At 46.5% G+C, this 57,152-nt stretch overlaps 1 protein-coding gene across 1 annotated transcript; it reads left to right on the forward strand.

Annotated features, from left to right (window-relative positions):
* Positions 1 to 13,176: 13,176 nt before the first annotated feature.
* LAMC2 (laminin subunit gamma 2) lies at positions 13,177 to 55,525 on the forward strand. Its single transcript, XM_038757898.1, has 24 exons — positions 13,177 to 13,256; positions 13,394 to 13,661; positions 24,544 to 24,732; positions 28,995 to 29,130; positions 30,218 to 30,316; positions 32,697 to 32,833; positions 35,038 to 35,160; positions 35,513 to 35,702; positions 35,979 to 36,091; positions 37,947 to 38,165; positions 38,754 to 38,936; positions 40,544 to 40,789; positions 41,806 to 41,948; positions 42,636 to 42,777; positions 43,002 to 43,207; positions 44,817 to 44,896; positions 45,332 to 45,484; positions 47,484 to 47,628; positions 48,511 to 48,660; positions 49,162 to 49,276; positions 50,627 to 50,826; positions 52,587 to 52,745; positions 52,824 to 52,923; positions 55,240 to 55,525. The coding sequence occupies exons 2-24, from the start codon at positions 13,580 to 13,582 to the stop codon at positions 55,491 to 55,493; spliced, it is 3,564 nt and encodes a 1,187-aa protein (XP_038613826.1). The 5' UTR covers positions 13,177 to 13,256; positions 13,394 to 13,579; the 3' UTR covers positions 55,494 to 55,525.
* Positions 55,526 to 57,152: the final 1,627 nt, after the last annotated feature.

The raw sequence follows: 57,152 nt of genomic DNA on the forward strand, positions 1-57,152 counted from the left end.
TAAGGGAAAGGGGACTATAAGCAAGAAGGACAAAAGACATTAAATTTAACCTCAGACAAAGCGACGTGACTGTGAATAGCTGGAAATGGCAGCAGCAGCAGCAGCAGCCTGGCATATGAAAGCAGGACAGTTCTTCATTGAGGGGTTTCTGGAAGATCACCACAAGAGCAGAAGTGAAAACTGGACCAAGCACTTCTGGTATGCTCTGCACCCAGTATCACTCCATAAATGCCACTGATTGATTCTACTAGGAATGGCAAAGGACAGTCATTACATGAACATGATGTGCAGGGACTATTGGTTATACATCAATCTTATTAGCCACCTCGCACATCTGTTATCTGGAAACCCCAGTGAAGAGCCATGGATGAGTAACCCAATCAGAACAGTAAATTTAGTGAAGTCCAGGATGCCATAGCTACTTATGCCACCATTCGGGGTGTGATGAGTCAGTCAGAGTCTCCCAGACTTCTCCCCACCTCAATTCTGTAACCCTGGAAAAGGCTATAAACAGGACAGCCCAGGGCTTACTCACCTCATCCCAACCCTTGAGATATCCTGTATCGACTTTCATTGCAGCTGAGCCGTTTCCAGTGTATCCAGGCCCCAAAATTCAGTGTAGTTTGGCTGCTGCCTGCAGTTTAAAAGAGCGCTAGCATTTTGGAAAAAGAGAAGACCATAGGAACTGATTCTCTTCACTGTCCACTGAGACAAGCTTCTTGCTCTATCTGCTAGTTTCAGGGAAAAATCTTTTCACCAACTTGGTTCTAGACTGTGAGCCCGTTGTTGGGTAGGGATCATCTCTGCTGCCAACTTGTACTTCCCAAGAGCTTAGTACAGTGCTCTGCACACAGTAAGCGCTCTATAAATATGGCTGAATGAATGAATGAATGTTGGAACAAGGTCTGGCTTTCAAGAAGTCCTTGTAATGGGAATGGGGTTGAAATGGTAATACCAGTTCTTGGCAGACTGAGAATTTTGGTAGGAATAGCACTTTCCCAATTAGCACCTCTGTGGATTCCAAAGAGGGTTGGGAAATTGGCGTAGAGAAGAAGAGGGGGCTCAGATCCTGGCCAGTGTGTTCTCAGATCTAAGCATTAAATTATTTTCCCTAGGAATTCTAAGCATCTCCTCTTGGGAATCCGATTTACTGGTTGCGTGAGGTGATTTGATATGTGTTTTTTTTTCTTCTACCCATATTTACTTTTCTTGTTTAAACCTAAGTCTGCTGGGGTTTCACACCTGGAGTAGTTTTCCTGGAACCCCTGCAGCCCTTTTTCTCTTCAGCTAGAAACCAGATAGTAACTTCTGGATTAAGGAGAAAGGAATTGGGAATAATAATTTTAGGATACTGGAAATGTTAATAAGCTTTACTTTGGTGAAATTGACATTCTAGGTCAAGCCTCTTTGCTGGGCCTGGCAGGGTTCTAAAGAAGCTAATTCACCGCAGTAATTCAAAGAGCCTTATGCACAGCAAATCCACTTTCCCAGCTGAGGATGATCTTGCTAAGAGATCTGAGTATTATCAATCAATCAATAATATCTGTTCAGTTCCTTCTACATGCAGGGCACTGTACTAAGAGTTTGTGAATAAGGGCTAGTGGCAGTGGCCTAGTGGAAAACCTACGTGTCTCAGAGTCAGAAGACCTAGGTTCTAATACTGGTTCTGCCACTTGTCTGCTGTGTGACCTTGGGCAAGTCACTTTATTTCTCAGTGCCTCAGTTACTTCACTTGTAAAATGGGAATTAAATTCTCCTACCTCTAACTTAAACAGTGAGTCCCATGTGGGACATGGACTGTGTCCAACCTGATTAGCTTGTATCTACCCCAGCAGTTAGTACTGTGTCTGACACATAGTAAGCATTTAACAAATACATTTTTTAAAAAAGACTAGCCTTTACCTCTCTTTTGGTTGTGATTTGCCATGTACTTACATGTTATGGATATTCTCCTGGACCTCTTCCTTCTGAAGTGAGATCTCTCTGTTCCCAGTAGTTTAGTGATAATTCTGTGGTGAAAAGTGGACTAGATGAGCTTAAAAGAGGCCAGGTAGCCTTGGTACTGCATGATTTGATGTCTGTCATAGATCGGAAGCAGTGTTTTTGGTGTTTTAGAAACAGCGAGCAACTCACCACCAAGAACATAAATTAAAAATCAATGAATTCTGTGTGCATTGAAGTCAATTAGCCTGAGAGAATCATTAGCTTTAAGCAGGGAATTCCCAGTTAGGGACATGTAGGATAATAAAAATGCCTGGAGCCCCCTCCAGCTTCCTACCGCTGATTAGCAAAAAGATCTTCAATGAGGAGAGCAGAAGGTAAGGTGAGGGAAAATGAGGGACAGACAGGTCAGGAGCATTTTAGACTGTGCGCCCACTGTTGGGTAGGGACTGTCTCTATGTGTTGCCAACTTGTACTTCCCAAGTGCTTAGTACAGTGCTCTGCACACAGTAAGTGCTAAATAAATACGATTGATTGATTGATTGATCAAGTGGCTGGACCCCAGGCCTGGGAGTCAGAACGATGTGCCTTCTAATCTAGGCTCTGCCACTTGTCCGTGTGATCTTGCACAAGTCACTTCTCTGTGCCTCAGTTACCTCATCTGTTAAATGGGCATGAAGACTTTGAGCCCATGTAGGGCATGGACTGTGTCCAACCTGATTAATCTTACCTCTATCTCAGCACTTAGTAAAGTGCCTAGCACAAAGTAAACACTTAGCAAATGAGAGAGAGAGCACATGCTGCCTAAAGGCTGGGTGTGTCCTGAGCAAATATAGACAGGCCTGTGCTGAACTTCCCTTCAGCACTGACACCTCAGCCCCAGTCTCGCCAGGCAAACCTGCTTGGTTTGCCCACCGGGTGATGTCAGAGGGCCCAGATCCAAGTGATGTCCTGCAGCCTGGAGAACGGAGGCCGAGGAATCAGACTTTCCCTAGAAGAGGAAAGGTAGCCCCGAGGCCCCTTTCCTTAACCACCCGGATCTTGTCAATCGGTTTGCCCAAGAGGCCTTGCTGCCTCTTTTATTAGTCTTTGTCCTCTGCCTGCAGGGCATTTCGAAACTCACGTTCCCTTTGAGAGTAATTACACCCTGCCTCCTCCCCCGGGTATGTGGCCCACCCAGCCCGGGCCCTGCCCCCGCCCCCGCCCCCATCTTCCTCCTCAAATGATTTGAAAGGAAATGCCAGGGACTGCGGTGTGTTCTGGGGAGACGCCCTGTGGAGTAGGTGAGCGGCAGGATATAATCACCAGTTCCCGGGAATCTGGAAGAAAAGCAGTCGTGGAAGGCCCGGTGAGCATTTTCTCCAGTCACCGTGAACCTTTGGAAGTAGTGAACCACAATAGACTAGTCCTGCAAATCGACTTTGGAAACCGGGTGTAAATTGCTTTTGGTCTTCATAAAAAGGCAGAGGGAGAGTCTTAGAATGCAGTCAAGAGTGGCTTTTCTCAATTTATATCTTCTGACCAATCAGTCCATTACTTTAGCTCAGATGACTTTAAATAAAAGGAAGCCCACCTGTTAACTATACCTTGCTCTCAACTTTCCTGCCTCCTTCCCCTTACTCGCACTGTTTTCCTAACTTAGAACTCCCCTAACCAAGTCTGATAGACCACGGCTCTCCTTACATTCGAAGGCCTCCTAAAAACCATCTGTAAAATGCGGATTTAAAACTGTGGGACGGGGACTGTGTCCGACTCAGTTTGCTTATATCCCCCCCCCCCCCCCCCCCAGCACTTAGTACAGTGCCTGGCACATAGAGAAGCAGCGTGGCGCAGTGGAAGGAGCCCGGGCTTTGGAGTCAGAGGTCAGGGGTTCAAATCCCGGCTCCGCTACTTGTCGGCTGTGTGACTTTGGGTAAGTCACTAACTTCTCTGTGCCTCAGTTACCTCATCTGTAAAATGGGGATTAAGCCTGTGAGCCCCCTGTGGGACAACCTGATCACCTTGTAACCTTTCCAGCGCTTAGAACAGTGCTTTGCACATAGTAAGCGCTTAATAAATGCCATCATTAAATTAAAATTAAATTAAACCCATTTCCTCCAAAAAAAGTTCCCCAGTCAATTCCCAGCTCCCCAAGTCTCATAAACTCATCAGCCATCTCTAGAACTTAGAAATGTATTAAAATCCTTCCTCAGCACTTTTGTATAGACATTTATTCAAATGCATAGTCAATTGTTTAACAAGACTTCTTAATTTGCAAATATTTGTATGTCTGTCATCCTCATTAGAGTGTAGGTGCCTTGTGGACAGGGAACAAGTCACTTTTTTGTTTAATACTTAAGTGCCTAGTTCAGTGTATTGTACCAAGTGAGAGTTAAATGGTACTTCTACTACAACTAAGAGCATAATTCATGAGATTTTAAGCATTGTAAACAGCCTCACTAAGGAAAGATTCAAATACACTCAGTTCTTCCATAATGTGTTTTTACTACATAATTTTGGAAGAACACTTTTAAAAATTAGATGTCAGTCAAGGCAAATATGCTATAACAAAAGTTTTCTTGAACAAAGGGTTCATCAAAACATAGTCTGCCCATACACACAATGGCTATAATCCCCACATATACACATGCATTCTCACATACACTGCCTGAATTTTTGCAGTCACAGTACCAGGCTTCAGGTCAGTTCCTGGCATTCCTGTCCTTAGGGATTTTTTTCTAATGATAACAATGATAGCGTTTGTTAAGCACTTGTAATGTTCCAACCGTACTGAGTGTTGGAGTAGGTCTGAATTAATTAGGTCAGACAGAGACCTTGTCCCACATGGGGTGCACAGTCTAGGGGAGAACAGGTGAGAACAATGAATAGACACAGTCCCTGCCCACAACTAACAGTCCAGGAGGGATTTGATCCTCATCCCCATTTTACTGATGAGGAAACTGAGACACAGAGAAGTTAAATGCCTTACCCAGGGTTACACAGCAGACAAGTGTTCAAGCTAGGTTTAGAACCCAGGTCTTTTGATTCACACGTCCAAGCTCTTTCCATTACTAGGCGAAGCTCCTTTTCTAGGGTTCTAGAAATGTGTTATACTGTTACATCGTACTCCCCTAAGCAAACAGAGCAAATTCATAGGAATTTTTAAAGGCTAAGGGATATGTTATATGGGCAGCCCAGAGGAGTGTGGTCCATGCCTTCTTGGGGAGGGCGAGTTTACTGAGGTTGTGTGAAGGCAGGATCTGGATCTTGGAGATGCAAGTTCAGAACAGGCTGAACATACAGATTTCAGCTTGCCTCAGGATGCTATTGCCAGTTGCTCAGAGCCTTTCATCCCTCACATCCATAGCTCTCTTTCTGCTTTTCCTTCAAAATATCCTCGGTTACGTGTATGCAAGAAATTGCCAGATCTGGAACTCACCCTGTTCCAGGGAATAGAGGCATTAAGAGCAAAAAAAAAAAGTTTTTTACCCGCATCGGCAGAGGGCAAGCCTAATAGAAGATGTCCACACAGTGAAGATGCTTAAGACAGTATTCACAAACCACCATCCTGCCTCCCAGCCCATCCTGGGTTGGTGTCTCTCTGTCTCTGTCTCTCTCTCTCCATTTTAGTGTTTTCCATTTCCTAGCTCTGTCTCCTTATGTAGGGGAGCCATGTAGAGTAGGGAGCCTTGGGCCAGCAAGCAGTATTGACAGAAACTGTCAGTAGCGCAGATTCTGGACCCATCAGGAAACTAGTTCGAGTCTACATCTTCAGGGATAGCCATCACCAGCTCGTTGTCCTGCTGTACTGAATGGCAGCATAAAGTATTAGGGTCACGTCCTTCTCCCTAGAACTGTCTGCTGGGAGAGACATCGCTAGGGCAGTTAAGAAATAAGGAGATTCTGGAAAAAATGTTCAGCCTGCCTTTAGTTAGGTTTGTCCATTCAATTGTATTAAGTTCTTCCAGTGGGGGAGACAGGCAGACACTATTATAGATATACAGGGGTGACAGGACTGAAATGGTAGATATACTTGGTAAGAGTACAATAAGAGAATAGGTGTTTGGGCAACCAAACTGGGGGTGTGGAAATTAGTTGAAGAACCCCCCTGGAGGAGGTGGCTTTCCAGGAGGGGTCAGCATTTTTTTTTTGTGATGCTTTTTCCCTCTCACTACATGGAATGAAATAACCTGTTACTCATTCAGAGTTATGAAAACCTTCCAGCACTTAGGCTAAAGTTGCCATTCCCATATTGTCTCCATACTCCCCCAGGTCCCCAGTCCTGTGAAGTTCTAATACCACTGGCCTTAGAAATGACATAAATAGCTAGCAAAGACAGCATGCATTTCCTGAGCAATTTATCAAGTATAGGTAGTCCCTAAAAAAGGAAACTTCTTCTGTGGCTTCCTATCTGACACCCAAAATCAAAGCCTCCTTAGAGTGATATCCCTGAGGAAAATTGCCTGCTTTCCTAAGTGATTTAAAAGGTGACCTGAATCACATTTTTCTCTGTAGAGAGGGGATAATCTTTCTTGGAAACTCAAGGAAGTGTAGAGAGGTGTGTGCACATTCCTGGGAGTGGCTCCTTCAGTGGCTAGACTTTGAACAACCAACTCGCTTTTGGAGATTTCCTGCTGTGGAAATTATGTGTGAGAAGGACCTGATAATGTGCCTGCAAATCAGATGAGTCTTTTTCTTTCGTTTTGTTTTCATGGTATATGTTAAGCACTTAGTATGTGTCAAGCAGTGGGGTAAGCACAAGTTAACTAGGTCAAACACAGTCCCTGTCTCTTGTGGGGCTCGCAGTCTAAGGAGGGAGAATAGGAGGAGAGGGGAGGACATTTTACAGTTGAGGGAACTGAGGTCCAGATACGTCACGTGACTTGCCCAAGGTTGCAGGGCAAGCAGTTGACAGAGTCAGGATTAGAATCCAGGTCTTCTGACTCCCAGGCCCATGCTCTTTTCACTAGGCCATACTGCTAGAACTAGGGGAGAAAGCTGAGATACCTTGAACCCTTTTATCCCTACTGTTTGTGCAACCTTGCTATTGAAAGAGGCTTGGGGTTTGTTGGGAAATCTGGTATTTGTTGTGTTTACTATGTGCCAAGCACTGTACTAAGTGCTGGCGTAGATACAAGATAATCAGTCAGATCAGATACAATACCTGTCCAAAATGGGGCTCACAGCCTAGAAGGAAGAACAGGGATTTGATCCCCATTTTACAGATGAGAAAACTGAAGCACAGAGCAATTAGGTGATTTGCCCAAGGTCACCCAGTAGGCAAGTGGGTGGACTGTATCCAACCTGACAACCTTGTATGTAGCCCAGTGCTTAGTACCGTGCTTGGCACATAGTAAGTGCTTAACAAATGCCATAAAAAAGTGACAGAGGTAGGATTAGAACCCAGGTCCCCTGACTCCCAGGCCTGTGCTCTTTCCACTAGACCATTCTGCTTTTCAGCATAACAGCCCTTCAGAGTTACAGGTGACATTGTTGACAGAGTTCATCCACGTGTATGAACTGGGGCCTTTTCTTGCCCTGACCCAATTCACTGCATCAGACCCAGATGGTCCCTCACCACCTCATGAGACATTGAATGGGCACTCCCATTACTGGGAGTCAAACCCAGCACTGGAATCAGATACAATGATCCTGTCAGCCCACAGAATGCTTAACAGCCCTGCCTTCCCAGACAGGTACACAGAAAGTAAAATTAATGAGATCAATTTCCATGCCACACTTCACTCTGCTACCCAGAAGTTTTTTTGAAAAACCCTTCAGTTTGTATATCCCCACTCTTCAAAAACTTCCAATGGTTACCCATCCACCTCTGACTCCAACAGAAACTCAATACCACTAGGTTTAAGACACTCAGTCAACTCTCTTCCTAAGCAGTGTGGCTCAGTGGAAAGAGCCCAGGCTTTGGAGTCAGAGGTCATGGGTTCAAATCCCGTCTCCGCCAATTGTCAGCTTTGTGACTTTGGGCAAGTCACTTAACTTCTCTGTGCCTCAGTTCCCTCATCTGTAAAATGGGGATTAAAAACTGTGAGCCCCCCATGGGGCAACCTGATCACCTTGTAATCTCCCCAGCACTTAGAACAGTGCTTTGCACATAGTAAGTGCTTAAGAAATACCATTATTATTATTATACCTTACCTCATTGATATCCTACTACAACCCAACCCATACACTACACTCCTTTTTTTAATGGAATTTGTTAAGTGCTTACTCCATGTCAGACACTGTTCTAAGGACTGGATAGGTACAACTTAATGAGGTCGGACACAGTCCCTGTCCTGCATGGGGCTCACGGTCCCAAGTAGGAGGGAGAACAGGTATCCCCATTTTACAGCTTCTGTAACGGCAACCTTCTCACTATTCCTCTATTTCGTCTGTCTCGCCACCACTTCCTTGCCCACTTCCTTCCTCAGGCCTGGAACTCCCAACAGTCCACAACTCTCCCCATCTTCAAAACCCTCCTAAAATTGTATCTCTTTCAAGAGGCCTTCCCTGACTCAGCCCCCATTTCCCTTATCCGCCCTCTTGTCTGCCTAGACTATGCACATGACTGTGTAATAATAATACAAAGCACTGTTCTAAGCGCCGGGGCGGTTACGAGGTGATCAGGTTGTCCCACAGGGGGCTCACAGTTTTAATCCCCATTTTACAGATGAGGTAACTGAGGCCCAGAGAAGTTAAGTGACTTGCTCAAAGTCACACAGCTGACAGTTGGCGGAGCTGGGATTTGAACCCATGACCTCTGACTCCAAAGCCCGGGCTCTTTCCACTGAACCACGGTGCTTCTCAAACTAATGATGACATTTGTTAAGCGCTTACTATGTGCAAAGCACTGATCTCAGTGCTGGGGAGGATACAAGGTGATCAAGTTGTCCCATGTGGGGCTCACAGTCATAATCCCCATTTTACAGATGAGGGAACTGAGACTCAGAGAAGTTAAGTGACTTGCCCAAGGTCACACAACAGACGTGGCAAAGCCGGGATTAGACCCCATGACCTCTGACTCCCAAACCTAGGCTCTTTCCACTGAGCCACGCTGCTTCTCTGCACTCCATGAGCACTCTGAAACTCACCCCAGCCTCCTAGAACTTAGGTAAATAACCTTAAACTCTACTTTTTTCCCTGTCTGTAATTTATTTTAGTATCTATCACCTCATATAGACTGTAAACTTCTTATGAGCAGGGATCACTTCTACTAACTCAGTTATATTGTACTTTCCCAAGTGCTTCGTTCAGTGCTCTGCTCAGTAAGTGCTCAATAAATACCATTTATTGATTGACTGCAGAACATTGTACTAAGTCCTTGGGAGAGTAGGATACAAAAGAGTAGATATAGATGATCCCTACCCATAAAATTCTTCATCAGCCCTGTCTCCCCAGTCAGGCACACACCTATATCTTCAGCATAAATTAGGCTACCGGCTCTTTGCAAGGCTGCCTTCCCTTCAGGGATTTGGCTTCAGGAGTATGAGTGTGTCTATGGGCAAGCTAGGGCTTGTTTCCACGTACTTGCGTTTTCTCCTGTGTTGCCCTTCCTCCCTGTTAAAATTGGATTCCTCATTTCCTCTGCTCGGCTCTGATGTAAATGTTATCCAATTTGGAATTGTTTTTAGGGTCAGTCTGTATGAAATTGCTTAACAAAGTACACTTATCACACTTACTGAAAAGGATTTGGCATGAGATTACTGAACAAGCCCCTTGCAAGAACTTCCTTATATTTCAACTAAAAAAATTTCTCCTCTTCAAGGTGAACAGATAGTGTTATTTAAACCTGCAATTACAAGGACACTTTATACTCTGGAATTTTTATTTCTAGAGGATTAGAATGCTGGAACCAGCACTCTGACCAATTTTCAGGGACGCTTTGTTGTTCATTATTTGTATTTTATATTGTATTCCAGGATCATTATTTTAATTCCTCAGAATACTACGGGATGGAACTCAGTATTAATATCCCAGCTTTACAACTGAGAAAACAGAGATAGGCAGTGACTCCCCCAAGATCTCTCAGCAGATCATCGAAAGAGTTCAGATCAGAATTCTGAGCTAATGAATCATGGCCTCAGGCCCAGCCCACTCAGTTGTACTGCTTCTCTGTGATAAGAATGTGTTATGCTGGTAATATAAATAAAAAAGCAATAAAAAGGAAGATGGCATATAGGATAAGGCTTTTTTAAAGTTAAAGTATAACAGCACCATGAAACAATGAATGTTTACCCTCTTTCAAGTGTGTTTGCATGACATATTGGCAAAAGAAGTCCCCCAGTTTATTTTGTACTCTCTTCCATATTTATTGCTCTTTTAGAAGACTGGCAGGAAAGGAGCTGGTCAGGGATTAAATTTGCTCCTGGTCTAGGAGTTTTCTTATATTTTTTTATCACTTGTCTTTCCTTTTTTAAGAGTTCCTTCTAGACAGACTGGTATTTTCTAAAAGATGGCAGTGCAAAGAATAGCTAGGCCTGGGATGCAGAAAAAGATGAGCTGTGCATCAGGCCCTGAAAATCCAGTGACAGAATATTTCCAAGGAGGGGGAAAGTTCCGTGCAAAGTAAATGCTTCCCCAGCCCTAATTTGAAAAATAATAATTGGCTGGTCTCTAGACTCTAAGATTGTTTTGGGCAGGGAATGTGCCTGTTTGTTGTTATACTGTACTCTCCCAAACGCTTAGTAGAGTGCTATGCACACAGTAAGTGCTCAATAAATATGATTGAATGAATGATTGAATTAGTATTAACAACAGTAATAATCAGCTAGAAAGCAGGGAGCTGGATGAGAGGTCCTTCTAGCTGTCTCCTGCCTGGGAGTCAGAAGGTCATGGGTTGTAATCCCAGCTCTGCCACCTGTCTGCTGTGTAGCCTTGGGGAAGTCACGTCTCTTCTCTGGGCCTCAGTTACCTCATCTGTAAAATGGGGATTGAGACTTTGAGTCTCATGTGGGACAGGGACTGTGTCCAACCCAATTTGCTTGTATCCACCCCAGCGCTTAGTACAATGCCAGGGACATAGTAAGTGCTTAACAAATACCACAATTATTATTATATTATCCTGACCACCGTACTCTCTCTCTTAATGTGGCTTCTGCCCTCAGTTTTTATAAAGAATGGTTTTGTCTGTGGAGATTCCTCAAACAGCTGTCCTTTCTGTAGTGGGCCATTTGCAAACAGGCTAGTCTCCAAGTCTTAATAATAATAACTGTGGTATTTGTTAAGTGGTTGCTATGTTCCAGGTACTTTACTAAGCGATGAAGTGGATACAGGCAGATCGGGGTGGGCATAGTCCCTGGCCCACGTGGGACTCACAGTCTTAATCCCCATTTTATAGATGAGGTAACTGAGGAACAAAGAAGTGAAATGACTTGTCCAAGGTCACACAGCAGACAAGTGTCAGAGCTGGGATTAGAACCCAGGTCCTCCTGACACTTGTTAAAATTATATTGAATAGAAGGGAGGGAATGTGATCTAGGACAAGATGATGATCTAGGACATTCTAGATTTTATTCTTGGTAGCATTCTCAACTTGAAACATGGTAAATCATTCTGGATCTCTTTAAAAAGTGCTGAAGTCCTGGCTATGGTTTCCCTTGGGAACATACTGTATGTTGGCAAGGCTCCAACTTGAGAGAATGTACCCGACGACGGAGCCCAGAAAACACTCAGCTGTTTCCATCTATGGACATCTTTCTTTCCGTAATTAAGGTCAGGAAAGGATTTTTTCTTTGCTGGCAGAGTTTTCAGCTTTGGGCGCTTATGCAAATACCAAAATAATTGACATTATCTCAAGCTGCCCTTAAAGGGGCAGGTTTGCTTTCTGCCCAGCAGCACACCCCGTGGCTGGTATCAAAGCAGCCAGGGCTTCACTACTATCACAAGTGAGCTGGTAAGTGGGTGGCATGCCATGCATACCTTAAAAAAGTGAGCTCAGGTAACCAAGGAGGTTATGGAAAAAAATCTACCAGATGGTGGTGATTTTCATTTGCGAAGGGCCAGTTAAATGACTGAAACATGAAATTTCATTTGTGGTTCACTGTGAAAAGAAAAATCCCCTAAAAGATATTTGAAGAGCAGAGCAACCAACTAAATCCTGAAAGTTAGAAGCAGGGGACTTCCATGGCTGCAGCTAATTTATCTTGACCACATCCTGTCTTCCCGCTCTCCTTCTAGGGAGCCAAAGATGACTCGGTTATCAGAGTCAACACCAGGAATCAAATCTGGGTTTGAATGTTCCACAATTTGGGAGATTAAGAAGAGACTTTAAATACTAATTTCCGGAAACAAGAGCTGAAACTGTTTTAAATGCTAAGCAAAGAGAAAAGGCAGAGATGACAGAGCTTGGACTCAGGACCTGGAAGTAGGGTCCAGTTATGTGGAATGTTTATACAGCAGCACTGGTGTTAGCATTCAAATTGACATCTGGATCTGAAAAGAATCCAAATTCCTTTCGGTGAGGGTGGACTTCATTTTTAGGAACTACTTATCCAAAGAAGAAAATCGGTGGATATGGACATAAATCCATCTTCCCATGAACCCTTCCCAAAAGGATCCAGATTTTGTTTAGATATGAAATTCCAGATGCAAGTCCACTTGAACCATCCGATTCATTTTTGAACTGGAATATCTGCTGGCAAACGAAATATCCTGAGTCAGGTAGCATGGATTTGTAACCAAGAAAAGCAGTGTAGCGTAATTGTTAGAGCACAGGCCTGGGAGTAAGAGGACCTGGGTTCTAATCCCGGCTCTGCCACTTGAGAGGTGATTTAACATAGGGAATGAAGATGACTTGATGACATGTTGAAAGAGGTGGTGCAATGAACGAGGTGTGGGGGTGAGAGGAGGGTACAAAGGGCACGAAGAGTTCCCTTGAATAGAGAGGGTAGAAGTAGTGAACGGAGATTGGGATGACCTCAGATAGAGTCAAATAGTTGTTTGCTTGGTGCCCCAGCCCTCCACCCGCTCCCCCCCACTCTAAATCCCAACCTGCTTCTGGCTGGTGCTCTGTGATTTCAGGGAACTTGGACAAAACCAGCTCTCCCCCAGCCCAAGTAGATCCAAAGTCCTGGAATTAACTTCCCCTTTCCAGGGAATTTTGGAACTAAAGTGATTTGGGGAGATCAGGCGAGGGCGTAATCCTGCCTAATGGGGGCCGGGGGAGGAGGGGGAATGAGGGGGAGTCTCCTGTTCCTTGTTCTGCTTTTCTGGGAGAGAGAGCCGGGGGTGGAAGGTATAAGGAAGTCAATGTCGGGCTGTAACTCCTTATTCTTTCCTCAGCCCTTGTAGGTACTATGTTTGTGGTTTGTGGAGCAGCAGAGTAAGGAAGATTCAAGGTAGGGGGAGTTGTGGGCTGGGGTTGTGGAGGGGGGAATGGGTGGTGTGTCTGTCCGTCTGTCTGCACAGTGAGGGCTGGGCCGCCCTTATTCACTAGGTGAGTCACCCCTTGAAGCACACTCTCTCTTCCTGTCAGGACTGACTCAGGTAACAAGAGTCAGGTAGGGGAGTCGATAAAACCACCCAATTGGAGAAAAGGACGGCACCGAGGAGCCCAGAGTTAATGCAAGGGAGAGCTGCCGGCCTGCCGGCCCGCCAACTCCAGCCTTCAGCTGCCTGATCTGGACCACCCGGGGAGGGGGTGCAACCCGAACCCCACAGAATGAGGGCGACCCTGGGCCGCCACGGCTCTTTGCTCCTCCTCCTCCTCCTTCCTGCAGTCGGAGGCATCTCCAAGAGGGAAGGTGAGTCTGAGACAAGTTCACATTTCTGTTTTGAGCCGCCTTGACTCTTCCCGTCCAAGCTGGAGGCCCCTCAGAATGTTCCCAAACAACCCCCCCAAGGTAGGAGAGGAGTCTCTCCCCTCTCCCTGGGGCATTGTCTGCAGATTTTGGGGGGCCCTGGGAATGTTTTGATTGAAAATAAAATGCTGCAGTTTGATTGCAGTCCAACCTAGAGGATTGAGGAATTAGCTGAGTCTTTTCCATTTTCCTAAGGCTTCTTTTTACCCCTCCAAGGAAGATCAGTAACTTGCTGATAGGGCCCCCGAGGAGGGATTTGCAGGGAGGGAGCCTTAAGATGGAATTTCAGTGTAAATGGCAATAGAAGGATTGAAAGACGTGCTCTTTCTGGCACACTTTTGAAATCTAGAAGTTTCCCTCTGTACCCTCTTCTGAAAGCCAGATCCTGTATTAGGAGGCAGCAGGAGCAGAGCTTGGTGCTTCCGAACTGCACCTCTGTCAAGCCATTTTGGATTCTGTAAGATTTGAAATCCTTGAAAAATCATGTGTAGCAGTGCAGAGCGTATGTGCAGGTACAGCTGTATCAGATGGATTATCTTATAACAGTGTGCAAATCCCGACTCCACCACTTGTCTGCTGTGTGAACTTGGGCAAGTCACTTCACTTCTCTGTGCCTCAGCTATGTCACCTGTAAAATGGGGATGAAAACTCTGTGCCTCATATGGGACATGGACCGTGTCCAACCTGACTATCTTTTATCTATCCAAGTGCTTAGTACAGTGCCTGGGACATAGTAAGCACTTTAACAAATCCCAGTGCTTTGCAAACAGTAATCGCTCAATAAATACGATTGAATGAATGAATGAACCATTAAGAAAAATTTTCAATAGTGTATGTTTACAAGGGGTGTCTGGCAAGACATGCTGTGAATTGGTTGTTGGAGCTGATGGGCTGCAGCCTCTGTTTGAATGTCCGCCATAAGGAATTAGACCCTTTTGCCCTTGTATGCGAATGGATGTCTGATCAAGCGTAATGTTTCCCTTGAGTCAGATACTACATTTAGCACTATCTGAGTGAAGGTTTGAGGATTAAGTTTTTCTTTTGGCTTGTGATGGGGAAACCCTGCCCCTATTTGAGCATTTGGATATATGTACTGACGTGGCATCGCATTCTAGTACCTTCTTGAAAACAACCCCTGACACGCCTTTCACAGGCACCTAAAAATAGTACCCAGGTTCAGGCAAGTTGAGCTCTGTAGGGGTTTCTGTGTCCTGGGACAATCAGCCCCCATTCTGAGGAGAGTTTCTGTAAAATGGAGCTAGGGAAGCTCTTTGACCTGCCTCATGCAGAGCGTGTGGGTAAAAATTTAGGATTTCTGGCGAAAGGCTTTGGAGTGAAAGGCGATGTGAGAGTTACCATGTGGAGGTGCCTATTGGCTCTATACTGAAAATTTAGCTTTTCCTGGTGCAATTTTCCATATTACTATGGGTGTAGTATGTTTGTATGTGGGGTGGGGTGGCTGGGAGACAGTGCAGAATGCAGTTAATGAGTGGAATGGAAAGTTCTCCTTAATGAAGTCCATATCCACAGGAGCAAACTAGATTCCCATATCATGTCAGGATTTGAGTTGACACTCCAAACCTATCTGGGAAGCTCCTGTGTGTGGGCTAGAGGAGACTCCCATCCAGGCTCCCATCCAGACACTGTTTTGGAATCTGAAAAAAATTTCTGGAAGCAGGGCTGGTCCTTTCCCAGCAGTCTGCAGTTCTTTATTTGGTGAATTAGTGAGAGACAGGTCAGGCTCAAACAGTGTGGTCTGTAGTGGAAAGAGCCTGAGCCTGAGAGTCAGAGGACCTGGGTTCTAAATTTTGGTCCATCACATGCTTGCTGTGTGACCTTGGACTCATCACTTAACTTTTTTTTGCTTCAGTTTTCTCAGTTGTAAAATGAGGGTTCAATACCTGTTCTCCTTCCCACTTAGACTGTGAACACTACGTGGGACAGGAAGAGTGTCTGACTTGATTATCTTGACTCTATCCTTGTATTTAGTACAGTGCTTGGCACATAGTAAATGCTTAATAAACGCTGCAGTTATTATTGTCACATTCCAGTTGTTCTCCTGGGACGTTTTAGAAGTCCAACTAGACCTATGGCTCCAGTCTGGCCCACTCGCCCTCTCCGTTGCAACCACTGTCCATCATTGTCATCTTATTTACTGAACTCCTACAATGTACAGGCACTGTACTAGGCACTTGGATTCATGCAATGGAAGAAGAAGATATGATCCTCACATCTAATAGTTTTACAATCTCGTCAGGGAGACAGGCAGACACAGATAATATACATTTAGCAGGAAAAAGAGGGGAAATATAGACATAACTAATAACAAAAATAAGGAAAGAATGAATGCATGAGTGCAATAGATTGATAAATATAAAGGCGACAGGGTGGCTAAGCAGCCACTTCCTAATATGTGCCTCCTCAAGAAGCCACTTGGATTGTTTGGGAGCTCAGTCATTATGGTCTACATACAATCCAGCGATCACCTGGGATCTGAAGAATTTTTCCAGAGCAATTTTCCACATCGGCATAAAAGAGATTCTCATTTCTTTTGTGTAGCGTTATCTAGGGCCTAAAAGTCATGAAGCTTTCATGATTATTCCAGCTGCTGGACTCATCTTTGCTCCTTCCAGTCTTAGGTTTCCACAGGTCGGGTTTTCCTCATACAGCCTGATAGTACAAACTTACTATATTATCCTAAAAAATCATGTTGCCTACAACCATTGCTTTAATGGGAAATGAGGGGTTAAGGCAAAGATGGGTTACAAACATTTGAAATGCTACATGATTTCTGTCACACCAGGTGAAATTCAAGAAGGTTGTAGAAAACCAAAAACAAAATCAATCATTCAATCAATCGTATTTATTGAGCGCTTACTATGTGCAGAGCACTGTACTAAGCGCTTGGGAAGTACAAATTGGCAACACATAAAGACAGTCCCTACCCAACAGTGGGCTCACAGTCTAAAAGGGGGCGACAGAGAACAGAACCAAACGTACCAACAAAATAAAATAGGATAGAAATGTACAAGTAAAATAAATAAATAAATAAATAGAGTAATAAATATGTACAACCATATATACATATATACAGGTGCTATGGGGAAGGGAAGGAGGTAAGATGGGGGGATGGAGGGGGGACGAGGGGGAGAGGAAGGAAGGGGCTCAGTCTGGGAAGGCCTCCTGGAGGAGGTGAGCTCTCAGCAGGGCCTTGAAGGGAGGAAGAGAGCTAGCTTGGCGGAGGGGCAGAGCGAGGGCATTCCAGGCCCGGGGGATGACGTGGGCCGGGGGTCGACGGCGGGACAGGCGAGAACGAGGTACAGTGAGGAGATTAGCGGTGGAGGAGCGGAGGTTGCGGGCTGGGCAGTAGAAGGAGAGAAGGGAGGTGAGGTAGGAGGGGGCGAGGTGATGGAGAGCCTTGAAGCCGAGGGTGAGGACAAAACAACTTCTGACATTTTCTCTGCCACTTCATCAGTACCACCAGGTGAACCAATTTAAGCTATTTGAAGTTGACCTAAATGTACTCCACTGTTTACTGGAAAAAGTGAACTTTAAGCCATTTTACCCCTAGTCTTCCAAAGTGTTCTATCCAGTCATAGTCTAAAACATTGAACATAGAAAATATTGTTTTTGCCCTATGACCTATTGCTAAGCACATCAATAATGTAAGGAGTGCCTGAGCCAGAAATGGGAAAGGTAATGATTTGACTTTCATTGGGACCAGGACAGAGGAAGAGCAGCAGAGATACCACTCTAGGCATCTGCTCCTACCCAGTCCAGTCTCATTCCCATAGTTATGGAAGTCCTGTGAATCAGGAATGGGGCAGGATGGCCATGGAAGTATAAAGAAATATAGCCAGGGCCTTAGGCCATATTTAGGCTTGTTATGGCCTTAGGTAAGAACATAGCGTTGAGAGTCAGGAGAGTCTGCCACTTACTTGCTCTGAGACCTTGTGCCCAAGATCACTTGAATTCTCTGTGCCTCAATTTCCTCAGCTGTAAAATGGGGGTTCAATACTTGTTCTCCCCCTGCCGCTTAGACTGTGAACCCCAGGTAGAACAGGGAGTGTCTGCTCTGTTTGTACTGTACCTATCTCAGTGCTTGGCACATTAGTGCTTATAAATATCACAATTATTTTTATTCTTGTTAGGGAAGGAGAGATGGGGGGCAATTAAAAGGATGGCAGGGGAGGAGGGTCTTTAGGGTGGGGTACTTGTGAACTGGGGAATGGCAGTTTCCAAGAGCTGTGGATGAAGACAACAGTCAAAGATAGGGGAGTGGGGTGGTGGGGAGGGGAACGGGGCTGGGCAGGGTTTGCCAGATGCCATGATGAGAAGGTTGCCATAATAATCCATCTGAGTACAGATACAACTAGTCTTGGTTTTGAGCCTGCCCCAGGGCCCTGAGCTCTCCTGATTGACAGAGAACATTTCAGGGGTTTTCCTCAGCACTGCCCTTCCACCCTGCTGCCAACCAGCACCTCTGGCCCTCAGAGTCAGGCCAAGCAGATGGAAAGATTAGGATAGGCACCTTAAGGCCCTTCTCAGCTGGGCAAAGTCTGGGCTCCTGAGTAGATGTTGAAATGTCGCCTTGTGACTTCCAGCTGCTGTCAGCACCCACCCCTCATTTCTGTGGCCATTGGTACTCAACTAGAAACTAAAATCTATCTCAGAGGGGAAGTGTGGGGAAACAAGTTGTCTCAGGGTTGTGTCAGCTGCTATGCTGTGGCGGGCAGTGGACTCTGGAAAGTCCACGGGAAGAAGGTAAGTTTTGGGATGAGGACCAGACATGCCCCTATGTGATCCTGTCCTGAGCCACTAGAGCCACTGATTTGATTATCCTGGGCCTAAGTAGACTTTGAAAGGAGGTGTGGAAGATCTTTGTCTTCAAATTCCACTGGGTTGTGGGAAACCAGGCAGAGCTGTGAGGCCTCCCTCTCTATTCAGCGTTCCCCCCATCCCCCCGCAACCCCGCTCCACCACCAAACTATGGTAATGTAATAATGAAATCATTCCTATAGGATTTCTTTAAAATGACTAGACTTGAATCATCCATAACTGTTCATTACGTACTGTTGAGTTTCAGACTCTGGGATATCCTATCTTAGTCATCAGTTATATGTATTGGACCAGTCAGCCCATTTGTCCCCTCCACAGGCAAATATAGACACCCTTAAATTATTTGCTGTGCGTCATATGCAGTAGCAGTAATGTTCACTGAGGGTCATTGGGCATAGTAATAACGATTGTGGTATTGTCAAGCGCTTACCAAATGCCAAGCACTACATTAAGCTTTGGGTTAGATACAAGATAATCAGTTTGGGCACAGTCTCTGGCACACATGGGGCTCACAGTCTAAGTGGGAGGGAGAGCAGGTATTTAATTCCCATTTTATGGGTAAAGAAATTGAGTCACAGAAGTTGTGACTTAAGTCTTCTAGACTTTAAGCTCATAGGAGTCGGGGAACGTCTCTACAAACTCTGTTATATTGTACGCTCCCAAGCACTTAGTACAGTTCTCTACATGCTGTAAGCACTCAACAAATGTGATTGATTGTTCTATTTGCCCCAGGCACCCAGCAGGTATGTTTCAGAATGAGGATTTGTGCCTAGGTCATCTGACTCCCAGGGCAACCGCTTTCCATGAATTAAGATATTCATCCCATCTTCAGCCCCATAGCACTTATGTACATATCCTTACAGCTTACTATCTCCCCTATCTGTATTTATTTCAGTGTCTGTCTACCCCTCTAGACTGTAAGCTTTTTGTAGGCAGAGATAGTGTATACCAACTCTACATATGTACACTCCCCAGCTCTTAGTACAGTGCTCTACACAGAGTAAGCACTCAATAAATACCATTAATCGATTGTATGCCAACTGTCACCTTTACTACAAAAGCAACCCAAGTGCATGACTTCTGGGCAGTAGGACAACATACCTTTTCCATCTTAATCCCTGCTGTCTGAACAATGTGCACTTCCAATGCAGGGGTCAGAAAAGGTGCACGATGGGATTTTCATGGACACAGTGGGCAAATGCTTCTGTGTGGTGGATATTCTCCTCTTTGGGAACAGTATCACCATCGGCAAGCTGAGTCTTCATTTAACCAAAGGATAACAGTATATGATTCACCATGGCCTTGTTTAGGATGATGGGTCCCAGTGCCCTTTTTTTTTTCCTATTCAGTAAGTCTTGGCATTATATATTTAACCCCTTAACTCTTAGGATAGGACCATAAATTTAAACTATAATATGGAAGTGTTAGACATAGAGAAAATCTGTGTAGGTGTGTTGTCCTCCCATGAGGAGAAGGACTGGAGATTATCTGCTTCTCTAAGAAAACAGGTTTTGTGTATGAAACTCATTTTTGCGAAAATAGGAGTCACCTGTTTGTAATGGGGCATTCTTAACACACTTTCCTTGAATGTGAGGGGATTTGGAATGAATTAGCAGTGAAACTGATTCTACCCATTGAAATGGTTAATGATGAAACCCAAAGGGGAAACCTGTTTGCTGTGAAGCTGGATTTGGGAGAGTCCAGCAAGCATCTGTTTGTACAGACAAGATCTAGAAGTTGAGGGGCTCTTTCAAGAGCTCACTCTTCCCAAGCCTAAAGCACCAAGCTTGAATTTTATGTTGTCTAGATAGCATTCCGTCTCCTCCCATGGGTGTGTGGGACATTTGGCAGAGAAGCACCGTGGCTCAGTGGAAAGAGCCCAGGCTTTGGAGTCAGGGGTCATGGGTTCAAATCCGGACTCCACCACTTGTCAGCTTTGGGCAAGTCACTTAACTTCTCTGGGCCTCAGTTCCCTCATCTGTAAAATGGGGATTAAGATTGTGAGCCCTCTCCCCGTGGGACAACCTGATCACCTTGTAACCTCCCCAGTGCTTAGAACAGTGCTTTGCACATAATAAGCACTTAATAAATGCCATTATTATTATTATTTATTATTTGGCAAAGATAGACAAGAAAGATGGAAGGGCAATGGTTTCATTTCAGGAAGATGTTTCCTGCCAATGATTGTTTCCTGCCCAGCAGGGGAGATCAAACTGGCCATCTGTCTGGGGCATCGTGTTCTGAGGTTGCAGCTAAGGGCTGGGGCAGGGGATGAGATCAGTTTGCATTTATCTGGCAGCTGTGGCAGGCAGGGTACTTGGCCAGTCTGTGGAAATAGCTCAGGTGTTTGGAATTTGAATGTCGTGTTCAAACCTGAGAGTGTATGTTGGCCAAGAGTTAAAGATTACATAGAACTGCTTTGGTGTGCATTTGTGTTTTCTAACAAATCTACTATATTGAAACTGCATTTCTGAATCCATTCACTGGTCTCTTCCCTTTCATCTTGTGTACAGTCCCTCCAACCTTGAGGCTCGTCTTTTACAACTCTCTATGCCCTCCTTTCTTCCCATTCTCTGGTTCCTCAATCAGTGGTACTTATTGAGAGCTTACTGTGTCCACCTAATTACCTGGTATGTACCCCAGCACTTAGTACAGTGCTAGGCACCTGGTAAGCACTTAACAAATACCATAAAACCTCCCAACATTTTACAGGTGAGGAAACTGAGGCACAGAGAAGTTAAGTGACTTGCCCAAGGTCATAAAGCAGACAAGTGGATGAGCCGGGATTAGAATCCAGGTCCTCTGACTCCCAGGCCTGTGCTCTTTCCACGAGGCCACACTACTTCTCTGATGCATTTAGAACAGTGCTCTGCACACAGTGAGCGCTCAATAACCACTACCCTGCTGGTTCAATCTCTCATCCTATCCTGACTGGATTACTGCATCAGCCTCCTCTCTGATCTCCCATCCTCCTGTCTCTCCCCACTTCAGTCTATACTTCACGCTGCTCCCCGGATCATCTTTGTGCAGAAACGCTCCGGGCATGTTACTCCCCTCCTCAAAAATCACCAGTGGCCACCAGTCAACCTACGCATCAGGCAAAACCTCCTCACTCTCGGCTTTAAGGCTCTCTATCACCTCACCCCCTCCTACCTCACCTCCCTTCTTTCCTTCTACAGCCCAGCCCGCACCCTCCGCTCCTCGGCTGCTAACCTTCTCACTGTGCGTCGTTCTCGCCTGTCCCGCCGTCGACCCCAGGCCCACGTCCTCCCCCTGGCCTGGAATGCCCTCCCTCCGCACATCCACCAAGCTAGCTCTCTTCCTCCCTTCAAAGCTCTACTGAGAGCTCACCTCCTCCAGGAGGCCTTTCCAGACTGAGCCCTCTCCTTCCTCTCCCCCTCCTCCCCCTTCCCACCTCCTTCTCCTCCCCACAGCACCTGTATATATGTTTGTACATATTTATTACTCTATTTTACTTGTACATATTTACTATTCTATTTATTTTATTTTGTTAATATGTTTTGTTGTCTGTCTCCCCCTTCTAGAATGTGAGCCCGCTGTTGGGTAGGGACCGTCTCTATATGTTGCCAACTTGTACTTCCCAAGTGCTTAGTACAGTGCTTTGCACACAGTAAGCGCTCAATGAATACGATTGAATGAATGAATGAATGAATAAATACGATTGAATGAATGCATTTCTCAGTGTTTCTGTTAACCACATCAACAGTATTGCAGTGTAACCGGGCTCCTAGCACCTTTAGTGTCAATGGAAGAGTTCATTCAATGCAGTGCCCTGGCTAAAATACACCTCTAGAATCTTACTTTCTGCTTTCTCTAATTTCCCCTCTGAGAAGGAGTAGGTATAGTATTCTTTCCTACTTCCAGCCCTAACTTGTTGACTGGGGCTGCTGTTCCTTAGAGCGAGGGGTGGAAGTGTATTTGAAGTGAGCCCTCAGCTCCCCCAGGGGTTCTGCACACCTTCCTTTACTTCTGAGAGCATGGCCTGTAACTGCTTTGATATATGACTCTGGTCTGTGTGCGGGGGGGGGGGGGGGGGATTGGGGAGAGACAGTGGTTATCTGTGTGTGTCTGTGTCAATTTGTCTGTCTTGTCCTTCTTAAAAAGCAGCTGCAGGGCAAGGATTGCATCTCTTATTACAATTATTTTATAGGAAGTAATAATGACACTTAAGTGTTTGAATGTTCCAGTGCCCCAGAAACTGCACAAACCGGAGAGGTAGAATGGTGTTTATTATTTTTTTAATCAGTGGAATTTAAGTGCCTACTATGTTCCAGGCGCAGTACTAGGCACTGGAGTAGATACGAGATAATCAGGTTGGACACACTCCATGTCCCACAGTGGGCTCATAGTCTTTTGTGTGAGCTGTTGAGGTAACTGAGGCACAGAAAAGTGAAGTGACTTGCCCAAGTTTCTTGCCTCCAGGTGAATGACCTGCCCAGATACCAGAGTACCTTTTGAGGAGCTCATGGGAAAATCACCCAGGGAAGGACTTGACCCTGGTTGGTAGAAATAATTAAAGTTGTAATAATAACTGTGATTTTTTTTTAATCGTATTTATTGAGCGCTTACTATGTGCAGAGCACTGTATTTGTTAAGCGCTTACTCTGTGTCAAGCACTGTACTAAGTGCTGAGGTAGATACAAGATAATCAAGTTGGACACAGTCCCTGTCTCACATGGGACTCACAGTCTAAGGGGAGGAGAAAACAGGTATTGAATCCCCATTTTACAGAGCAGGAAGCTGAGGCACAGAGAAATGACTCAATAATGGGGTCAATTGGGTGACAATAACTAGAGAAGCAGCATGGCTCAATGGAAAGAGCACGGGCTTTGGAGTCAGAGGTCATGGGTTCAAATCTCAGCTCTGCCACTTGTCAGCTGTGTGACTTTGGGCAAGTCACTTAACTTCTCTGTGCCTCAGTTACCTCATCTGTAAAATGGAGATTAAGACTGTGAGCCCCCCGTGGGACAACCTGATCATCTTGTAACCTCCCCAGCGCTTAGAACTGTGCTTTGCACATAGTAAGTGCTTATTAAATGCCATTATTAATAATGGTAATAATAAATGTGGTATTTGTTAAGCACTTACTATATGTCTAGTACTGTTCTAAGCTCTGGGGTAGATACAAGATAATGAGGTCAGACACAGTCCATGTCCCACCTGGGGCTCACAGTTTAAGTGGCTTTCCCAGGGTCACACAGTAGGCAAATGGCAGAGCCAGGATTAAAATCCAGGTCTTCTGACGTCCAGGCCAGTGCTCTTTCTACTAGGCCCCATTACTTCCCCAGTCTAGAACATCTCAAGAGTCAAGGGTGTTCCAGTTGCCTTTTGCCTTTGGGATCAGAACATGACACTGCTTTCGCATTTACCAACTGCTTGTTTCTTGAGGAGATGAGCTGAAGGAATTTACATCTAGTCTAGTGGGTCTCAATCCTGAGAGTAGCTAGGAAGTCTGAAGATGACAATAATGAACTATGAATCTCTTCATCCCATCCCAGAAATGTCCAAGCCAGCCTTCGGGAGGCATCATGATAACACTCTTTGAAAGATCAAACTGCCCCAGGGAGGTGGCATATGGACAGTTCTAAATGAAAAAGAAAAGGGAAGAGCAGAGGGCTTGGGAGATTCCCCCTCTTAGGTGCTTCAGAATGGGCTTTAAGAAAAGAGTGAGGCTTCAGTAGAGATCTGACAGCGGGCATGAGGTAACTTGCTAGAGAGGAAGTAGCCAGTTCTTTGGGGCATTCAGGGAAACATGAAAGAATTTCAGAGGCACATGCATGAGGGAGACAGAGAGAGAGAGAAGTAGAGCCAAGATGGTGTTTACTCCGTTTGGGTGGAGGCAATTCCTTGGGAGAGCAGGAGTTGATTAGAAAAGGAACTGAATAACTGTAATCAGGAAAGAGTCAAGGTTTGAAAGATGGATTTTTAATTCTTCTAATGGTGCCGTTTTTCTCTCCTTTCCCAGTGTGTGACTGCAATGGAAAATCCAGTCAATGCACCTATGACCCGGCACTGTTCAGGAAGACAGAAAATGGACTCCGTTGCCTTAACTGCAAAGACAATACAGCTGGGGTACACTGTGAGAAATGCAAAGAGGGGTTTTACCGTCAGTGGGACCGAGACCCATGTCTGCCCTGCAACTGCAACTCCAAAGGTAACGGGCGAAAAAGGAAGTCAATTTACAGCTAGCATTTAGGCTTAGGTCCTCTGACTCCCTTTCTTGAAAATGTATTTTTTTAAAATTACACTGTGTGACATAAATGAATCCATGGGGTGTTCCTGGCATTGAGCCTCAGTCAAGTCCATTAGCGTTAGAAATGGTTCATCTTAATGCATCGGAGCAGATCCCAGCCAGCTGCTGAGAGGACCCAAGCATGCTGGACCCAGGCTCCAACTTGCTATCATACTTAGTGCATCGGTGTGCCCGGGCTGAAGGAAACTGGAGTCCTAGATTAATAATGTGGTTTTATTGCATGAGATTAACACTCAGGACTCCCTCTTCAAACACGGTTTCCTCTGGGTTGTTCTGTCCCCAAGAGATTTGCTCAGCTTTTTGCGTAAAAATGAGCACCTGTGTTGCTTCAGGCTCAGTGACCTCTGTTGGATCCTGGGGCTAGGGAAAATTGCAGTCTGCTTGGGATTCAGCCCCTCTTTAACCCCAAGGGAGAGGCAGCTACCCTGTGAGTGCCTGATCTCTGGTCATTCCATTAAAAGGCTCTGTGAGAATGTAATAATAGCATTAAAGGGCACAGCTGGAGGGCTTGGCTTGAAGACAGACACAGTATTCGGGGAGCAAATGAGTAACATTCTGCTCAGTGCAGTAAGACGATGGTGCTAGCTTTACCATTCTGTGGCCCTGTCGGTGTCACTCACACAGTCCACCCGGGACAAAGGGCTCTCAGGTTTTTGAAAATGGCAAACGGAAAGGATTTTGGACAAAGTGGATATCACCTGGGGAAGTACCTGTACCTGTGGGGAAGGTGGGGAAAATATTAATGATTAGTAATAAAGGGAGCCTGAAGGGAGTGACACTGGGCTGGGGGTACTCTTGGAATGTTGGCATTTCCCAGAGTGCCATTTCAGTCTAAGAAAGTTTAAGGGAAAATTGGTTTCCAGATTGTCTTAATGCAGGTAAATTCATAACTGAAAAATAATTTCTTAGAGATTCATGAGGATGAAGAAGACTGGAGGAATTCCTGGATCTCTCTGGCCAGTCACAGAGTTAACTCCTTAGCTTGGGCACCTCAGAAGGGTCACAGTCAGGAGAGAGCGAGCCCACCTACTTCTTTTCCTTCTTCGACCCCATTAAGGACAGTAAGGAAAGGGAGAATTTGCCCAAATTACTAAAATAGCTGTTAGATCATGGTGGTGACAGTCAAAGTGTACAATATTGTAGTGTATACAATTACATATGCAATTATGTTGCATTGCTCTGTCAAAGATCTTAACTGGATTTTCTTGTTCAAAACTCATTTTCTTATTGCCCAGAAGGGAAAATTGAAGTCTAGGAAAAGTAGTGGATTGGCCAAACAATTATGACATTAATTTCACTAATTATTACATTTATATAAATAATTATGACATTTAATAATTATGGCATTGTTAAGCACTTACTATATGATAAGTGCTGGGGTAGATACAAGGTTATCAGATCAGTCACAGTTTCTGTCTTTCTCGGGGATCATAATCTATCTTATTCCCTTATATCAGAGGAGGAAACTGAGACTGAGAATTAAATGACTTGTCCAAGGTCACCCAGCAGACCACTGGTGGAGCTGAGACTGGAACCCAGGAGACTCCTAGGCCCCTGTTGTTTCCACTAGGTCATGCCAAACCAGGAATTTCAATTCTGGACTCCAGACTCACTGTCTAACTGCCTAGGCATTGCTGATCTTGAAGTCTGGACAAAAAAAGGCCAGGAGCTGCTGAAATGACCGGGCTCCAGCTGTGCTTTCTGAGAATGACCACAGAAACAATCCAAACTTGGGTATGGAAGCCTTAAACTTCCAGACTTTGTTCCGGGTATGTTAGGGAGATGGTTTTCATTGTTTAATAATAGGCTAAATTTAAAACTTGCTGTTTATTTGATTTCAAGTATTAACAAATGTTCACAGGGGATTATTGTAAATTATTCCATGTGTAACACGCCACATGGGATAGATGTTCACCAAAGTTCTTTTCAGTTCCCCATAAACAAAGCCATATTCTCCCCATGGTTAGTTTGTGATCCAGGTACCAAGTCTGAATTATTTTCAAACCCAGGATCAACATTTTAAAAGCCAGTCAGGGTTGACTTAAACCGTCATCCTTCTTAGGCAGAAAAATTCAGGTTCCATGGACTTTCCTGTGTTGGATTCTTTCCCAAAACTCCTGAAAACCTAGTGGAGATGGGGATGATTTTAGTCCCTTCTTCGTGATCTCACCTGGTGATTATTTCCATTTACTCATCACTTACATTGTTGTTCTGAATGTTCCTTAGCAACCTAGGAGTGTATAAAGAAAAAAAGGGAAAAGGCTCTTTTAGTTTTTTTTTTTTTTTAATCTATCCCTCAAAGCAGCATGGCTCAGTGGAAAGATCATGGGCTTTGGAATCAGAGGTCATGGGTTCAAATCCCGACTCCACCACTTGTCAACTGTGTGACTTTGGGCAAGTCACTTCACTTCTCTGTGCCTCAGTTCCCTATCTGTAAAATGGAGATTAAGACTGGGAGCCCCACGTGGGACAACCTGATCACCTTGTAACCTCCCCAGTGCTTAGAACAGTGCTTTGCACATAGTAAGCACTTAATAAATGCCATTGTTATTATTATTATTATTAAAGCATATGAGGCACAGGATTGGAATCCTCTAATTCTCTCTCACCTGTGTGTCCTTTCCCAGTGCTTAGTATTGTGCTTTGCACACAGTTGAAGTTGAACACTTAATAAATACTATTTACTAATTCTTTGCTCATCTAATTGAAGTGTAACCCTCCTCATGGGCAGAGACTGTTGTTTACTTCAGTTGTACTGTAGGTTTATTATTTTTAGTAGTATTATTACTAATACTACTACTACTACTAATGGTATTTGTTAAGCACTTACTGTGTGCCAGGTACTCTACTAAACACTGCAGTGAATACAAGCAAATTGGCTTGGACATGATCCCTGTCCCTTGTGGGGCTCATAGTCTCAATTCCCATTTTACAGATGAGGTAACTGAGGCACAGAGAATTAAAGTGACTTGCCCAAGGTCCCAGAACAGACAAGTGGTGGAGCCAGGATTAGAACACATGACCGACTCCCATGCCTGTGCTCTATCCACTGCACCACACTGATTCTCAAGTGCCTAGGATAGTGTCCTGCTCACAAGGCCTTGATGCTCTTAATGATGACCGTGATGATGGCAATGAGTGTAGCAAGCCCAGGGACAGTTTAAGGTTCTGGCAGACCCTGGGCTGAGGAAGCCAAAGCCTCTGCTGGGTGAGGTGGGAGCAGGAGGGTGGGGATAAAGGGAAGATGGAAAGAGAAGGTAATGCATTTCGATCAGCTGTTCTGGGTCCCGGGAGGATGTTTGGTTCCGGACTATTACCTTGGGTGGTCCCGGCCATCCAGTTATCCCAGGGGTCATGAGAGCAGAGCCGCGGCAGAGGATATGTAAATCCTTCAGTAATTCCTGGGGCCTGTAGTCCATGTGTGACATGGGCAACTGAGCATGCCACGGCTCACTGGGGATCTTTAGAACGTGGTCTTGGATAGGAGAATTAAGGCAGGTTTAAAAAGTGAGCAGTTTGCTGTCTTGCCCCTAGCTAGATCAGGCTGTGTAATACAAATGAGTAGCTAAAGCACCTTCTAATGGATTGCCTTCCCGTCATTCGCCCTGATACATAGTCGGAGGGCAGCCAAGATGCCCAAGTTTCCTGCTGATTCTCCTTGTAAGCCTCAGGAGAAATTGATTTGTTACTAGTTTGATATTTTGTGGGCCCCAACAGCTGGTGGGTATTTTCTAATCAGGGTAGAATCCACCCTGGCACAATGGGGTATTGGCTCTGGCCTCTCCAGGAGTCCCGTAGGGCTGTTGCTCCATGGCCCTGGGGTGGGTCGGATTGGGCCAAGTGGCTTCCAGAAACTCCTCTACTTCAGCATTACTGCAGTCCCACGCTCCCATCCATCTCCATGCCAAACCCATGTTGCCCTAATTGTCTCTGTGCCAGTTGGCTCAGAGGGAGGCTGTGCCTCAGAATCAGGTGGAGAGCCGCAGGTCAGAAGAACTAGGGAAACTTCTGCTCATCAAATCTTCCATCACTAATTCTCTCGTCTGGACCTGAAGGGCCCCAAATCCAGTCCGGGCCCCCCACACTCTTTAACCCAAGTCCTGTTTCCATTTTAGAGCACTCTAATCAAGCCTTTCCTCTTCCTCTCTTTGCTTCAACCCAAGGTGCTCTCAGCCCTCAGTGTGACCACTATGGACGGTGCAGCTGTAAGCCGGGGGTGATGGGTGACAGATGTGACAGCTGCCAGCCTGGCTTCCACTCCCTCACAGAGACTGGGTGCACGGCCAACAGGCTCCAGCAGTAAGTATCCCGGGAAACTCGTGCCGCCAAAGTGCCAAGGAGCCCTTCAAAGATCCTGCTGCTTTTTTTGCTTCTCTCTGGGACTCTGTTTTGAGCAAGGTGGAACTGCCCAATTGGTGCTGGGCACAAAAGATCACCCATGTCACCCCAAGCCCCTTGCATCTTCCTTTTTCCCCATCATGCCACTCAGTCATGAGGAGGAATGGGCCCACTTAGACCCGGGCTGTAGCTCCAGTGCCAACTGGGCACTACATTCAGCACTTTTTTTTACAAACTGAATTGGTGAGGAGGGGGAGAGCCTGGTTATTGTTCTCCAAACCTAGAGGATACACCAAGTGCATGTCCCCTGGTGTGCCATGGGAATCTCAAAGCTGGGCTCAGGAGAACATCAACCCTTGACTCTTTCCGGAGGTACATTCACAAGGGGTGAATCCTATCTGTAAAATCCCAAACCACAGGGAAGCTGAAGGGAATTCCCTGTTGCTTTTAGGCCACTGGAATCATGCCGAAACCAGTAAATTGTGGCTGCTGTGCTTGGATTGTGGTATTCACAGCCTCTGACAGATCATTAGCCCTGAGGGACTGTAGGCAATAGGGCAATGGGAATGAAAAAGCTTACAGTTTGGGGGCCAGGAGTACAGTTTGCCAGTCTCTGAGGTACTTTGAGCCTGGCTCTGAGGTCAGCTTTTGGGTAGTTCAGAACTGTGAGTCCAGTGCACTGGAAACAGCGACTTGGTAAGCTGTCTCCAGTTGGGAAACAGTCCCCCTCTTCCCCCTGCAGATAAAGGTCTGGACCTCAGTCAGACCTACTCATGTGTGGTCAGGGCAGCATTGGCCATGACCACTTAACATCTCTTCCCTGAGCCAGGGACGGGAGTACCCCAAGTTGCACTGCAGGACAGTGACCTGGGCAAGAGGAGAGCCGTCAGCCCCCGACCTCTTGGATGGCTACTCCTTCCCAGGAATGTGAATAGAATTTCTGGGGGGGTTGCCCCCTTGCCCCCCATCATCCAGTTTCATGCCAGCCTGAGGTGGATGGTGAAGGTGGCTGGCATCTCCATGGCTGGCCCACTCATTTCTTCTCCAGGATCTCCGGGTGTGACTGTGACCCAGCTGGTGGCATGGGGCAGTGTGACGCTGATCGCTGTGTCTGCAAGGTTGCGGTTGTAGGAGAGCGATGTGACAGGTCTGTATGGAGGTCCCCCAGTCCTACCAATGGGCACTTTGTGATGAGTGGGAGAATTTGCTTTAATAATAATAATGACATTTATTAAGCGCTTACTATGTGCAAAGCACTGTTCTAAGCACTGGGGAGGTAACAAGGTGATCAGGTTGTCCCACAGAGGGGCTCACAGTCTTAATCCTCATTTTACAGACGACGTAACTGAGGCACAGAGAAGTTAAGTGACTTGCTCAAAGTCACACAGCTGACAATTGGCGGAGCCGGGATTTGAACCCATGACATCTGACTCCAAACCCCGGGCTCTTTCCACTGAGCCACGCTGCTTTCTGTAGGGACTATACCTTCCTACTCCATTTGAAGTTTCCCCAACCCCTCCCACCCAGTTTAGAGGTCTCCTCCCTACAGTCCAACCCTCTTTACCCCACCAGTCCCCCAAATCTCGGCTAAGTGAGGCGAGCCACTTTGGGGCCTCTTTGTTGATTTCATGGGGTGGTGGTGGGAACTGGTTACGGTTCTGGAGGTGTTGTGTGAAGTGTCCCCGAAATTCCCCCAACACCCACCCCAAGTCACCCACTATAACTCCCCCAGTCCCAGGTGCATGTCTGTTAAAGCCTCTGGAGGTAATGAGATCATGTGGTACAAATGCTGTCTCTGCAGGGCACTGGCCTATTTACACGTTAGGAAAATCCTTGTAAGGAGCGACATATAGGCCCTATCTCCACTGTGTACAAAAAAGAGCTTCCCCAGGGGCAGGATGGGGGTTTTAGATTCAGTCCCACTCATCTGCATGCAAGCACACGCACGAGAGAAAGCAGTAAGAGCTCTCTGGGAGCCAGGCCATGTTAGGACAGGTGGGGGACGTGGCAAGACCCACCCTCAGCCTGCTGCTGCCGTTTCTGCTACAGTACATTCCTCAGGTACAAACTGTGCCCAGCGAAAGCAGCTCCTTTCCCTGGGATAACTATGAGGTAAAAGCTTGCCCTTGTTTCCTTAAAAGAAAGAAAGCCCTTATTTGGCGCCGATCCAAGCACATATTCACTTGTTCCAGGGCTAGAGGAGGCTCTTGGGAAATTCCTAACGTGTGTTCCAGGGGGTCGGTTGTTCCTGGGGTGTGGAAAGGGAACTGGGAATGATACAGAGCACAAGAGGTTTGACAGCTGCTGTTGTTTTTCACATTATGCTGCTGAGGGAAGGTTTAGCTGGGTTAGGCTACTGCTTCAGTCTATCAATCAATGATATTTATTGAGCACTTCCCCATTGCAGAGCCCTGTACTAAGCACTTGGAAGAATACGAGTTAGTAGGCTTAATCCTTATCTTTTACAGAAGGAAAGAAAGGGCCATTGTTTGGTCCGCAGTCTCCCCCAAAGCATGGGGAATTCCATTTTGAGGAGAGGAAACAAAAGAGAGGAGGGAATGTTGCAGAGGATTTAGGAAAGGATCAATCTAAAAACTTAGGTGCCCTCAAGGAAAATCATCACCTAATACATCATATGAATCAATCAGTCGTATTTATTGAGTGCATATTGTGTACAGAGGATTGTACTAAGCGCGTGAGAGAGTATAATATAACAAAGCTGGTAGAATGTTCCCTACCCACAGTGTGCGTATAATCTAGTTTACAGTCTCTGCAGTCAGAGAATCAGCATGATGTAGTGGATAAAACTCAGGCCTGGGAATCAGAAGGACCCGGGTTCTAATCCCGGCTCCACCTTATATCTTCTGTGTGACCTTGGGCAAGTCACTTAACTTTTCTGGTCCTCAGTTACCTCATCCGTAAAATGGGGATTAAGATTGTGAGCCCCATGTGGGCTGTGTCCAACCCTATTAACTTTTATCTACCCTTGTTAGAACAGTGTTTGGCACATAGAAAGATCTTAACAGGTACCATAATCATTATTGTTATTAGAAGGGGAGACAGGCATTAAATAAAATAATATATAAATATAATATATATAATAATAATGTAAATAAATCGTGGATATGTACATAAGTGCTGTGGGGCTGAGGGAAGGGTGAATGAAGGTTGCAAATCCAAGTGCAGGGATGATGTAGAAAAGAAATCTCATGTTCCACTGAGTTTGCAAAGAGCTTATCTGCATGCCTGTCCTTATGATTCCGTTCAGTAAGAAACCACATGGATTTTTGCCCAGGGGTAGGTCAACTCATTAATCAATCACCCATCAAATGGTATTTATTATCGCCCAAGCCTCTGAGCGCCGGGTGACAATTACTACTGGATTGGGTTTGATCCAGTTGCCGTGAATAGAGCGGCTACTGGGAGGTTGTATGAGACGGGGAGAACAGGACTTAATCTGTTATCCAATGCTCCCTAGCAACAAGAAGAATGCTCTAACATATTTATTTCTAAAATGGCTCCGGTAGGTGTCGGTCTGGCTACTACCACCTGGATGCAGGAAACCCCGAGGGCTGTATCCAGTGCTTCTGCTATGGCCACTCAGCCAGCTGCAGCAGCTCCAGGAATTACAGTGTCCATAACATCACCTCAGCCTTTCATCAAGGTAACAAGTTCCCATTTCCTCTCTTTCCCTTTTACTCTGTGCTCATCGATCCATCAATGATATTATAATACATATCTGTCATTTATATTAATGTCTGTTGTCCTCTCTAGACTGTAAACTCTTGTACATATTTACTATTCTATTTATTTTGTTAATGATGTGCATTTAGCTTTAATTCTGTTTGTTCTAATGACTTGACACCTGTCCACATGTTTTGTTTTGTTGTCTGTCTCCCCCTTCTAGACTGTGAGCCTGTTGTTGGGTAGGGACCGTCTCTATATGTTGCCAGCTTGCACTTCCCAAGCACTTAGTACAGTGCTCTGCACACAGTAAGCGCTCAATAAATACGATTGAATGAATGCACCTGTATATATGTATATATGTTTGTACATATTTTTTTACTCTATTTATTTATTTATTTAATTTATTTGTACATATCTATTCTATTTATTTTACTTTGTTAGTATGTTTGGTTTTGTTCTCTGTCTCCCCCTTTTAGACTGTGAGCCCACTGTTGGGTAGGGACTGTATATGTTGCCAATTTGTACTTCCCAAGCACTTAGTACAGTGCTCTGCACATAGTAAGCGCTCAATAAATGCGATTGATGATGATGATGATGATGATGATGATGAATAAACAAACTCCTTGTGGGCAGAGAATGTGTTTATCAGTGATGTGCTATTATACTCTCCCAAGAGCTTAGTATGATGCTCTGCACTCAATAAGTGCTCAATAAATACCATTGATGGATTGGTGTTTATTGAGTACTCATGGTGTGCAGAGCACCTTACTAAGCACTCAGGAGAGTACAATGCAACATAGACCTTTTGAATATTTGAAGGAGAGAGTTGAAGGGGATTCTTTGGACACCCTTAGGTCTTCTGTGGTACAATGTAGGAACACTTCTGTGTTGGGGATGACCCCCTTGGACTATCTCTATCTGTTGCCGAATTGTACTTTCCTAGCGCTTAGTGCAGTGCTCTGCACACAGTAAGCACTCAATAAATATGATTGAATGAATGAATGAATGAACCATCTCCCTGTCCCCCCGAAGAACTTCCCAGCATAACATGATTATCTGGAAACTGACATCTCTTCCATTCGGGAAGCTCTCTCTGTTCCTGTGGTTGACTTGCATTACCTTGGGCATCCTTAACCTTCTTTCTATGGATTTCTTATGCATGAGTTCATCCAACCCCCACTTTGAACGTACTGATGTTTTTGGCCTGCACAACATCATGCAGTAATGCATTCTATTCCCCCACCATCCACTGGCTGATAGATGATTACCTTTTGTTTGTTTCGAACCTACTGCTTTCAAGCTTCCCTGGGTGCTCCTCAGTCCTGGTGTCGTGGAACTGGGTGAACAACAATTCCCTGACCACCCCTTTGGTAATTTTTGTAGACTTCAGTCATGCCTCAGATAAAAGAGTCCTGATGTATCCATTCTATCCACACTCGGAAGCTATTCCATCCCCCGTTCCTTGAAGTTGGCAGTGTTGTAGCAGACGGGGTTTAAGGAAAGAAGAGTCCCACCCTGAGATCCAAACCCATGAAATCCGCTTTGTTACATGGTCTAATCAATCAAACCCTGGATCTAGAGCTTTGCAGAGACCCAGATCCCAGGGCATAGCCAACATTTTTATTTTACTTATTTTTATGGCATTTGTTAAGTGCCTGCTGTGTGTCAGGGACTGTTCTAAGCACTGGAGTAGATACAAGGTAATCAGGTTGGACAGAATCCGTGTCCCACATGGTGCTTCCAGTCTTATTCTCCGTTTTACAAATAGGAAAACTGAGGCACAGAGAAGTTAAATGAAGTTAAGTGACTTGCCCAAGGTCTCACACAGCCAACAAGTGGCATGAAGGATTCCCAGGCCTATGCTCTTTCCATTAGGCCACGCTACTCCTCCCCACTCCAGCACCCACTTGGGCCCAGCTTGACTTGAGGCGGGGTTTGTATCATGCCTGCATCATTCCTGACCCTGAACAGCGCCGAGATGTGGAGTCCCAGCAGGGAAACATTCCCTTCATGCAGTTATTTCTTCGCAGCAAAGACTGGCCAGCTGGGAACCCAAGAAGGCCTGCCAAGAGGGAATCCACTAATGTTCTGTCCTATGTTTCCCCTCCTATCCCTGAAGAAATCCGGTCGCTTTGTAAACATCCTGCAGACAGAATGAAATGGACTTTGTTTGTGTTTTAGATGTGGAAGGTTGGAGGGCCATTCTCAGAAATGGGTCCCCCAGGCAGCTCCAGTGGTCTCCACGGCACCAAGATGTGTTCATCATGGTCAGAAAATCTGATCCAGTTTACTTTGTGGCACCTGGTATGTAAAGGGTACATCTTCCTGGGATGGGGCAGGGCGGCAGCTGCTGCAGATTGGGTTGGAGGGCAAAGGTGTTTACGTGGCGGGTGAAGAATCATTGCTTTTCTCATGTCACGTGAAACAGCACACACATACCGTATTCATTGATTAAAAGTGGCAGACTGAAAGGGCTGTTAATCCCCTGGGAGTAGAGGTGTCTTTTCTCAGAAGGATAAATCAAGCAAATGTATTTGCATGACTAACGTTACAGCTGTAAGAAAAGTGGTTATAACTATTTTCAACTTCCTGAAGTGCTAGTGCTAAGTGGCCTTTGGCCTCTTCTTCCTTTTTTTTTTTTTTTTTTAACTCACAGGCAAATTTCTTGGGAACCAACAAGTGAGCTATGGGCAAACTCTGTCCTTCGATTACCGGGTGGACCGAGGAGGACGGCACCCATCCGATCATGATGTGATTCTGGAAGGGGCTGGTTTACGCATCACTGCACCCTTAATGTCCATGGGGAAAGCACTTCCCTGTGGCATCACCAAGACATACACATTCAGGTAAAATGGAGGGGCGGGGCGGGAGGGTTGGGAAGGGAGTGCTACTACTGGCCATTCAACCAGCAATTTAGCCTGCATGGTGTGTGCCATTCCTAAAGATTGTGAGTTTTTTTTGCATTTGGGGGAGAGAGAGGAAGTGTCGTAAAACCTCTGGAGGCTGCAAGTTTAACTTTGCCAAATGAACAGTTTGCATTGGGTGGAGTCCAGGTGGAGGCAGCAGTAAGGGAAGATGAAAACGGGAATAAAAATGCTTGCCTTTGGCTGTCCACTACATAGATTGAAAGAGGACCCAAGCAGCGGATGGAGCCCTCAGCTGAGTTCTTTTGAGTTTCGCAGACTTTTACGGAACCTGACGTCGCTCCGGATCCGGGCCTCGTATGGAGATTACAGTGAGTGACTTGGGCGATGGTGGCCAGGTGAACGCTGGGCCATTCAGAATAATACGATAATAATAATTCTGGTATTTAAGTGCTTATTATGTGGTGCTCTGCACACAGCAAGCGCTCAATAAATACGATTGAACTAACGAACTAATGAACCAGACAAGTGAATGAGTGATTGGCTGATTCATTAGAGCAGATTTATGGAGCAAAAGCCCCCATTATGCTGGCTTTTTTGGGTAAGATCTTGAGAGGAACCATCATAGCAGAGAGAAATACTGTAGCTGTAGACAGCAGTTTTATCACTCTTGTGATGCCCCTTTGACTCCCTGGCGTATACATCTCATATCCATTGCAAGCAAGGGAGCCCTGAGAAGAGTTTGAAGTGGTAAGAGGGCCCTCTGCAAGAGGACTCAACAAATAAAAATGTTTAAGGCCACAACACTCTCCTGCTATATGAATGAAGCCTATCACTACTTACCAATATCATGATATTACTCTTTGTATTTATATATGACATTTCACATGAGCCCAGTCAATCAATTAATGGTATATATTGATCACTTACTGCATGCAGAGCACTGTAACAGTAATAATGATTGTGGTATTTGTTAAGCCCTTGCTATATGCCAGGCACTGTACTAAGTGCTGGTGTGGATACAAGCAAATTGGGTTGAACACAAACCCCGTCTCACATGGGACTCAGACTTCATCCCCATTTTACAGATGAGGAAACTGAGGCACAGAGAAGTGAGGTGACTTGCTTGGGAGAGTACAGTACAGCAGAGTTGGTAGACACGTTCCCTGGCCACAAGGAGTGCATCCCAGAGCATTTTCCATTAATACAAAATCCCATCCCCTATGCCAACTTATGACTGGGGGTATTTCCCAGCCCTTTTATGGGCCAGTTAGAAAAAAAGGTGTCGAAATGGGGCTGCTGAGAGATTTGACCACTATTCCCTAAGCCTCCACAACCTGCATGAAAAAGAACAAATAAAGAAACAGAAGCACAAAGTGATAAAGAGGTTTTCCCAAGTCAAGTCAGTACAAAGAGTTGGTGGCTGAGCTATAATTCTCAGGTACCTTGTGGGGCTCATCACACTTCTACTCAAAAACAATATTATATTGGTATGATGATAATGGAGTCTTCAGGCAAGAATGACAGGTGAGTCTCAGCCCCGAGACTTCCAAATTAAGAACCTGTACAGAGGAATTGATGATTTTGCTAGTGACTTGCACAGGGCAACTCTTGCTCTGTTGCCTTTGCCAGGCCTCTTTGTACAGGAGCACAGAGTACAAAGAGAGAATAGGCAGGTATGAGTGCACCACATTGTGAAGTGCACTTCTTTTTAGTGGCTTTTGTAAAGCACTTACTATGTGCCAGGCCCTGTACTAAGCGTTAGGATAAATGCAAATTAATCAGGTTGGACACAGTTCCTGTCCCACATGGGGTTCCCAATATTAATCCCCATTTTACAGATGAGGAAACTCAGGCACGAGAAGTGAAGTGACTTTCCCAAGGTCACACAGCAGACAAGTGGCAGAGTCAGCATTAGAACCCAGGTGCTTCTGATTCCCAGGCCCGTGCTCTATCTTCTAGGCCACGCTGCTTCTCTAATGTAGTTAGCCAAGTACATTAGCGAACTACAGCTAAAACAGGCACTAGATTCCCAGAACAGAGTTCTACCCAATGGAACCACGGCTGGACTTTTGGTTAGTGTAGCGTATGTGGAAAAACAATGTGCTATCCGAGAGGGAACTAGGGAAGTTAAAATCCTAAAATGAGCCTAGTCTCTGGTCGGTACCCTCTGATCCACACCCTTCTTGCTGCTGACTTTCTCTGACCTATTTCTTGGGATTTCAGGCACCGGCTACATTGATAACGTCACCCTGATCTCCGCTCGGCCGGTTTCGGGAGTACCAGCTCCCTGGGTTGAACAGTGTCTGTGTCCCACCGGGTACCAAGGTCAATTCTGCGAGGAGTGTGCTCCTGGATTCAAGAGAGATTCTGCCCAGCTCGGACCCTTCAGCACCTGCGTACCCTGTCACTGTCAGGGCGGGGGGACCTGTGATCCTGAAACTGGTAAGGGGCCCAGTAAAGATAGCAGATTTCTTGGGGATATCAGGGCTTGTAGGAGTGAGTATCACGGGGTGCATCAGGAGATGAGACGAGCCCGGGATTGCTGGGGAGGGATCTGGATTCTGGATTGATGGGGCCTAGGTCTGTTTCCTGATTATGGATTTGGGATCGAGTTAAAGGAAACTTGAAGGTTATGGGCATGTTGCCATGTTACACCAGATTGGGTCCAATTCCAGAGAGGTTCCTGGCTTGTGGAGGTGACGCCAAATTGCCGGAAGGTCCTGAGCTGGGTGTAGAAGATGGGCGGGGGGTGTGTGTCAGATTACAAGCATTATCCCAAAAGACTTGCAGTCAGTGCCAGACCACGGGTAATAAGAAATGTGTCAGAGTAGACTGCTCTTGGTTAAAGGGTCACCCTGCTTGCTTAGAGAACAGAATTTGTGTCAGGTTTCAGGCATTTAGAAAGGCTTTGTTCTCTCTGGGGCGTCTTAGACTCTGAGAGCATTACATGTTGGATTGAAAAAATGGCAAGCGGGCTGAACTTCTTCCTTTGCTCGTTTCTCATCTCTCCCCTTCTCGTGGCTCTCACAGGGGAATGTTATGCCGGGGATGAAAACCCAGATATCGACTGCTCTGACTGCCCCATTGGTTTCTACAATGACCCCCAAGACCCCCGCAACTGTAAACCATGCCCCTGTCAAAATGGCTTCAGCTGCTCAGTGGTACCGGAGACGGAGGAGGTCATCTGCAACAACTGCCCTCAAGGGATCACCGGTACTGGCAGTTGCCCTTTTAGAACCTGACTGGTTTCTGTTCTGGGAATCAGGGAGCTGGTGTTCCCCTGTGTGGGCTGGGACCAGGCATAATTTGGATATATGAAAATCTAGATCGTCTGCGGAGATATGTTTAGATGAGTTTTAAATCCAGAAAATGGCAGCTGGTGATTTCTGAAAAACTCGGAACACATAAGGAAGCGGTGTTGCCTAATGGAAAGACCAAAAGACCATGGGCCTGGGAGTCAGGGGACCTGGGTTCTAATCCTGGTTCGGCCACTTGCCTACTGAGTGACCTTGGGCAGGTCACTTTTGTTCTGTGTGCCTCAGTTTCCTCATCTGTAAAGTAGGGATTCAGTACCTGTTATTCCTTCTACTTTTTTTTCTTATGGTATTTGTTAAGCGCTTACTATGTTGTCTCCCCCTCTACAATGATCATTATAGGTGGGGAGCATGTCTACCAACTCTGTTATATTATACTCTTCCAAACACTTAGTATGGTGCTCTGCACACAGGAAGCACTCAATAAATACTATTGATTGATTGTGGCAGGTACTGTACTAAGTGAAGGAGAAAATACAAGATAATCGAATTGGACACAGCCCCTGTCCCACATGGGGCTCACAGTCTTAATTCCAATTTGAGTAACTGAGGCAAAGAGAAGTGAAGTGACTGGCCCAAGGTCACACAACAGACAGGTGGTGGAGCCAGAATTAGAACACAGGTCCTTCTGACTCCCACATATGTGCTGTATCATGTAGATTGTTCCATGTAGACTGGGAACCCTATCTGGAACAGGGACTTTGTCCAATCTGAGTATATACCCCAGCACTTAGATCAGTGCTTGGCACCTAGTAAGCCCTTAACAAATATCATGATTAATACTATTATTATTATTATCATTATTATCTGAGGACACATTTGAAACTAACTAAATGGTATGTGCATGTCCTTAGTACATTACTGCATGCTGAGCCTGTAATAGGCTGGAGAAAAGAACTAGTTCGGTAGCAATTATTTTCAAGGAATTTACAAGTTTTGTTGACGTGAATACAGCTTCAGAATATTCTTGCAAAGCACTTAGGTGCAGCACTTTGTTAGTCTGCTTTACCAAAGAGGAAACTGAAGTTCAGACCTGTGACCTGACTTAATTCACCCAGGGTAATCCTGGCAAATGCTCCTGAGATTAGCCCTCTGGCTCACATTGCCGCTCTGGAGCTAATGGACTGGTGAACAAGCTAGTTGGGATGAAACCATGTATTGGAGCTACCGTGGCCTAAAAATCTCAGATTCACTCATGAGCCAGAGATCTTGGGCTAGCCTACAGTATGTTATATTGCATAAACCCTGCTCTGGCACCTGAAGACTGTATGCTTCTTGTGGGCAGGGAATGTGTCTGTTTATTGTTATATTGTACTCTCCAAAGCACTTAGTACAGTGCTCTGCACACAGTAAGCGCTCAATAAATATGATTGACTGCCCCAAAGATCTAGGCTTCCTGGCATGACAGTTAGACTAGTGGGCCTCAGGTGTCTTATCTACTTTAGAACCCCAATCTCGCTGGAAATGGGGAAATCCTAGATGGTTGACTCTTCTTTCCCTTCCCAGGTACTCGCTGTGAACTCTGTGCTGACGGCTACTTTGGAGACCCCTTTGGGGAACAAGGACCAGTTAGGCCTTGTCAGCCTTGCCAGTGCAGCAACAACATTGACCCTAGTGCTTCTGGGAACTGCGACCACTTGACCGGAGAATGTTTGAAGTGTCTCTACAACACCGCTGGCTTCTCCTGTGACCAGTGCAGAGATGGCTACTACGGGAACCCCCTGGCCACCAACCCAGCAAACAAGTGTCAAGGTAGAAAGATGATCCGGTGGGGTGTGTGTGGGTGTCAGCCTGCAGGTGTGGGGGAAAAGGAAGAAAGAGAGAGGTGTAGAGAAGGAGAGTGTGTGTGAGTGAGTGTGTGTGTGTATAAAGGTGCTTGGGCTGATGCCTGAGGAAAGTATAATGGTGAGAGGTGGTTCCTTATTCCCAAAGAGCAGCATTGACTGTAATTCCCGGGCTCACTTTTTTAAAATGGTATTTGTTTAAGTGTTTACTATGTGCCAGGCACTGTACTAAGCACTTGGATAGATACAAGCTAATCAGGTGGACACAGTCCATGCCCCATAAGGGGCTCACAGTCTTATTCCCCATTGTACAGATGAGGCACAGAGAAGTGAAGAGACTTGCCCAAGGTCAGAAAGCAGACAAATGACAGAGCCAGGATTAGAACCCAGATTCTTCAGACTATCTCTATCCACTAGGCCATGCTGCTTCGCAAGAGACTTTGCTCTCTTTGCCCAACGTGGCTCCAGGATAATGGGCCCCAGTGGGTCTCCTCCTAGCAGACATCCAGAAGAAAACCCCTGAGAGCCTGTTGGGTTCACAGAGAGGGGGAGCCTGTTGGGTTCACAGAGAGGGGAGCCTGGATGTGACTAGAGTGGTTTTAAGCTGGCTGGTAAGACTGGGAGAGCCAGGTTCGCATTCCTGGGTGGGCGAGAAGTTCTCCAGTCTTCAGTTCCAAGACTGAAGATAGAAAGAAAAGAGCCTCTAAACCTGTTGGGGGAGACGAAGAAATGGTCAGAACCAACTATAAGGGTTTTGGACAGGGAGCAATTTCCTAAGAGGGTAACTGATCTATGGAATGGATAGTTGCCAGAGGCTCACTGAACAAGCCCCTTTTCCTGTAGCTGATGGCTCAGAGGTCAGCAGCTGGGATCTTAGGGTGAAAGTCTCAGTGTCCTTGTGGGTCCCCCCCACCTCCCATCAGCTTGGCTCTCCCAGCTTTAGTGGGCCTGGGGCTTCCACACATCTCCTCCTCTTCATTGCAGCTTGCAACTGTGACTCTGTGGGTTCAGACCCCCTAGAATGTCGGGACGACGGGACCTGCATCTGCAAGCCGGGGTTCGAGGGCCCCACTTGCAAGATCTCATCTTTGAACTGCCCAGCCTGCTACAACCAAGTGAAAACTGAGGTCAGCCAATCCCTTTCCAGGCCTTCTTCATCAGGGCCTGGCTTCCTGTCTTCACACATTTAAATGAAAAGCCTACGTAGAATCTGATCTATAAATGTATTTAAGGGGCCCGGACACTGTTCAAGCACAGAAAGGTTAAGGAAATTTCTGCCTTGAAAGCCCAAGTAAAAGTGGGACCTCGAAAGAGAGTCCCTGACATTATACTAATGATGATGGTGGTATTTGTTTAGTGCTTACTATGTGCCAAGCACTGTACTATTACTACTACTACTACTACTACTAATAATAATGATGATCATATTTGTTAAATGCTTACTATGTGCCAGGCACTGTACTAATCTCTGGGGTGGATACAAGCAAATTGGGTTGGACACAGTTCCTGTCCCACATGGAGCTCACAGTCTCAATCCCCATTTTACAGAGGTGGTAACTGAGGCACAGAGCAGTGAAGTGACTTGCGCAAGGTCACAAAGCAGACAAGTGGTGGAGTCAGGATTAGAACCCATGACCTTCTGACTCCCAGGGCCGTTCTCTAAGCCCATTCTAAGCGCTGGGGTAGCTCGGGTTGGACACAGTCCCTGAGACCAGATTCCTCCAATCTTGTACTGCAGTAGCACTGGAGTTGTGTTAAATGGCACAGAGAAGGCTACATCTTTAACTTTATTTCTCTATCCTGTTGGGTTTCAGATGGACCAGTTGTTGCTGCAGATACGGGATTTGGACGTGCACCTCAGGGGTACCCCCGAGCCCAACACAGTAGTAGAAAGAAGGATGCATCAAGTGGAGGAGACACTTCAGAATATCCTGAGAGAAGCCCACTTCTCCGAAGGTAATGAAAGTAGGAGAGAGAGAGGAAGAAGAATCCTAGGAGGGCAGAGCCACAGGTCAAGGGTCACCATCTGCTGGGGTGAATTGGGTAGTCAGAGGGTTGGCTTTGTGGCATTTTTCCCCGGCCCAGCACACCTGGACAGCAGACCTGGGCCAACCGCCCTGTATAGTTTTCTGTTTGGTCCAGAGTGAACCACTGCACACTTCCCCCTTTTTCTTGTTCAGCCACTGACAGGAACATGATGCGTAACCTGTCTCAAGTGAGAGCCCTGGAAATCAACTACCCGAGCCGCTTAGAGGCGATCAAGAGGATTGTGGAGGAGATACAAACGCTTGGCAACCAGTATCAGAACCAAGTTCAAGACACCAGAAGGTTGATCACAAAGATGAGTGAGACCCTGGAAGAAAGAAAAACCTCCCTGAGAGTCACGGTAAGTTTTTCCACTGTGGGACTGGTTCTTGGTGCTGCTAGATTCTAAGTTTCTCGAGGACAGGGATCATCGTATCTTCTAATTCTGAAGTGCCTTCCTACATGGTTAGTACAGTACTCTGCACACAGTAGGCACTCAGTGAATACTTTTGATTGATTGAGGTCCATCTTTCCTTATCTCTCGCTCACTTTTCCATTCTGTCTTAATAATAGTAATAATAATAATAATAATAATGGTATTTGTTAAGCGCTTACTATGTGCCAAGGACTGTTCTAAGGACAGGGTAGATACAAGGTAATCAGGTTGTCCCATGTGGAGCTCACTGTCTTAATCCCCATTTTGCAGATGAGGGAACTGAGGAACAGAGAAGTTAAGTGACTTGTCCAAGGTCACACTGCAGGTAAGTGGCGGGAGCCAGGATTAGAACCCAGGTCCCCTTCCTCCCAAGACAGTGTTCTTTCCAATAGGCCATACTGCTTCCCTTAAGCAGAATTCAATACTTGTTCTCCCTCCAGTTTAGACTAAGAGTCCCATGTGGGACAGAACTTGGCACATAATAAGTGCTTAACAAATACCACAATTATTAATTATTATTATTCTTAATTAATCACTGGAAAAGATAAGGGAGGCCTTTCCCCTCCAATCAATCAATCAATCGTATTTATTGAGCACTTACTGTGTGCAGAGCACTGTACTAAGCACTTATACTAAGTGCTTGTACTAAGCGCTCCAATATTCTCCTTGCCTTCTTTATCTGTAGTCCCTCCCCGGCTCTGTCAGTCTCCTAACCCAAACAGGATTCGACTTCATCTTCTTCTTTATTCAGCTTTGTCCCTGTGGCTTTTGTTCTGTTTCCCACTGAAATGAGTTTGTGTTCAAACAAGACATTGCGGAGAGGGTGTCAGTGGTAGCGACAAGGGCAGAGGGAGGAGGGAAAGGATTGTCTCTTTTTGGTGGATGTTTAGGGATGTGTTCCTTGCTTTCAGTTTGGTTAGGGAGCAAGAGGTCTGAGATTTGTTGTTTTTGAGATTGTGGAGGGATGGGAAGAAATATATGTGAAAATGGGAATTCTGCCTCAGGGTAGCAGTATGGCCCAGTAGAAAGAGCACGGGCTTTAGAGTCAGAGGACCTGAGCTCTAATCCCTTCTCTGCCACTTGTCTGCTGTGTGACCTTGGGCAGTCACTTAACTTCTCTGTGCCTCAGTTACCTCATCTGTAAAATGGGGATTGAGACAGGGAGCCCCACATAGGACAGGGACTGTGTCCAACCTGATTTGCTTGTATCTACCCTAGTGCTTAGAACAGTGCCCAACACCTAGTAAGCGCTTAAAAAATACTATTATTGTTTGTTATATTATTATTATAATGATAAATATGAGTTTGATTGCCAGTACCCGAGGGGTGTGAGCAGACCCATTTAGGGAAGGCACTGCTCACCCTGATTGGGAAAGGAGCTGGGAAAGATGCTTGCCTTACTACTTGGACATAGTAAACGGTAGAAGAGACCAACTTTTCTTCCCCCCTCATACCCTGATACAGTCTCGCTACCTGAAATGTTTCTACACTTATAGGACAAACAATTAATTCCCTCCCTTCCCTCTCTTCACAGAATTTCCCGCCTTCCCTTCCCTCCAGTGGACTGAATGACTTGATCGATCTGGCCCAGCAGTCTGAGGGGCTGGCAGACCGGTGAGTCTCCCGGGGCGCCTACTTTCCCTGTCTACCTTGAGACACAGCGATCCGATCCGAGCTGGCCCTGCCCAAAGGCAGGAGTGGTATATCAGAGCTGAGGCCTTAGTGGAATGAGCACAGGCCTGGGAGGCTGAGGACCCGAGTTCTAATCCTGACTCCACCACATGTCTGCCGTGTGACCTGGGGCAAATCACTTCACTTCTCTGTTCGTCCGTTACTTTATCTGCAAAATAGGGATTAAGACTGTGAGCCAAATGTGGGGTAGGGGTTGTGTCCAACCTGATTAGCTTGTATGTAACACAGCACTTAGTACAATACTTGGCACGTAGTAAACGCAACAAATACCATTAAGAAAAAAAGAAAAAAATTTCAGGGAAATGTCCTACCCTTTGCTATGTCCATGCTGGTAGAATACTGTTGTTTCCCTTTCAGCCATGTGGAATCAGCCAACAGAATGGAGCAACTGACCAAGGAAACAGAGCATTATTCCAAACAAGCCCTGGAGTTGGTGCGGGGCACCGGGAATGGAGGAGGAGGCGGAGGCGGCAGCGTGGGCAACTCTGTGGTGCCAGAGCTCCGGAGAAAGTAAGTCTTCATTCTCAGACTGGGGGAAGGGGGAGAAGAGTGAATTGTGTGGATAATAATAATAATGATGGTATTTGTTAAGCGCTTACTATGTGCAAAGCACTGTTCTAAGCGCTGGGGAGGTTACAAGGTGATCAGGTTGTCCCATGGGGGGGCCTCACAGTTTTAATCCCCATTTTACAGATAAGGTAACTGAGGCAGAGAGAAGTTAAGTGACTCTCCCAAAGTCACATAGCTGACAGTTGGCAGAGCCGGGATTTGAATCCATGACTTCTGACTCCCAAGCCCATGCTCTTTCCACTGAGCCACGCTGCTTCTCTGAGAGAAAGACCTGACAGTCTTCTCTTGGGACTCAGAAAGAATCTCAACTGACTCCCCCTTGAAGGTGTTTTGTGGGGGTAAAAACGATGATGGCGTTACTGCTGCCAGAGGCAGAAATCATGGAAGGGGTTGAAGGGGTGGCAGCCAGCTGAGAAAAGATGAGATTTGAGGAGCAGGTGGCTTTGTATAAAGAACACAGGGCTTGGAGTCAAGAGACCTGGGTTCTAATCCCAGCTCTGCCACTTGTCTGCTGTGTGACCTTGGGCAAGTCACTTAACTGCTTTGTGTGTGGGATGTTTCCTTATTCATTCATTCATTCATTCATTCATTCATTCGTATTTATTGAGCGCTTACTGTGTGCAGAGCACTGTACTAGCACTTGGGAAGTACAGGTTGGCAACATATAGAGATGGTCCCTACCCAACAGCAGGCTCACAGTCTAGAAGGGAGAGACTGTAAAGTGGGGATTAGATACCTCCCCCTTAGACTGTGAGCCCCTTGTGGGATAAGGACTATGTTTGATCTGATTATATTATACCTCCCTCAGTACTGTGCTTTGCACATTGTAAGCTCTTAACAAATGCCACAATTTTTAGGATGGTGGGCCAAGAGAAAGAAGGTGCCCCATAAAGGACCCCATAATGTCCCTCAAAGGGTGTGAACAAACTCAAATGGTTAGGGCATGGGCTTAGAAGTCAGAAAGACCTTGGTTCTAATTCTAGCCCTACCACTTGTCTACCGTATGACCGTGTGCAAGTCACTGAACTTCTCTATTCCTCAGTTACCTCACCTGTAAAATGGCAATTAAGATTGTGAGCCCCATGTACTGTCCAACCTCATTAGCTTGTATCTACCCCAGCGCTTAGTACAGTGCCTGGTACATAATAATAATAATAATAATAATAATAATAATGCTGGCACTTGTTAAGCTCTTACTATGTGCCAAGCCCTGTTCTAAGCACTGGGGTAGATGCATGCTAATTAGATTAGATACAGTCCCTGTCCCACATGGGGCTACAGTTTAAGTAGAAGAGAGTAGGATTTAATTCCCATTTTGCAGATGAAGTAACTGAGGCACGGGGAAGTTAAGTGACTTGCCCAAGGTCACCCAAGAGACATGTGACAGAGAAAATATAAGCAGACTGTCAAGGGAAATGTTCTACATTTGAGCAGGCTTGTAAGGGAAGATATGGAAGCTGAGGTTTACGCTTCCGGCAAGGAGCTGAGAGGAGTCGAGGAGAGAAGGTGGCTTGCTCTGATGGGCGTGTGAATCGGGGCAGGAGGACAAATCTGTATTCGGGTTTGGACAGGCTGTCTGATGGCAGAGTGCTGAGCCAGCCCCAGTGGACCGACACTGCCCATGTAACACCCCAAGGAGGTGGGCTTAGGGGGAGATCAGCAGCACAGCTCAGCTGGGCCCGCCCCACCCGCTCTGGAAATGTGGACTCTGTTCCCTCATCCTTCCTTGCCTCCAGATCTGGGGTCCACCCTGGGCTCCAGACTGGTGATCTGCGCCCACCTGCTGGGCCGGGGAATCGTAGAGTTCTAGAGCTGGAGGGCCCCTGCTGCTGCTACTGCTGTTGCCGCTTTCAGCCTCAGGCAAGGGGTCTCCGCATGGTGACCCTGGCTCCCGTCTTTCCCCGGGAATGGGCTCAAAAGATGCTGCTCTTCCTGGCAGATTGGAAGGTGCCAAGTCTCGGGCCAAACAGCTGGAGATGAAGGCCTCTCAAGGGGACTTTGAAGCGGACAGGTCTTATCATCACAGCCAGCGCCTGCTCAACTCAGCATCTCAATTACAGGGGCTCAACGGGTGGTCAGTTCAGGTGAGCAGAGTAATACGCATGGTTGCAACATCCCCTTCTCTCACACTCTCTCTCAGACACGCACGCGCGCACACACTCACACACTCCCTTCTCCGCGCTCCCTACCAATTTCACCCCCAAACCAATCCTACCCCATTCTTCCAGTTGGGATGCAAAAAAATGCCACAACTCAAAACCCAAGCGGCTTTAGCTGCTTGATCCTGCTATGTCAGGGTTCGGGTGACCAGTTACCTCAACTGTAAAAAGGAGATTACAACTGTGAGCCCCAAGTGAGATGTGGACTGTGTCCAACCTGATTAGCTTTTATCTACCCCGGTGCTTAGTACAGTGCCTGGCACACATAGTAAGCACTTAACAAATGGCATTAGAAAAAATACAAACCAAAAAGATCCCAAATTTTTTTGCTATGAGCTGTTGGGCTCAGGCTGGAGGGCCTGAAATAGGTGAATTGAGATGGGGAAATCTGACCCTGGCCAGTTCTGCCTCCCTCCTCATCCTTATCTCTTCCTTCCACTTTCATGAGCATCAACCTGAGCTCATGCCCCAAGAGCTCCCCCAAATAGATCCCTGTGGAAATGGAACAAAAAGGGCCTCTGATAGGCGGTTTACCACCTTTCTCATCAGTCACCAGCCATATTGAGCAGGGAGGGGTTCTCTGTCCATGGGGATAAACGCTTATTTCCACCGCTGCTGTTTCTGCTCCCTTTCAGTCGGGTTATTTGTTAATGATATTTGTTAAGCACTTACTATGTGCTGACCACTGTACTAAGAGCTGGTATAGATGGGAGCTAATCAGGTTGGACACAGTGATTCAGTTACTCTAGAGGCTGGGCTTTGGTGGTGGCTGGAAAATCAGAATCATTCATTATTTTGGTGTTTTAGGAGGAAGTCGACCGGATCAGACAGGATGCAGACACTCTATCCAACCAAGTGACCAGACATATGACTGAGTACAAGCGAGTGAAAAGCAACCTGGGAAGCTGGGAGCAGGAAACCCTTCAATTGTTCCAGCAAGGAATGAGTGAAAGACAGGTACGATGAACCCAGGGGGTTGGGGAAGGTGACCACCTCCTTTCCGCATGTGGAGCAAGAACGTGAGTGCTCTCCACAGTCTGGGCCTGCAAGTGTACACCCCTTTGCCGATGGAGAGATGGAAACCCCAGAGGTTGAGTAACCAGCCCAAGGTCACCTGGCCAGTCAGGAAACAAGAGCCACAGATGGAACTCAGGCCTCTTGGCTCCCAGTTTGGGAAACCGTTCCCTAGGTTACGCTGACCTCTAAAGGCACTTGGAGGATGAAACAGTAGCTGTCTGCCCCAGACGGATGATGAGCCTGAATGATCCTATATTTCGTTCAGACCTCGAGGCCAGACAGAATGTTATTTTATCCCACATCACATACTATGCTGTTGCAGCATTAGGAGATGCATTCCATCCCCACGAGGCCAAAATGTGTCAGGCTTCATTCTCTGGGCGGGACGGCATCGGCGGGGTGTGTGTTACATTATTCTAATCTCTGTCGGGTTATTTGCAGAAATCAGATCAGCTGCTATCCAGGGCTAACCTTGCCAAAAGCCGTGCCCAGGAGGCGATGAGCATGGGCAATGCCACTTTTTACGAAGTCGAGAGCATTTTGAAGAATCTCCGGGGTGAGTCTGTCAGGGCCGCAGGGTGTCATCTTCAGGGGCCGGGCTTGGGTCTGCGATGCAGGGAGGATGTCGCTGCTGCCGGAAATGGCTGGGATTGCTTTGTCCTAGGAGCACTTCACGTCATGAGTGCTTCATACCAAGGAGCCCCTCTCCCTGTGAGTTGCAGACTCCTCTCCAGCTCCAGGCAGCCAGGGACAATGCTCCTGGGTCTCTTCAAATGGGATGGAAGAGAAACATTTCCCTTGTTGGTGGTCCCATCCCCCAGAGGATTCCATCCCTTCTCTCCAGCCTCATCGTGTTGTACTCCCTCTCTTTCTGATTTTTTATTGGGGGTGGGGGGGTTGTCAGGTACTGCACTAAGGCTAGGGAGATGGATGTAGTCAGTGTCCCATAAGGAGTATACAGTATTAATTCCCATTTTACAGATGAGGTAACTGAGGCACAGAGAAGTGAAGTGACTTGCCCAAGGTCACACAGCAGACCAGCGGTGGAGTCAGGATTAGAACTCAGGTCCTTCCGACTCGCAGGCCGGTGGTCTATCCACTAGGCCATGTGCTTCTCTGATTGGTTCCACAGAAGCAGGTGGCGGGGAGGGTGGGGGATCAGCAGTTTAAGTCAAAGGTTGGAAGTCTGGATCTGCTGGGATCCTTGGAGTGACCTTAGGCAAGTCACTTAGTCTCAGATGGCTGCCCTAAGGCCTCTGTTCTGTGGTTGAGTAGAGCCAGGGGAAGGCCAAATGAGCAAGGAGCATAGAGAGTATTCAGTCCTTAGGTTCCCCAAACAACTTGATCTCTGGTCCATCAGGGCCACTCTTTCCTGCACCCCCAGGCTTGTGCACATGCACACTGACACACACACAGCCACATGCATGCATATGCAGCATGAGCTGAAGGAAAGAGCATAATAGGCCTGGGATTCAGAGGACTTGGCTCTGCCTCTTGTCTGCTGTGTGACCTTGGATAAGTTGCATAACTTTTCTTTGCCTCTGTTTCCTCATCTGTAAAATAGGGATGAAATTCCCGTTCTCCCTCCCTCTTAAACTGTGGGCCCCATGGGGAACAGGGACCCCAATCAGGTTACCTTGTATCTACCCCAACACTTAGTACAGTGCATAGCACTGTAAGTGCTTAAACAAATACCACTATAATTATTATCACACACACCAAAAAAAGCATAACACACACACACACACACACACACACACACACACACACACACACACACACACACCCACCCCCCACCCCCCCCCATTCCCTCTCTCACTCTTCCTTGCTTCTTTTTCTCCCTCGCTCCTTCCCCCTTAAGTCATTCCTTGGTCTCATTTAACCCTTCTCCGTCCTTCCATCTCAGAGTTTGACCTGCAGGTGGGTGACAAGAAGAAAGAAGCTGAGGATGCCATGAGGCGGCTCCCTATCATCAGTCAGAAAGTCGCAGCTGCCAACAGTCAGACAGGGCAAGCAGAAGGAGCCCTGGGCAGCGCCGCTTCCGATGCCAGCCTGGCCAAGAGCATGGCGGACGAGACACTGATGATCACCAGTAGCATTGAGCAGGTACGGGGAAAGTTTGTTTGGGGACGCTCACGTGGGTTGCCAGCAGGGTGGAAGAGGAAGCAGCATCTGTTCTCATGGTCCAGGGTCCTTGGTTGACTCCGGGTCAGTGTACAGTGGTCACTCTTGTGCTGCAGTATCGGACTGCTTCCCCCCTTCTCCCATCAGGCTTGAAGGGATTCCCCTGGCAAGTTGTGCCCAAGGGTGTTCTGTCGTCTGTCAGAGGTATTTATTGAGAGCTCACTGTTTGCAGAACCCTGTACTAAGCACTTGTTCTGTACCATATACACCTCTATGCTCTTAAGTGACTCCCAACCCCAAGTTTCTTTTCCATCGCTCATTTTGAATTCACGTTTTCCAATTCAGAAAGTGAAGTTGGGTGACCCAGGGTAGACTGCTGTGGCTACTGTCACCTCTGACTCAACCTCCATATAAATAATGATAGCATTTATTAAGCGCTTACTATGTGCAAAGCACTGTTCTAAGCGCTGGGGAGGTTACAAGGTGATCAGGTTGTCCCAATGGGGCTCACAGTCTTAATCCCCATTTTACTGATGAGGGAACTGAGGCCCAGAGAAGTGAAGTGACTTGCCCAGAGTCACACAGCTGACAAGTGGCGAAGCCGGGATTTGAACCCACAACCTCTGACTCCAAAGCCCGGGCTCTTTTCCGCTGAGCCATGCTGCTTCTCATATGTCCATGGGATTGGACATATCCCATGTCCAATAGCCCATGTCCTCCTACAAAGGGAGTAAGTCCCTAGGTCCATCCAGGGTGGAAACTTTAATTTGGAAATTGAGGATAGAGTCCCTAGGAGCACTCAGTACCTTGGCTGCCTTGTCAGTTAATCGATTAATCAGTCATATTTAGTGAGTGCTTACTGGTTGCAGAGCACTGTCCTAAGTGTTTGGGAGAGTACCGTGACCTAGTGGATCCAGTATAGGCCCGGGAGTCAGAAGGACCTGGGTACTAATCCCGGCTCCCCCACTTGCCTGCTGTGTGACCTTGGGCAAGTCACTTAACTTCTCTGTGCCTGTTACCTCATCTGTAATATGGGGATTGAGACTGGGAGCCCTGTGTGGGACAAAGACTGTGTCCAACCCAATTGTCCTGTATTTACCCCGGCACTTAATACAGTGCCTGACATATAGTAAGCGCTTAACAAACACAATTATAGTTGAAGGTGGTAGAAGCGCATTCCCTGCCCACAGCAAGCTTCCAGTCTAAAGTGTTCCCGCTGGCATTATTCGGGAGTGACCCCCAGGGAAGTAACATGCTGAAGATGAACAGGTTCCTATGATCGGTGAACATCGGAACGGAGCCGACCAGCCTTACCAAACTCATAGCACTTCCCTCCCCATTAGCTCCACTGCCTCAGCCACCCCAGTGACCCAATGGCCATGTGAGTCAAGCTTTAGGATTGAGAGAGATGATGGGTTTTTTCCTACCTCAGTCTTTCCCCCCATATTGATGCTGATACATTTACTATTTTGATAAATGGTAAGCTAGGAGCAGAACCCAGCCCCAACTTCAACACCCTCCCTCTCTCCAGAGAACATCTCTAAAGTCACTTGGAAGAGGCTGATTTGGGAATGGGTGTGTTTCCATTCATCAAGTTCCTTTCCCCATGGGTCTGTTGCAGCTGTTTCTCCCCTGCTTTGGTTTTTGTGATGTTTTCTTGTCTCACAGATATCTTTCCTCTTCCTCCTCCATGTGTCTCCCCCACCCTCACTGTGGCCCCATTGGCTCTTCGCTCTTCCCAGGAGATAGGGAGGCTGACCTTGGAAGCCAATAAGACAGCAGATGGAGCTTTGGCTCTGGAAAACGGGCTAGGAGGTCTGCGGAATGATGTGACCGTAACCGAAGGGGAGCTGAAAAAGAAAGAACAGGAGTTTGATAGGGGAGATGCCACCATTCAGGCGGTGAGTTCCCATCAGCCTCCTTTTAAAATTCATTGGTGAACACAGCCGCTCTTTAACCCGCCTGCGTGTTCTCCTCAGGTGATGGAGGAAGTCAAAAGAGCCGATACCAGGGCCCAAAGTGCCGAACTCACCATACAAGAGACCCTCCGTGCCCTTGAAAGCATCTGGCATCTCATGGGTGAGTGTATGTGGCTTCCCCTCGGTCCCTTGGGTTGTAGCACCAACTGTCAAAGCCTTGTGAGCATCACGTGGTCTAATGAAGAAAGGATCTGACTGCTTTCCCATCGTATCCCAGTCATCGCTCCCCCCACCGCCCCCCCAGCTCAGTGACTGTAAGTGACTCTCTTTGCTTCTGTGCCTCAGTTTCTCCTATGTTAGGAATGGAGTCTACCCCTTTGGAGACTTGTCTGCTGAGACACCTTGGGAAAATCCCTTAATTTCTGGGGATTAAGACTGTGAGCCCCATGTGGGACATGGACCGTGTCCAAATTGATTAGGCTGCTTCTACCCCAGTGCGTAGAACAGTCAATCAGGAGTATTTATTGAGCACCTACAGTGCGCAGGACACTTTGCTAAGCAGTGGGAAGAGAGTAATGCAGGTGATGTCTGGAAAGCACCTGGATTTCTTCAAAAGATGGTGCCACAGATCACAAGGGGGAGAGAATCTCTTCGGTGAATACCAGTTGTTACTCCTCTTAGAAGTGCTTCTTGTCCTCGAAATAGGGGTGTTGGGAGATTTCTGGCCAATGCTCCCAACAAATACCATTAAAAAAAAATGTATCAACAGTTCTAGAGTTTTCCCTGAGTTGTTTGGACCAGTGGGCTGATCTGTATGACTCAGAGATCAGATGGGAGGACAAGGTTCCCTGGGAACAAATACCTAGTCAGCTCTGCAGAGTATCAAAGAATGATTTAGTTCCACAAAAGTTGTGAAGTGTTACTCCAGTGTTCTGGAAAGAGAATGGGGAAATGGTTTCTTCCAAAGTAGTAGTAGTAGCCGTAGTATTTACTGAGCACCCACCTTTTTCGTGGAATTTGTTAAGCACTGTACTAAGCGCTTTGGTAGATACAAAATAATCATCTTGGACACAATTCATGTCCCACAGTCTTATTCCCCATTTTACAGATAAGGGACCTGAGACACAGAGAAGTTAAGTGACTTGCCCAAGGTATGGGGCACTATATTAAGTGCTTGGGAAGGGCAGAATAATGAAATGACACATTCCCTGCCCACAAGGAGCTTGCCCTCTAACGAGGGAGACAAACATGCTTGTTTTACTTACCTTCCTCATTCCCTTATGATCAGGATTTAGTTTTTAATCTGTCTTTATCCAGAAACCCAATATCTTAAGTATCAACAGCCTAATTTGGGATGCTTCCATTTCCTTTGCTCCCTATGTCAATTGTATCTGATTGGGATGAAGACTCTACCCAGGTCAGGTGAATACCAAAGCTAGATTTAGTTTTGACTTTAGGGTAGTGTAAGTAAGGTACATAAAATGAACTCCGTAGAGTTGATGATATTGATTTGAATTGGTCAAAGGCTGGAGAAACCCATTTTTGAACCAAATGGATCTGGTTAGATCCTTTCCAAGCTGGTGGCTTGTTTTTGGTGTTTTGTTTCGGTTTCAGTCTAACCTGACTGGGCACCCACCTAAATTGATTTCCAGTCCAACGCCCCAGATTTTAGGCTTTCCACCATTTTCTCTCAGGGGGTGGGTTCTCACCAAAGCCAGTTCTGGCCCAATATATCTGAGCTTTAGTAGTTTTCAAAAAAGAGGCTGATTCTGAAGGCTGCCAGAGGTGACCAACAAAGACTCACTGAAGGAGCGAAGCAAACATGATGATGGTGGTATTTAAGTTCATCCTATGTGCCAAGAACTGTACTAAACATTTGGGTAGATACAAGATAATCAGATTGGACACAGTCCCTGTCCTCCTTGGAACAATGTAAAAGGGAGCAAGAACAGATATTTTATTCCCATTTTTCAAATGAGGAAACTGAGAAGTTAGGTGACTTGGCCAAGATCACACAGCAGGCCAGTGGTGGAAGCAGAATTAGAACCCAGGTCCTCTGACACTCAGTCCCATGCACTTCCCATGAAGACTCATCAACCTCTGATTACCCATAGACCTCCTCCCCTTCTGAGTGTCTTAGCCCGAGAGATGAACCCAAGCTTCGTGTTCTCATGTGTTCTCCCTTGGACCCAGACTACCAGCAAGACCTCTGAACTCTGTTATCCGGGTCATTCCAAATTATGAGGGTGTCAGGTTATTCAGCCCAAATGATTTTCAGCTTCTGGTTGAGCTAAGATGTCTCCTTTGGCCATGGTGGGTTGTGGGTCCTGGTGCAATGAAGGGGAAAGCAATCGATTGGTGGTATTTATTGAGTGCTTACCGTCCTCTAAGCATTTGGGAGAGTACAATACTAAATAGGGAAAGAAGAAAAGGGCCATGAAGATCTGAGCTCATGGCTTGTTTTTTCATGCAACAGACCAGCCTGACACTGTGGATGAGGAGTCGTTGGGATTGCTGGAGCAGAATCTCAGCAAAGCCAAAATCAAGGTCAACAGGGAACTGAAGCCCTTAATGTTGGATTTGGAGGGCAGGGCTCTTTGGCAGAAAAACCATCTCCAGCTGCTGATAACGAACATAGACGGGATCCTAGCCGATATAAGGAACCTGGAGGACATCCGTGACAGCCTACCCCCAGGCTGCTACAACACCCAGGCTATCGAGCGGCCTTGACCCCGACAGACCCACAGAGTCCCGTCCTTGTTTCTCAGGTCACAGACTCCAGGGCGGAGTGGGATGGGTGGGGTGGGGGGGTGGCCAGCCACGCCTGCCTGACCGGGCCCCGCTCCGGTCCGCCGAGCCCCGACCCCAGCTCCGGTGGATCGGCGGAGTTCCCGGATCGGCGGATGCCGGGTTGCAAGGTGATCCTGTTTGCTTCCCAAGGTGACCCTGTGAAGCAGATGGCATTGCATTGTCAGTGGGGTCTGGGAGCCCAAACTGCAGAAGTGGGAAGGAGGAGAGGGCTGTCTGGGTGGGGGAAGTGGACGGAGAGTGGACTCTTAGTCAAGTCAAACGGGGAGTCAAGCCAGGAGACCGTGGTTGGGATAATATAATAATAATAATAATGATGGTATTTGTTAAGTGCTTACTATGTGCAAAGCACTGTTCTAAGCACTGGGGGGATACAAGGTGATCAGGTTGTCCCATGTGGGGCTCACAGTCTAAATCCCCATTTTACAGATGAGGGAACTGAGGCACAGAGAAGTTAAGTGACTTGCCCAAAGTCACACAGCTGACAATTGGCAGAGTTGAGATTTGAACCCATGACCTCTGACTCCAAAGCCCATGCTCTTTCCACTGAGTCACGCTGCTTCTCTCTGCCTCTGTGCTTCCAGGGCAAGCCCATCCCACCTTGCCTTCTCCACCTTAGCTGGGGGGCTGGGGAAGGCCGAGGCGGGGAGGCAGAATGGTGCAGAGAGGAGAAGGGAGCAGAGGGCCCTGCATTCTTTACATTTTGGGATGACTGAGACACCAGTGTCCAGTGCCCTCACTCCCTCGGCTCGGTGCAGGAGTATCAGTGAATTTGACCTTCCTCTCTGTTAAGTCTGACTTTCATTAGGGCATCTGCTGTATTTGATTCAAGTATTACTTGTCTTCCAGAGAGAGGAAAGAGGGGACGGGCTCACTTCTCAGTGGTTAGGCAGTCAGAAGATAGCATCCAGGGCTAAGTAGATGAGAAGGGGAAAATCCTTCGGGATGAAAAATCGGTTGATTTGACCCTCGACCTCATTGAAAACTCTGCTTAAACAACCCTCCTCAGCCTTGACTGGAGAGGGACCCTGCCTGTTCAAGACAGGGCTCTGGAGTTACTGGATCCATCTCCACTTCAGGCTAAGGAGGCAATCGGCGCTGCCCATCTTCTTGTTATGACCTTTCCCCTCAACTTTGGGATGGGCGTGTTGTTCAATAAAGAACTCTGATTCAGCTGCCTGGAGTCAACTCCTTAATTTGTAACTGGAAGGCTAAAAAAGGAGGGGTTGGTGACCCAAGTACTAAACCCCTAGAAAGTTTTCAAGGGGCCTATGGGTGGTGCCCTTCAATTGCCATCTTTCACATTGTCTCTTGGAGCCTTTGCAATCCCGGGGAGTCTTGTTTGGGTCTGCCCCTGATACTGATTTACTCCTCTCAAGCAATCTGATATTTATTGAGCACCTACTTTGTGCAGGGCACTGTACTAAAGCTTGGGAGAGGACAATAGAATTAGTCGACGTGATGCTTGTCCTCAAGGAACTTACAGTTTAGCGAGGTTGACAGAATGGAATAACTAGAGGAAAAAGTTGAAATCCTTCCAGGCAAGAAGGCGAGGAGATTTCTGGCACAACTCAACTGTCT

The sequence above is a fragment of the Tachyglossus aculeatus genome, chromosome 16, assembly GCF_015852505.1.
Source record: "Tachyglossus aculeatus isolate mTacAcu1 chromosome 16, mTacAcu1.pri, whole genome shotgun sequence".
NCBI lineage: Eukaryota > Metazoa > Chordata > Mammalia > Monotremata > Tachyglossidae > Tachyglossus > Tachyglossus aculeatus.

Bases quoted from the DNA above. Each gene is read 5' to 3' on its own strand.
- LAMC2 (XM_038757898.1), top strand. From the start codon at position 13,580: ATGAGGGCGACCCTGGGCCGCCACGGCTCTTTGCTCCTCCTCCTCCTC. The intron at 42,778-43,001 runs GTAATGAAAGTA...TTTCTTGTTCAG, and splicing joins AGAAGCCCACTTCTCCGAAG to CCACTGACAGGAACATGATG. The intron at 52,746-52,823 runs GTGAGTTCCCAT...TGTTCTCCTCAG, and splicing joins GAGATGCCACCATTCAGGCG to GTGATGGAGGAAGTCAAAAG.